The sequence below is a fragment of the Gopherus flavomarginatus genome, chromosome 1 (genome assembly GCF_025201925.1).
Source record: "Gopherus flavomarginatus isolate rGopFla2 chromosome 1, rGopFla2.mat.asm, whole genome shotgun sequence".
NCBI lineage: Eukaryota > Metazoa > Chordata > Testudines > Testudinidae > Gopherus > Gopherus flavomarginatus.
In genome coordinates, this window is record NC_066617.1 from 152,467,012 (window position 1) to 152,539,100 (window position 72,089).

The 72,089-nt window shown below is 47.8% G+C and overlaps 1 pseudogene; it reads left to right on the top strand.

Moving 5' to 3' along the window:
• The first annotated feature begins 4,944 nt into the window (after positions 1–4,944).
• On the top strand, positions 4,945–42,313 carry LOC127043132 (maestro heat-like repeat-containing protein family member 1; annotated as a pseudogene).
• The last annotated feature ends 29,776 nt before the right edge of the window (positions 42,314–72,089 follow it).

The following is a 72,089-nucleotide window of genomic DNA, read 5'->3' on the forward strand; positions in this document are numbered from 1 at the left end:
CCCGACATCTACACTCATTCCCCTTCATTCCCCACTCTAAAATCATCTCATCTGTCAGACCAGCCCATTCTGGTTCCTCCCCTGGCTTCCTCACAGGTCCTACACCAGAGCTAGCAAATTCCCCAGAAATGCATCTCTCAGGGCCACCCAAAGTACGTGTGTATTCAGCAAATCCTTTCAGCCACACACAAGAAGAGAATGTTTTGTTTCAAAAGTCAAACCAGTCTGTTTGGACCATTCCACAGCAAAATGTTGTCACTTCTCATTTTCAAATTGAGGCAACTTTAAAAAGGGGCATGGGTGGTTCAAAAATACCCAAAAGCAACCTGAAATGAAAAACCAAAACCATTTTGTTTCAGGCCAAACTGAACCAATATATATATATTTGTTGTGTATTTCTCCGACTGGCGCCCAAAAATGAAAAGTCACTGATTCGCTCAACTCCATTCAGCACTCAAGTGTAGCTCCTTGTTGAGTCTTTGTAAACTTTTTCCCCACCTAGCTCTCCGGGTTCATTCCCCCGTCACTCTCCCAGCCATTCCCTTTGTGTCCTTCCCTGGCTCTCCCTTGCCAACCCCTTGCCAAGCTGTTCCTCAGGCTAACATTAGTCTCCCTTTCTCCTGTCCCAAACTTCCCTCTCTTCCTTCAAGTTCCTCCTTAAACAAGATCCTGCTCAGGAGAATGGGAAATCAAATAAACCAAGTAAGAGATTCACTGCTCTTTGGGGTGGGGCTTGTGCCCTCCCCTGTGTTGTACAGCTCTGACTGCCTTTTATTGCAGCCTTTAGGAATGGGATTTAGTGTCTGTGTATCCTTAGGAAAGAATCTTCTCAGCCTTTTTATTCTCTCAGCCCAGGGCACCGATGCAGCTGTGGCTGGACTAGCAATTGGAGCACCTCACGCTGAGACAGACGGCCAGTCCAATCTCATGCTTCAGGGATTCCATGGTTACTGGGAATTTCTTACCCATAGGGCAGAGAACAGCAAAGCTGCCCAGGTACATTGTGGGGATTTCACCTTTCCCTTTGCTGCTGCAAGAGGCAAGATACTGAAATGGACTGACACAGAATGATTTTGCACCTTGCGGTTAATTCACCTTTTCTCATGACTCATTATACAGACAGGGTTTGTGGGGTGGCTCCCTTGGATTAAAATTCCCAACAAAAGTCAAGAGCAATCCTCCCTTAAACCAGTCTGGGGGATGCAAATCCCAAGGGCCCTAGCTAGAAAGCCCCAGCCCACCTTGCCTCTGTGATGTCGGTCCTGGCCTTGTGTCACAAAGGGGGTAGGCCCTGTGTCACCAAGGGGGTAGGCAACCTGTGGCTCACTATGCTCTGGGAGCTGGAGGAGGGAGCACACGGCTGTCTGGGCTCTGCTATTCAGACAGCTGGGAGCATTTTTTGGAGTGTATAGCACCTGTTTACAGAGATTTCGCGGAGGAATCCACATCCTCACTGTCATCTGCGATTATATGTGAGACATCAAAATATTTCTGTGGTTTGACCAGCACAGCACAGAGGTGAGGGATCTTTCCTAGTGTATCCTCAGGGGTAGGAAAAAGAAGTACGAAATGCTACGAATCTCTGAGAATCAGCCTTTCTTTAGGTAAATATCTAAAAAGCAAAAATGGAAAACAAGATTAAAATCACTGATTTAAATCAAGATTTCCTGTGCCTGCTGATTTAAATCACAATGAAAATCATTGATTTGACTCTGATTTAAAGCAGTCCATACTGCCATAAACTCGGTGTGGGATGGAAAGGGGTAATTTTAAACTGTGTTGGATATCAAGTAATTTTATCCCAAAACTTAGCAAAACTATTTAGTTTAGAGAAACAAGAAATTCTAGGCTAACTCTTACTACCTCTTTCTGACAATTCAGGGTGTGACTCCACTCTTTTAGTCACAGGGGCTCTTTTACATACCTTAAGGAACACCATGATTAAAGCCAAGCAAAAGAATCACTATTAACCATGGCTATTTTATTATCAAAGAAAAGAAAACACTAAACACTACAACAAAAGACAGAACACAAATGGTAAAAGGCTGATTCTGTTCAGTCTCATCTGTATGCTTCTCTCTGGAGAGCTTTGAACAGATGACACCTGTGTGAGCAGGCCTGCCTTTGATGGGGCGCTTTCCTTTTTGAAAGTTGAAACCAAGGTCTTATTTCCCAAAATTATTGTGTGTCATAGATAGCAAGACTGTTTATGGATGGGCAAATTAATTTTAAGAGCAGGCGGATCCTGTTAAGAACTAGACTTCTTATATAAAAGGGGAAAGTAAGCAATTTTATCTAAATCCTCTGAAAATAGAAGAAAATTGTTAAATTACTTAGTTAGAAGAAACCATTTAAGAGGCTGTCTTGAGACTGGCCAATTAACAAAATATTTAGAATCTTAAATTGAGTAAAATCCCACTATTTCTCTGTTTCCTAATGTTTAGCCCTTGCCTCTTTCCCAAATGCATAGTCTAACCATTTAGAAATGGAGAAACTGTTAACATCTTAAATTACAACAGCATTTCCATATCACAACAAAACTGTTACAAGAGTTTATAACTCTAATACCTTGGCAGGGTTTTAGTTAACTTCTCTTACCAACACATGCTGAAGGTTTGGGGAGGTTTCCTTGGCTGGTTTCTTCGGGAGTCTTCTCTCTTCTGTCTGTGTCAGCTTGCTTGTAGAGAGAGAGGATGAGTTGAGTTTGAGCAGAGTAGCAGAGTGTGTGCAGGGTGCTCATTTGGAGTTTTTATACTCATCTCTTCCCTATTTCTGTTCAATTTTAGAAAAACACACCTCTCTCGCTCTTTCATTGGCTCCGTACATTCATGGAGCCTCTTCATCTTATGGATAGGTAGTTTGTTAACGAGTATATGTGTTAGGGTTGTAAGTCTTTCTTGACAATTGTATTTCCTTTGTTTTTGTTGGAGAGATTCTCAGAACATGGTCAAATTTAGTCTTTTAACTTTTAACTTATTCAGTTCGTTTTCTGAGATATTTCTTCAGTTTCATTAGGGCTCCACAGGAAATGAAATTCAGTTTTTAAAAAGTCCAAACCTGTGGTTTATGTAAAGATTTTTAGTTCTCAAAGCAGTCTTTTAAAATTAAATCATTTTTAACGAGTCTTTTGCTTGAATACAGGACCAGCGCTAGGGTTTCTCATGCCCTAGGCACACAGCCATTTCCCTGTCCCCCGTGCTGATCCCACGGCTCCGGTGGAGCTGCCGCAGTCATTCCTGTGGAGGGTCTGTTGGTTCGTGGCTCCGGTGTAGCTGCCACAGGCATGCCTGCGGGAGGTCCACCGGAGCCGCGCGAGCAGCCAACCGTCCGCAGGCATGACTGCAGCAGCTCCACCGGAGCCGTGGACCAGCGGACCCTCCACAGGCATGCCTGCAGCAGGTCAACCAGAGCCGCCTGCCACCCCCCTGGCAAAATGCCGCCCCCCGAATAATCCTGGCTCCCTAGGCGATTGCCTAGGTTGCCTAAATGGTAGCACTGGTCCTGCTTGAATAGTGATGGAAGAAGTTGTTGATTCTCTAGAACAATTGTTGATGATGATTTTTCTTATCTTTCTGAGTTGAGGGAAGGAGTGGCTAGAGCTCTGCCAGTAACTAATTACTTCCCCATTAAGATAATAAATAGTCTAGACTTAAATGTCTTCTTATATTGGTAATCAGCTGAGGAAGGTCATTAGATTTCACGTTAATACATAATGCATTGTACCATACGTAGCAATGATATTAGAAAACCACATTAGACACTTTGCATTCCGTTAAAATACTTTGCAAATATGCCCTCCAAAACAGTTTGCCATTTCAATATTTTAGAAATCAACTAAAGTTTTCTACAAAACTTTTTCTCAACTACACACATTTTTCTTTAAAAACGTAAGGACACAAGCAGAGGGTTTTCATGCAAAGGGGCGGGTAGACCCCACTTTACAGCCTAGTTTTATTGTTCTAACACATTCCTAAATTCATTCTGGAATATCCAACATAAATAACAGCCTCACCTTCTCCTACAGGGCCAGATCTTTCCTAAAACATTTTTCTTTAGAACATTTGTTTTATTGAGATAAAGGATTGGATCTATAATAAACTAGCAGCTTATAGAAGAGGGAGATGTTCTGGTGTAAATAAGCAGCAAAGAGTCCTGTGGCACCTGATAGACAAACAGATGTTTTGGAGCACGAGCTTTCGTGGGTGAATACCTACTTTGTCGGATGCATAGTGCCACAGGACTCTTTGCTGCTTTTACAGATCCAGACTAACACGGCTACCGCTCTGATATTTAACTCTGGTGTAAATTAAACACTCTTCTGGGTGCTTTGATTCTTGAGTTCCTTAGAGTTACAAGTGGTTTGTTATAGCAATTAAACTTCTAATAAATGTTTTGTACAACACACAAATGCCAATAATCAACACATATTTTAAACAGAGCACAAAGAGAAAATTGCATAAAAGTTAAAGCAGATTAAAATGAGGACAGCTGCCTTTTAAAGTTTGTACAGACACTCTTGCAGGACATGAACAGTTTTATGGTCAAGAAGATGTTATTTTCTGGACATTTGCTTGTTTCTGGATGACAGAAAGCTGAAGCCTTCTGCAATTTCTTTGATTAACGTGAACATTTTATAACCTAGCTAACTAAAACTGGGCAACTCTTATATTTTCAAGCATCCTGGTGATAATATACTTACGGGTATATTTGAATGTTCAGTAAAGGCACAAACGTTTGTAATGACTGAACATTATAAAAATAAGTTATAATAATGCTATTCATAATTTTTTTACATCAATATTGAGGTCTCACCACCTCATAGCAGTCTTCTCTCTCCAGGCAGGCAGCAAAAAAACCTAAGTCTGGGTCTTCTTGGCCCATCAAGAAGCATGTGTGAGTATAGTGGGGTCTGTGTCATGGGAAGGAAGCCCTGGGGACTCATTCATGTTGGTTCTTGTCTTAGGAGCAGATATGGATCTTTACGGCCACCTCTGTCGACTGCTGGTCCGGTCTGGAGGTGAGTAGGAATTCTCCCCAGAAATGGACCTCCTCTCCCCACATTGCTGTCCTCTCCAGAGCTACCTGCAGGGGACTACTGGGAATCTGCATGGAACCTCCATGTGCTTGGGGAGTCAGGGTCTCGGGATGGAGGAGATTTTGAGCATTTTAGCTTTATTAAAACCCTCAGACATTTCTAGCCCTTCTGGATTGGCAGGGAATTCTCAGATGGGATCCCAATGCAGCACTGTCATCCCAGCCTCGTCTGCACTCTCCTTGTCTCCTGGGGGAGATCTGTTATTAACTAGAGAAGTGGGGACAAGCAGAGCTGGGGAAGTCCTAGCCACTTGAGCTAAAATCTCTAGTGGAATCCTGCTGATTTGGGAAGAATTTGGGGCAGAGTCTCCCTGAATTTCCACCTGGCCCCTATTGCCCCTGTCCATATGTAACTGTCCCTCTCTAGACTCACCCCTGTGGCGCCTCCTGCTGGTTGTCCTCGGGAATTAGCTTTCCCAGCCTTGGAGCACCCTCTGCAGGCCGGTGATCCACCTTGCTACTGGCCCCATGTCCCTCCCAGGACCCCGATGCCCCTTTCTCTGGGTGCTTCCCCCTGACAGTACCCCCACAGTTCTGGGTCTCCTCCTTCCAGGGGAACTTCCACCCACTATCCCCACTTCACCTCAGTCTTATCTACTGCCAAGTCTCCATCTAACTCCCGTTCACTGGGGCAGACTGCAGTGTCAGCCACTTATCATAGGCAAGGGGTTCAGACCTGCTGCCTCTGGTCACTTGTGGGCTGTCCCTTCGCAACCTCAGTAACCAGTTGGCCTCACCCTAGGCCTGCAGCCTGGGGGGTTTCCAGGCCAGAGCTCCCCAGCTCCTCGTCCCTTCCCCCACCCCTGCTCCACTTTAGGTACCCAGGTATGCTCCCTAGCAACCATGCCCTTCTCCCTCTCAAGGCAGAGAGAGAGTGTTTGCTTGAGCTCCAGGCTCAAGCCTTTATAGGGCCAGCTGAGCCCTGACTGGAGTGTGGCCCCAAATGAGCCTGTTTCCTCCAGTCAGCCCAGCTTTTCCCCTGCCATGGTCCTCTCTCATGGCTGTTTTAAGCCTTTCCAGGTAGGAGCGGGTGACCATGTTATCTCAGCTCCCTGCCTGTTGAGTGAGGTGTTTGTCAAATGCCATGGAGATGGGTGTGCAATATAAATGCTCTGGGCTGTGACTGGTGGCAGTCCCTCTCCAGAGGTGCCCTGCAGTGTGATTAGTTCCCCACACAGCTGTATTGTCTACCTCACCCTCTGGGATTTCTATCAATGACCTGGAAAGGAGGAAATGACCCCTCCCCTTTGCACTTATCCACAGCCAGAGACTAGGGGAAGGAGGATACAGCAGCCACTGGGAGTTGCAGCCCTTCCTTGTCTGGGCCTGCTGCTTCAGGTAAGTAGGAAACGAGTACAGACTCCTCAGATTCACCCCTTTCCCTGCGTAAGCTTCTGTAACCTCGATGTTGAAATGTTTCCAATTCATAGTAAGTTGTTACAGATAAGGCTGCAACAAAACCCAGGTTCAAGCATCTAGGTCGGTTACAGAAAATGTATTTAGGCGACACTATGAATAATAAAACCATTCAAAAATAAAATGATTAGTTAAGCAAACAGGTGTGCAGTTACCACCTACACTCTCAACACTGAGTGTGTGTATAAGTGTTGTATTGTGGATCAATGCAGGATCAGTCCACTGACAACAACATGAAGTACAACCTGAGAACGCTGGGACATAACTGTACCCTTGGGTGCTAATTGGAGCGCTCACCGAATTAACAAAACAACTCCCAGTAGAAGCAATTCTCATACTATTGAACATGCAAATGCCCCTTACACTAATTATATTTCCATCGCCTCCTTATTGACTCTTTACATTATACGTGGTTTACATTAACATCTGCACCAATATACTTCCCATACTATTCATATAGATAACATTTTAATAAAACAGTCACAATTCTCAAAAACACCCATTAAAAACCCTGCTTAAGCCAATTATAACCAAAATCTAACAGTAGCATAACCCCAGGACATGTCCTTGCTAACTCTTACTTTCCCATAACAAGATTTCCAACTTATTGCTAACTTTCCTCACACTAACAACTTCGGTTTTCTAAATTCTTCTACACTTAAGCTCACTTAGGCCAAAAACCTATTTTCTACTTATTTCTTAACCTAAACCATCCCATAGGTAGGCCAAATTCACTGCCGTGAAAAAGTCATGGACCATGAAATCAGACCTCCCCCATGAAATCTAGTTATTGGAGGGGTGGGGAAGGGCAGGTTCTTACCATGCCTGTGGCTCCAGCTACTAGTCCTCTCTGGGCTGGGGAGGGACGGAACTGGCGCTTACCCTGCACAGCTGCCTCGTGGGGGAGATCAGACCCTCCTCCAGGTACATATCCTGGTTGCTCGGAAGGCAATGCAGGAGTGAGAGTGGCAATCCCACAACCACCCTACCATAGTTTTGCAACTTCTCCACAACTCCCTTTTGGGGCAGAACCCCTACTACAACATTGTGACATTTCAGATGCAAACATCTGAAAACCTGAAATTGATTTTCAAATGCTGTGGCCATGAAATTGATCAGAATGGACCGTAAATTTGGTAGGGCGCTACTTATAGACTATACTTGCCCTTTGCCAACTCCCTCCAGTGGGTTGGCCCCCTCCTTCCCATTACTGAGGTTCTGCTTGTGCCTGGCATTCGACTTTTCCAGAGGCCTTGTGGTCTGTACTGCCTGAATGAGGAGGGCTCTTGGTGTCTCCATCTTCCCTGCAGTTCTCCCTCCCCAGGCACCACACGTGCTAGATTTCTAAAACCTCCAAGCTGTGTTTGCTGCAAGCTAGTCCCCACCCCGTGCACTGCTGAGACCCCACTGCGCACTGTGTGGGAGTCAGGGGCAGTGATTGTAGGCACCAACCTGTGATAGTGAGAAGGAGAGCTGGGCTGGCTTTGCCTCTTTTTAGAGAATCGCTCCTTTCTGGATCACACAGGTGTTCTCTGTAACTGAGAAAGTTCTTTGGTGACCCAAGTGTGACTGGATATGTTACTCGGAGAAATCGGATTCATTGGAGTGTCACAAGAGGACTGGAACCTGCTGCTTTGGGTACAAAAAACTCCCCTCCCCTCAGCACTATCGTTCAGATCATTCCCCTAGGGTTCAACCAGAGACCTTTAATGGAGAAATGTAACCCTTCTCTTCTATTGACAGACACAGCAGTGGAAGAGACTGCAGTGTCAGCCAGAGATGGCAGCCCACCTGACACAGAGTCTCCTGGTCCAGGTAGGCAGAAAGCTGCATGATACACAGCCAGAATTCCTTTCCAAGGCCAAAGTTGCTGTTTATCTGCAATGTCTTTTACAGAATCAACATGTTTAGTATCAGGGGGTAGCCATGTTAGTCTGTATCCACAAAAACAACAAGGAGTCTGGTGGCACCTTAAAGACTAACAGATTTATTTAGGCATAAGCTTCTGTGAGTAAAAAAACACTTCTTCAGATGCATGGAGTGAAAATTACAGATGCAGGCATTATATAATGATACATAAACTAACATAATATTTAGTTCTAGCTTGTGTAAACAGTATAATTCCTGTGCGATCCTTCTGGATGAACAGTTGTATATTAATGCAGGGTGCTAGATTAGAGAATCATAACTGTTATTATGAGAGTAAATGTCTCATTAGCCTCAAAATTCAGACAGATGTCCACAAGTGCTTATTAACTTGTATGCATGGTTGCAGCAATTATCTAAGCAGTTGCAGGGACTGCTTCTCAAATGATCATTGTGATCAGTAACTGGTTGACTGTGTGTCAAGCGACCACGGCTATGGCTGCAACTGTGGGTGATACTGAGCCACACACACTCCATTCCTGGAAACAGATGCCAATGCATTTTTTCATGACTGAGATGCCCATGTTTTTCATATGTATATTACAAATGGCTTTGTGAGTCATGATCAGATGCGGTCTCAGGCACTGCTGGTTTGGTGGCTGTGCAGTGAGGTGGGCCAGAATAGGCAATTTCTTGATCAGAACATACCTCATAAACTCAAATACCTCATGGAACCAAATGCTCTAGGTGAAAGAGATTCCTTGCTGAATCCCAAGGAAGAGGAGAGGCACCACAAAGGTTTTATCCCCAAGGAAGGGGGATCCCACATTTCAGTGCTGCAGCTCTGTGCAGCTACCTCCATCTGAGCCTCAAAATGTCTCTGGCTCCCTGGGGCTCTCCAGCTCATGAGTTACGTCCTTCTGGCTGAGGGGAACCCAATGGAATCCTCTTCAAAGCCCCTAGTCAAGCAGAGAGCCTCCTCATGTACATGAAGATTCCCCCCAGCTGGAGCAATTCCAGCCATCTTGGGAGCCACAGACCAGCACAGAGAATTGAGCCTGCATCTCATTTCACATCAGTGCAGAGCACGGGGTACCAGAGAGCTAGCTTGGCCTCCCAAGAGTGAGGTGTGAATGCTCTGAAGTCTGTGCTGTGGAAGAGAAACTCCTGTGATCTGTTTACATTGGTTCTTGTCTTAGGAGTCAGTATGGGGCTTTTGGACCATCTCTGCCAAAGACTGACTCAGACTATTGGTGAGTAGAAATTCTGCCCAGAAGCGTCCCCCACGATAGAGATTAACCCTAGTTCTCCTCTGATTCCTATTGCCCTTACATAGAATCAGTCACATGACACCTGATCCCACCACATCCCTTCTGAATTACAGCATGGACACCTTTCTGAATGGACAGGACAAATCTGGACTCCAACCAGCCAGGCCCCACTGACACTTCTGTCCCAGGCAGGTGCAGGGCCGGCGCAACCCATTAGGCAACCTATGTGGTAGACTAGGGCGCTGACATTTGCGGGGTGGTGACTACGGAGGCCGGATGTTCGGCTGCTGCGGCTGTCGGCAGTATTTCGGGGGTGGGACCTTCCGCTGCCTCTGTCGGGGGTGCCATTTTGGGGGCGGGACCTTCTGCTGCCTAGGGTGCCAAAAAGCTGCCAGCACTCATAAGTAGGAGTCAACAGCCTTTCTCTATGACAAATCACCACATTTCTATTTCTGTCCCATCAGGAAGTTCCATCCCAGTGCACACAGGAACATTCAGTGCCTCATTTTCTTAGCTTCATAATAAGGCTAACAAGACTCACAACCTTCACTGGGGTCTGGAAGGTGTGGGTACAGTTTGTAAAGGGACTGGAAGTGGAAATGCCTGATCTCAGTGTTAGGTAACATGACACTGTCCAGGCATTGATTGGTGGAAATTCCTCGCCATAAGGTGCAGAAAGTTCCCACACAGTTGTATGTCCCTGTCACTCCCAGGGCATTCTATTAGTGACCATGATTGCGGGAAATTAACTCACCATCTGCCTGTACCCACAGACACAGAGGAGCAGAAGGTGGCCCCAAAACCAGACCCGGCACCACAAACCCTGGCTGTGGGAATCAGGCAGCCACTGCAGCACTTTCTGTGCTGAGCGTCCTGATCCAGGTAGGCCCATGGCCAGTATTGAGTGCCAGGAATAAAGGGTAGGGGAAAGCAGCCACGGTGACAGCAAAACCCCAGTGCTGAGAGGGCAAGAAGAGACTCGGTGCCCTGCTCTGCACATGCACATAAGCCACTGCCCTGCGCTCCATCCTACACGCCAGCCTCTGTGCCATTCCACGCTGGGCTAAAGCCCTGCTGCCATAGGGCAGCACTGGAATCACCACTAGGCAGCGTGGGTGCCAGTAATGGGGAACTTACCCATTAGGCAGCTCTCTCTACGAGCTCAGTTCCCCAGGGGCTCTTCATAAGAACATAAGAACGGTCATGCTGGGTCAGACCAATGGTCCATCTAGCCCAGTACCTTGTCCTCTGACAGTGGCCAATGACATGTGCTTCAGAGGAATGAACAGAACAGAGCAATTATTAAGGGATCCATCCCCTGTCATCCAGTTCCAACTTCTGGCCATCAGAGGTTTAGGGACACCCAGAGCATAGGATTGAATCCCTGACCATCTTGGCTAATAGCCATTAATGCACCTATCCTCCTTGAATGTATCTAGCTCTTTTTAAACCCAGTTATACTTTTGGCCTTCACAACACCCCCTGGCAATGAGTTCAACAGGTTGATGGCGCATTGTATGAAGAAATACTTCCCTTTGTTGGTTTTAAACCCACTGCCTATTAATTTCATTGGCTGACCCCTGGTTCATGTGTTATGTGAAGGGGTAAATAACACTTCCCTAGTCATTTTCTCCACATCATTCATGATTTTATACACCTCTATCATGCCTCCCCTTAGTTGTCTCTTGTGTAAGCTGAACAGTCCCCGTCTCTTTAATCTCTTCTCGTATGGAACTGCTCCATCCCGCTAACCATTTTTGTTGCCCTTCTCTGTATCTTTTCCATTTCTAATATATCTCTTCTGAGATAGGGTGATCAGAACTGCACATAGCATTCAAGATGTGGGTGTACCATGGATTTATATCAAGGCAATATGACATTATCTGTCTTCTTATCGATCCCTTTCTTAATGATTCCAAACATTCTGTTAGCTCTTTTGACTGCCTCTGCACATTGAGTGGATGTTTATACAGAACTATCCACAATGACTCCAAGATCTCATTCTTGAGTGGTAACCGCTAATTTAGACCCTGTCATTTTGTGTGTGGGATTATGTTTTCCAATGTGCATTACTTTGCACTCATCGATACTGAATTTCATCCGCCATTTTGTTGCCCAATCACCCAGTTTAGTGAGATGTCTTTGTAACTCTTTGCAGTCTGCCTGGGACTTAACTATGGTGAGTAATTTTGTATCATCCATAGATTTTGCCACCTCACCATTTTACCCCTGAATAGCAAAGGCCCCAGTAGAGATCTTTGGGGACCCCCCTATTTACCTCATTGTGAAAACTGAAAATATATTCTTACTCTTTGTTTCCTGTATTTTAACCAGCTACAGTCCATGAGAGGACCTTCCCTCTAATCCCATGACTGCTTACTTTGCTTAAGAGCAAACTTAGTTTTCTTCTGTTCATTTTAGGCACCAAGCAAAAGGCCTATTCATCACCCAGGGAACAGCTTGCCCCAATCAGCAAGGATGAGGAAAGGCCAAGGAAGACCAGAGTGAGTGAGGAGAGAGTGGGAAATCCACAGCACACTGGGGAAGTGCCCATGGCACAGATGGTACAAGGTTCCTTCCATCACCAACTCAGCCTGGACTCCCGTCCCCTACTGCCTTCCCCTATACTGATCCTCTAAGCTCTGACCCCCTTTCCCCATCTGCTTGCTCCCAGATTCACTGCCATTCTCTGGCCCTAGAGAACATGCTGTGCCTCCTTCTTGCCAGGGCAAGTGTCACAGACGAAAGGAGAGAGGAGACTCCATTCCCAGCACCTGGCTCTGCTTGCTTTCTTCTTTGCTGGTTAGTCAGCAATGGGCTGCATTAGGGAACCAGAGAGAGAAATAATAGCCATCGTCCTGAGCTTTACCTCTCCCTAGAGTGTCCCGCGCACTCACCTTTCCCTGGGCCCAGGACAGGGTTAGCTGTTAGCCCAGCCTATACCTGCGGAGAGCAAGGCTCCAGGAGGGGAAGTGGCCAGACCAAGGCCAAAAAGCAGGAGTACACATCCCTGGTACACTCTGGAAGTGACCTTTGTAGGAGGTGAGCAAGCAGAGGCAATGGGCCAGATCCTTGGCTCCTGGTAAAGCCTCATGAAGGGAGATTTAGCTCTCCCTTCCAAGATCCTGAGTGGTTTCCTCACCCCAGCACGGGGGCAGGAAGGAGCCCTTGGATGCTGTCTCTCCATCCCTGACCTGTCTGCCTGGGTCTCTAGACTGTCAGCCCTTCAGGAGAGAGTTTGTCTCTGTCTGTGTTGTGCTACACCCAGTGTAACAGGACCTGATCCTGACTGGAGCCTCTGGACACTGCCATAACATCAGTAGTGATAAGTAATCAGGGCAGGCCCCACTCTTCCAAACCGGGCCCTGCCATTCCTGCCATCCTCTCAGCACACACATCACGCCAGCTGGTGTCAGGTACAGCTATCCTGTTGAATCAACCAGAAGTGATACTAGGCTAGTTTAAACAAAGGGGTCAAATGCCCCTCCCAGAGAAGGGAAGCTGCTCTCCTCCAGGGCCATAACCTTATTCCTTCCAAGTCTGGGTTATGGTAACCCAGCTGCTGATGGAGACACTACACATTCGGGCTTGTCTGCCTGACATGTCAGCACCATGTCCTGCATCTCTTCTCCTGTACAGAGCCTTGCTTGCGTGAGGGACGTGGATGAGGCTGCCCTGAGGAAAGACATTGGCACCCTCTTCCCAGAACTCCACTCCATGGTAAGAGATTCTGGGATCACTCAGGCAAAATGCAGGGGCCTGTTGGCTTAAACTGGGTAGGCTGTGGGAAGAGCTGTTCCTGCCTCATCCTGTTTCTATTGAGGGATGGATCCTGGAGAACTCTCTGGTTTCTTTTCCTCCCACCCACCCCAACCCCTTTGACCGGGAACATCAGCATCCCACATCTTGTTCCAACACTCCACATCTTCGGTTCCTGATCCATCAAACTCTGCTTCTACATAAGCCACAGCCCCCCAAGCCTCAGCATCACTCATAGACTGATCCAGCTTGCTGGCCCGTTATTTAGATGGGAAGTAGAATCTGCCTCTCATAGACTCATAGACTTTAAGGTCAGAAGGAACCATTATGATCATTTAGTCTGACCTCCTGCACAACATAGGCCACAGAATCTCACCCACCCACTCCTGTAACAAACCACTAACCTATGTCTGAGTTATTGAAGTCCTCAAATCGTGGGTTTAAGGACCTCTGGGTGCAGAGAATCCTCCAGCAAGTGACCTGTGCCCCACGCTGCAGAGGAAGGTGAAAACATCCAGGGCATCTGCCAATCTGCCCTGGAGGAAAATTTCTTCCCGACCTCAAATATGGCGATCAGTTAAACCCTGAGCATGTGGGCAAGACTCACCACCCAGCACCCAGGAAAGAATTCTCTGTAGTAACTCAGATCTCACCCCATCTAACATCCCATCACAGACCACTGGGCATATTTACCTGCTAATAATCAAAGATCAATTAATTGCAAAAATTAGGCTATCCCATCATACCATCCCCTCCATATATTTATCAAGCTTAGTCTTGAAGCCAGATATGTCTTTTGCCCCCACTACTCCCCTTGGAAGGCTGTCCCAGAACTTCACTCCTCTAATGGTTAGAAACCTTCATCTAATTTCAAGTCTAAACTTCATAATGTCAAGGTTGTCCCCTACAACCATTTTTTCTATGAGGTCCTCACTACTCACCAAAACCAAATCTAAAATGGCATCCTCTCTGGTTGGTTCTTCAACTGCTTGGTGAAGGAAACCATAAGCTATCGCATCCAGGAATATCTGAGCCCTATTATTATTACTAGCACTTATCCTCCAGTCTATATCTGGGAAGTTAAAGTCTCCCATGATCACACAATTCCCATTAGTGTTTACTTCATTAAAAACCGTAAAGAGGTCTCTATCCATATCCAAATCGGATCCCGGCAGTCTGTAGCACACCCCAAGCACTATCTCAGGGGAGGCTGTAGTAGCTTTCTTTCCCAATGTGATTTTTGCCCAGACAGACTGTGTCTTATCCATTCAATCACTTCTTATTTCTTTACAGTTTACCTCATCACTGACATACAATGTTACTCCACCATCTTTGCCTTTATTTCTGTCTTTCCTAAACAGCACATACCCTTCAATACTGTACTCCAGTCATGACTACTATTCCACCATGTTTCTGTTATCTCTATAATATCTGATTTCACTTCCTGCACCAGTAGCTTTAGTTGCTCCATTTTCTCACCTAGGCTCCTCGCATTAGTGCACAAACATCTTAATTTTTGCCATTTGGCTTCACTGACATTCTTTACTTGATTAGACCCTTCCTCCTTATGTCCATTCTCATACCCATGGCTGTATCCTTTCTTACTTCGTTTTCTTCCCTCTCAATGTTAAATTCCGGTGTGGAGATTACCTGGACATCTCCCAACCATCTCCCCCAAATTCCTAATTTAAAGCTCTCTTAATCAGTTGTGTCAGCCTCCATCCTAGAAGTCTATTTCCCTCCTGACTCAGGTGAAGTCCATTCCGAGAGAACAGTCCTCTGTCCATGAATGTTTCCCAGTGGTCATATATCTCAAAGCCCTCCTTATAGCACCACTGCCTGAGCCATCTGTTGATCGCCATAATTTTGTCACACCTTTGTTGCCCTTCTCTAGGAACAGGCAGAATCCCACTGAAGATCACCTGAGCCTCGATTTCCTTAAGTGTCTTCCCCAGTCTGGCATAGTCTCCCTTGATATGTTCCAGCGAGAATCTAGCTGTATCATTTGTTCCCACATGAAGGACAATCAGCAGATTCTTTCCCTCTCCTGTTAGTGTCCTTTTCAGCCTCAGGTCCACATCCTGTATCTTAGCACCTGGCAGACAGCACACCCTTCTGTTCTCCAGATCTGCTCTAGTTACAGGCCAGTCTATTCTTCTCAGTAAGGAGTTTCCAGTCACGTAGACCTGCCTTTTCCTGGTGACGGTGAGATTCTCCAGTGTATCCCCTGTTCCCTCTGGCTCCAAGTCCTCTCGATTTCTATTGTCCCTTGCAATCCTCCACAACCCATCCTGTATCCTCCTGGGGCTCATATTTGGTGCTATCTCCATTGACTCTTCCCCTCTTCCTATAGGACTAGCTGCTCTTCTCTTCTTCCTTGCCCTCTCACCTTCAGCGACCACCCGCTGTGCCCCTTCTTCATTTTCCAACTCCGCAAACCTGTTCCTGAGCTCGATTTCTCCTTCACTGGCCTGTCTTTTCCTCTGCGTGGTTCTCTTAGTCACCTGCTTCCACTGTCCACTTTCCTCACCCAGCAATCTCCTCTCAGAGTTCTTTGGTCCTGCTTCCATCTGCAAGTCTGAGCTTTTCCTTTCAGCCTCCTCATGTCTCTGCTCCATCATCTGCTTGAAACCCCTTCTAAACTCAACCAGAGTTTCCACCTGCATCTCGAATCCTCAGATCTTTTCTTCCATCAGCTCTATCAGGTGGCACTTCATACAGATGAAACTCTTTTCAGACACCTCCTCCAGGATCATGTACATGCCACAGCTTCCACATCCAGTCATCCTCCTTGTGTCTTCCACTGCTGCCTCTGTATTGGTCATAGCCTTCCCACCTAAAACCTGTTTGTCTGGGAAACAAGACAAAACAAACCACCACCAGCCACAGCAAAACAAACCCCCAATGGGCACCAAAACACTGGCAGAACACCATCTACTGCCTTCACTAGCCTGTCTATTCCTCTGCATAGCTCTCTTAGTCTCCCCCGCAAACTCCCACTGAAACTCCCCTGTTTACAGCTCTGTTTGCTGGCTCCTGTGCTGCTGCCACCCTCACCCTTCACTCACCCCTTCACTCTGCCATCCAAGGGCTTGGCCTGAGAGACACTTGATCTAGTTTACCTTTTCTGGTATTGCTTTCTTCCCTTAGGTGTGTCATCTACCCAGAGAGCACCTGGAGGAGTGGAGAGAGACCTTGGACTCTCTGGTCCATCTGGGTAAGAAACCCTTTGACCTTTCCCAGGGAAGGAGATCACAGGCTGCGGAATCTCAGAGCCCAGGCACAGAACTATATTCCTTTCCTCATTATGATTTACCCCATTATGATTCACTCTTCTTCCTACAGCTCACTTGTTCCTGGTGGAGCTGCTTGTCTTCCTGTTCAGGAGGCTGAACAAGGATGAGGAAGACGAGTCCTGTGCCAGTCGCTTCATTCTGGACTGGCTAGTCCAATCCAACAGTAAGTGACCCCACAGCAAGGCCTCGTCTTTAGATGTGCTATGGCCTCTTGTGCAATTAGCAGCGCTTAGCACTGGGCCTCATTGGGGTCATTTGTACCTGTCTGCAGTAGATAATCCAAGTCCTGAGGCCCCTCAGCTGATGCTGCGGCAATGAGAGAGGACAATCACTGCTGGAACTGCAAGCGTGGACAGATGCAGCCGGTTACCCATGGGGTAACCTGCCAGGAGGTCACGTAGGGACACTGAGGTTGCTCTAAGGTTCCTGAGATCTGAAGTCCCTGCACACCCCAGTTTAACATCAGCCCTGCCGAGCCATGTGTCTGTGTCTCTTACAGTTTCCAAAATGACACACCATACAGAGAAGCTGTTCATAGCACTGGGGCCAATCTTACAGAGCGCAAGCATACGGGTGAGTCTGGAACCATGGCCAACACGGCCAAAGCTAGTGAATGTCTGACTGCCAGTGCAGAGCCTGCCGGGACCCTGTGCATCGAAACACATGACCCATCAGTGTTATGATGTAGGGCAGAAGGTGGGGCAAAGAATCCCAGGAGGGCTCTGCCTGCATTGCCATCTCTGGGCTGCCTAGCAGTATTTCACCAAACCCCCTGCTGAGAAAGGATCCCAGCCTGGACTGGGGAGGAACAAAGTCCCTCCACACTGTGTGCAAATCATTTCTGTTTCTGTCTGGGTCTGGCAGGTCAGAGACGCCTTGCTTATTTTATATGGACAATGGGGTGCATGAGGTCTTGGAGAAATCTGCATCAAGACCCTTAATTGACTTCTTGGTGCATCAGTGCACCCGGACTCTCGACAGCACAGTAAGAATCCACAGAGGCCTTAATGATGGGAGGCCGTGAACAGGGCAGAACATGGGGTCAAGTGTTAGAGAAGGAGGGGAAGCTGCAGATGGGGAGGAGCAGGCGATGGGCAACAAATAGGGCTTGGGAAGCACATAGAACTTGCGACGGCGCCCTCTGTCTACTAATGGAAGATGATGACAAATGGAATACAGTGTTTATCCTCTCAGCCCATTCTCTCTGATCCCTCTCCCAGCTGGCATCCGGTCTCTGTCCCTCGCGCTGGGAGGGCAGGACCCCTGGCTTCCTTCTTCTTTCACCCCACTGTGATCATCCACCCTGCAGAAGACTAAGCCATGATGGATTTGGTTTTCACCAGGCTGAGAGGTGGAGCCTAGCCTGGGCTGGTTATGGCACAGTCACAGCCAGGGCAGCACCTTTTCCCTTCAAGCACCATTTTCACCCTCTGCCATGCCCACTACACTTACCGTGCCAAGGAGGTCTCTACTGAATCTAAATCTCCCTGGTGTCTCCCTTATTTCTCACCATCAAGGGGAAGCAGATGGGAGGCACACCATGGAGCTCGAGGTCTGCCAGCTCTGCTCCAGTACCCTGCAATCCTTGGGTGATTCCCCCAGAATAGCCAATGTCAGTGACCCTGCCCCTCTCCATTGGACGCAGGCCTCTCTGGGTCTGAGCTTTTCGATGAGACAGGCTCCAACCAGATTTATTTATCTGAGCCTCCCCGCTCCAGAACATCATGGGGTTGGGTAAAATGGACCCTGGATCTGAGCTAGACCTGGTTCTTTGCAATAGAGAACACTCACTGGCTGAGTGCTCCTGCATGCCAGGGTTTGGTGTCACAGGGGCTCTTCCGCTCTAGCATCCCCTGTGCTCAGTCATGCTGGTTCTGCAGCTTTCATAGCTCAGTCCCTCTTCATTGGTCCCTCTGTTAACTTTTTCCTGGCTGTTACAGGGTGGGGTCTATACAGCCCATCACATGTTTTGCAAATGCCAACCCTAGCCCAGGAGTTCCTGCCTCTCACCCGCACTACCCTGATGCCTAAGGGAGAGTCCACTGAGCTGGGAGACACTACATCCAAATCTCATCTCTGCTGACTACCACTAAGGTTTCCACACACTGCACAGACCTGATTACTGACCCAGGCCTCAGAACGTAAGCCTAAGCAGTCAAGTAAGCCTCCTTCCCACATTGAACAAATTAACAGCGACGTTGCACAAGGTCACATCAGGCAGAGCTGAGACTAGAAGCCACGTTTTCTAATAAGACAGACCCAAGTATTGTGCACTCAGCTACACTGTCTTTCAGATAGAGCATGCCAAATATATGTGCTTTAGTTACTACAGATAACTGAACCCTGGGGGTTCCTGATCGTTATTCTATACTGTCTAGCAAAGAGTTGTGTAACCCTCTGGCATAGTGTGTGTTAAGTCCCCCTTTTGTCCACACAGCAGACAGCAATTGCGTCTGTGGTTCAAGTGGTGCAGGTCTGTGCGGGGATGTGAAGGTCAGAGCTCAATCTCCCTGAGTGCCTGTCATGGTTTCACTTGATAGGATTGGTTTTCCTAGTCTCCTCTTTATTTATCAAGCTGGTGTATTGCGTTCACGCCGTGCAAACACAGCCTTTCCAAGTGGGACAGGAGTTAAGAAATTCTGTGCTGTCGATGATTCTACACTCAACAAAAGGAGGGGGGTGGGGTCAGTCATGTGTCAATTGATTTGGTGCTGCAGGCAGACACTGACAGGTGTGAAGGAGGAGTGGGTGGGGATCGCTGCATGGTTCAGGCTTGGTAGAGAGGTCTGGCTGGTGGTGGTGAGGCCAGGGGTCCTGTCTAGTGTAGGAAAGAGAGAGCTGGTGCAGGAAGAGGATGTTTCCATACTGAGATGGCTTTTCTCTGCTCTGCAGGTTTTATGGCCTGGGCTGCTCCTTCAACTGAGCCCAGCAGCCCATGGGCCAGCCCTGTCTCTCCTCCTGCAGACCTCGGTTGGGGTGGTAAAGATGATGCAGGAGAAAGGCAGGCTGCCCTTGGCCAGGAGGTGTGGCAAGGCGAACAGAGGTGAGTCCCAGTATTTTATCCACCAGCTCTTGATCTTTCTGTAGCATCTGCCCCCAGGTGAGGATGGAGATCAACTCTTGGTTCTGGGTCCGGCACATTGCAAGGACACAGCCAGCTGTCAAGGGCACAGGTAGAGCTCAGAGACAAATGTAAAAGATCCCTCCAGAGTCTGATGGGCTGTCCCCCCTTTCTTTTCACAGGATGTGAGTCAAGCCCCAGGGCCACTCTACCCCAGGAGCTGCTGGAGAGTAACCCACAGCCAGGAGGTTCCTTATTCTCAGTGGGAAGGGGCCACTCCTGGAGCTGGCATTCAATGCATGGTGGCTCTTCTCACCGCAGCCCCCAGAGGAGCTGGCTCGTCACATTCCTCAGGTTCATTGCACATCAATCCAGCACCTCTCGGCATTTAACAGAACCAGCGAGCTCTCTGAGCCAGCCACCTTCCTGGCTCCCCTGATCCTGGGGCTGGACCAGGTCCCTCAGCACAAGTTAGTGCAGCCCTCAGACGGCTCCAATATAAGCCAGCTGGAATGAGCCCTTAGGGACTGTTGTGCAGGCCCTCTCCTAACCCCTGGCCTACAGCATCCTCCCTTACCAAGGGGCAGCTGGGGATTCCCTTTATGGCCCAGCTGCCTCTTTCGGGCTGCTTCAAGCTCCCCTTGTGCTGCTCTAACCTAGGCCAAGGATCTGACCCAGCAGCTGCCTGATGGCCTCTGGATAATCCTGTCTCCTTTCATCTGAGCTAGAGCCAGCCCAGGAGTAAGAAGATAGAAGGAGCCAATAGCTGGTCCATGGAGTGTCCCTGATCAACTGAAATGTCCATCTCAATCCTGTCCTGGCTGTCAGCTCCACCTCCCTGCTGTCTCCTTCCATCCACCTCTGAGCTCTCCCCCTGCACCTGTAGGGAGCTCCCTTCTCACACTGCCTTGCAAAGGAGGGCTACAGCCACCTCTGCCTCTATGTCCACTAGGTGGTTGATGCCTTTTCGTATATGATGGTGCAGGTCAGAAGGGCAGCCATGTTCCTCCTCTTCCAGCTGATGAGCATGTTCCAGGCTGGGTCAGGCTGATTCTGGGATAACTACATGATGGAAATGCTCCTCTATATGGAAAGTGAGGAGGGTGTGTCTCCCCTTGCAGGAGCAAAGGGAGGGGACAATGTGGTGCTGGGCTCAGAAAGGGAGAGGCCAGGACCTTCCTCTGAATCCAGGATAATATGATGCTGTGACCTTGGAATCAGAGAGGATCATGTCAGGATTACATCCCTTGGTTCATCTAGCCCAGCCCCCTGTGCCTAGACAGGAAGGATCCTTTCCAGAACCGTATCTAACCTTCATCAGACATCTCACACCCTGGGGAAGGATCTTGGCAAGCAGAACGTCTGGCTATTTCACATCAAGGGCTCTGGATCTGAGGAGCATTGTTGTCCATCAGCGATCTGCAAAGAGCCATGAGTCCCCTTGGGGCTCGTGAGTCGGCAGCTCCTCCCCACCCGCCGCCAAACAAGAACCAGGTTACAGGCTACTCCCCAGTAGAAGGGTCTAAACACAAAGGAAACTGACCTGCTCATCTCTTCCAGATCACAAGACCTGCTTCTGCTAGAAGAAGTGGGAGCAGCAGCTGCTGCAGGTAAGGGTCAGAGAAATGGAGGGCTGGAAAGGAACTCAAGAAGTTATCTAGTCCAACCCCCACAAACAGGCAGGATTAAGAGGCCCCTCAGCAGCACTGCATTGTGGGACAGAGGAAGCGGCTGAGCCCAGCAGATACAATTGGAGAAGCACCAGGGGCAGCTCACAAGGATTCACAGGCATTAGGAGAGACATGGGGGGGGGTGACAGTGCACGCTCCTTCTTCCCCTCCCCTCCCAGCTGTGGTGGGTTCCTGGCTGGAGCTATTAAGGTGACCAGTTTCTTGGCCCCTCTCAGTTCTAATTGGCTCTTCTTTCCCTGGCAGTTCCTGGAAGACCTTCTGTTCTTCATCTTAGATGCTACCCAGGGGCAGCTTTGGGCCAGTGAAACAGACAACTATACCCTGAGTAGCGACTGCTGTTCTGAACTAGGCACTGACCCCCAATTCCTTCCAGGACACTGACCTTGTCACTGGGCCACTTATCACTGTGACCCAGCTAGCGTCTGATACTAGCGATGAAACAGCCCAGCCAGGTAGAATCCGAGATGAAGAACAGAAGGTCTTCCAGGAACTACCAGGGAAAGAAGAGCCAGTTAGAACTGAGAGGGACCAAGAAACTGGTCACCTTAATAGCTCCAGCCAGGAACCCACACAGCTGGGAGGGGAGAGGAAGAGGGAGCGTGCACTGTCATCCTCCTACGTCTCTCCTAATGCCTGTGAATCCTTGTGAGCTGCCCCTGGTGCTTCTCCAATTGTATCTGCTGGGCTCAGCCGCTTCCTCTGTCCCACAATGCAGTGCTGCTGAGGGGCCTCTTAATCCTGCCTCTGTTTATGGGGGCTGGACTAGATGACGGTCTGCGGGGAGATGTTGGATGCGATGGGTACTGAGTTGCTGCAGAGAATTCCTTCTTGGGTGCTAGCTGGTGACTCTTGCCCACATGCTCAGGGTTTAGCTGATCGCCATATTTGGGGTCGGGAAGGAATTTTCCTCCAGGGCGGATTGGCAGGTGCCCTGGAGGTTTTTCGCCTTCCCCTGCAGCGTGGGGCACGGGTCGCTTGCTGGTGGTTTCCCTGCAGCTTGAGGTCTTCAAACCATTTTTGAGAATTTCAATAACTCGGTCCTGGGATAGGGGTTGTTATAAAATTGGATGGGTGGGGTTCTGTGGCCTGCCTTGTGCAGGAGGTCAGACTAGATGATCAGATTGGTCCCTTCTGACCTATGAGTCTATGAGTCTATGACTTCTTGAGTTTCTTTCCAGCCCTCCATTTCTCTGACCCTTACCTGCAGCAGCTGCTGCTCCCACTCCTTCTGGCAGAAGCAGGTCTTGTGATCTGGAAGAGATGAGCAGGTCAGTTTCCTTTGTGTTTAGACCCTTCTACTGAGGAGCAGCCTGCAACCTCTTGTTTTGCAGAGCTTTCTCTACAAGTGCTGGGGCACCATGCTGATGTTTTCTCCAGCAAAGAGCATCAAGCCCCAGCTATGGCTTCTGGTGGAGATGATCGATTTCCGAGAAGAAGAGGAAAGAGAGGTGAGGTCTTTCCTCCTCCACTGTCAAGTGATCCCTCATTCCTTGTCAATTCCCTGATGCTACATGTATATGTTCTGCCTTGGACAAGGTCCAGTGGATTAAAAAGATCTTCCTTATACTCATGCCCATGGCAATGACTTTGAGAGCCATCCTGGCCCCTTGGCTTCTTCCTCAGCATTCCCATCTTTCTGTCTCACCCGAGAACTTGGGCTGTGTGCCAGGCAACACCTATACAAGATTTTCGCCATCCTGGAGCACTAGGAAGAGTTCGTCAGCAGGGTGCAGCTCCAGCCTTTTGCCAGTGGCTCTCTGGAGGTATGGTCCCACCTAGCATCTCTGCTCTTTCATCCATCCCTTCACCAGCCTTTGCAGGTAACGGGATCTGCCAGGGAGGACCCTGCTTCCCAGAAGTCTATTCAGCAAAGAGCTGAATTTCCAAGAAGTGGCTCAGTCTCCGTGGAGGGAGCCCTTTCCTTACTCCTCCATGGAGTTGCAATCACAGCACAATGGGGTGGATATAGGTGGGTTCTGTTGTATAAGTTCTCCAAGGTATCTCCTGGGGAGCTCAGACATGCTCCACATAGCCCCGTAAACAAGGCTCAGAGAGGGCCCAAAAGACACTGCCATGCCATCAGCTCCAGCTGACACATTTCTCAGCAGAACAGGCCCTTGGTCGTCCCCTGAACTGGGCTATTTCACAGACCTTTCTGGTGGACTCACCAGGGCTGGCATGTCAGACATTCCCCCCTCCCACCACCACCACCACCTTCTCAGTAACTCTCTGGGCCAGTGCAATCCACTGTAGTCCCAGTGACATCTCTGGAGCTAGACTGAATTAAAGCCGCTGCTAGTGCATCCCCTTCAGCTGCTGGGCCACCTCAACCACCCAATCCTGGGGAGCTGGGAAAGGCCTCGGAGTCCAGGCAATTCAGCTCAGAAGAGGAGTTTTTGATTGCTAAGCCGGCTGGGTGAAAAAGCCTCCCTTGGCCCCATTTGTGAGTTAAGAGCAGCTTAGGCCATCCCTTCTCCTCACTTTTTCCTTTGCAATTCTCAGGAAGCAGCTTCCATTGAGCAGCTGAGAAGCCTCCTCACCTATGAGCACATGGTCCACTCAGGCCCCATGGATCTCATCCTAGAGACCATAGGCTGCAAGACCCTGTCTCTCATGTGGCAATACTATTTTCTGAGCCCACACTTAAGTCAGAGCCCTCCCCTGGCCACCCACACAGCACCTACCTGGGCTGTGCACAGCAGCACAGAGCTATGTCTTTGCATAAACTCAGCTCCGAGGGCTGGAGCTTTGCCCCAGAAGGGACAGGAGACATGGGAACAGCACCATTCTCTGTGACTTCCCCATCTCGATTAGCTTCTTCTCTGATTCCAGGCCCATGGAAGCTAATGGAAGGACTCCCATCTGGGCCTTGTTAGAGTGTAACTGAGCATCACTTGGTGCTATTGTCCCCTAGACGACTGTGCCCTGTTTGGTACCTCTAGGCTTGTGCTGCACTCAGGGATCAGAAGATAAAGATTTAGGGCCTGTTTCCCCATACACTGCAGTTGATGGTGTAGCTGGGCACAAAAGGTGCTCTGAGGGATTCAGGCCCCTAGCCCAGTTGACAGGCTCTGGTGCTGAAGGGGGATTTTGAGATAACTCTAGGTTGTTTTCTTGCCATCGAAGGTTTGAGGCCAATGTCCAGTCCTACGCTGGTTACAATGCCCATATGCGCATCCCAGCGAAAAGGAGAGGGGATGCTAGTTTGGTTGAACTGAATGTTCTCCTTGGAGAACGGACCCCTTGGTAGGGAGAGCCCAGCCAACTCCAGAGAGCGGCAGGTTCCTGTTCCAGAGCAGACAATTACGACCTGACTGTCAGGGGAGCTGAGCAGCCTCAAGGTCCATTGACAGCTCTGGGAACTGCAAGTGCTCAGCACCTCTGGAAATCAGCCCATTCCTTGCATCCATCTCCAGAGATGTTCCCCTAGGGAATGCAAAGATGTTCCGCTCGGCAAGCCAGTTCCTTTCCCTTAGAGCGTGAGGGCAATCCAGCCGAGGACAGCAGCTCCCTTGTAGAGACTCGCCCTTTAGCCTTGTGTCTCAACTCTCTGTTGCCTGTGGCTGTTTCCTCATTGTTCTCTCTCCCTCCTGCCTGTGAGCCCAGGACCCTTGCTGGTGAGATCTGTGTTTGTGAGAAGCCTCGTGCTGGTGGGTGAAGCTGTCACCCAAGTAAGCAGGATTCCCTTGGTGAGCCAGGACACATACACCGTGCTGTGCCCCCTGCTGGTGAGTGACCACGCTGGGGTCCTGGGAGGGATCTCTAGGTCACATGCACATGCCAGAGTATCTAGCATTGAAGGCCATATGCTGTGTTTGCGACCGGGTGCCCACGGCTCTACACTGTGCACTGCAAACCCAGTGCTGATGCCAGATTCTTCTGGTGCGATTCCAGCCCAAGGAATTAAATGACACTATTTTCCATTAGCGGATTCATGCTGGTTACCCCTGGGACGATTCCCCATCCCACCTCTGAGGGATCTGCCCAGCACCCAGAAAGTGCCCTGGGGATTAACTCTAAGGGTTTTCACTCCGGGACATGATCCTGAGGAGTTAACAGGCGCAGCCCTCCCTAGGTTTGCAGGAAAATATTTGACCTTGTAACGATGCTGGTTCTGGCGGGACCCAACTGAGAATGCTGATTCAGGACAAATTGCTTAAAGAAGGGCAGTTACAGCCCAGGCTGGTGTTTCTATGCAAACCAGGCAAACCAAACCAGCCAAATAGAGAAGACTTTGGTTTTACTCCACTGGCTAACCACAAGTCACACAAGCAATTCCTTTAGACACTCCAGTTTCCCAGTATCACCACCAATGCCACTTGCTATGGGGACAAATGGTTATGAAAACCAATGCCCCAGTGAAAGAAAAAAGGTTCTCCCGATCCCAAAGGACCAAGCCCCAGACCCAGGTCAATATACAAATCAGATCTTAGCCACAAATCACGCTGTTGCCAATCCTTTAGAATCTAAAATCTAGAGGTTTATCCATAAAAGGAAAAAGATACAGATGAGAGCTAGAATTGGTTAAATGGAATCAATTACATACAGTAATGGCAAAGTTCTTGGTTCAGGCTTGTAGCAGTGATGGAATAAACTGCAGGTTCAAATCAAGTCTCTGGAGTACGTCCCCAGCTGGGATGGGTCATCAGTCCTTTGTGTAGAGCTTCTGTTCGTAGCAAAGTCCCTCCAGAGGTAAGAGCCAGATTGAAGACAAGATGGACGAGTGGCATCAGCCTTTTATAGTCTTTTCCAGGTGTAAGAACACCTCTTTGTTCTTACTGTGGAAAATTACAGCAAAATGGAGTTTGGAGTCATGGATAAGTCCCTGCATACTTTGCTGAGCTACAAGGTGTATCTGCTTCTCTCAGTGGGTCAGTTGTATAGCTGATGATCCTTAATACGCCATCAACCAGGCTAGGCAGAGCTGACACCAACTTGTATGGGGTGTCACCCAGAAGCATAGCAGAAATTTGAAATACAGACAGTACAGAGCCAATATTCTTAACTTCAACTACAAAAATGATATACATATACAGATAGCATAACCATAACCAGCAAACCATAGCCTTGTCTTAGACACACTATTTGACACCCTTTATACGAGATTTGGTGCCACTACAGGACTTTGGTTGCAACAATGATCTACATGGTCCCAGTTCATGTCAATAACGTCACACCTCAACTGTTCAGGACTCTAATGCTTCCCATCACAGAATTGCCTCTGCTCAGATTCCCCTTACCTGCTCTGTAGCAGATGCTGAAATTTCCAGATGTGCCATCAGGAATGGGGCTCTTGTGACTGTCCTCTGCATTCTTTCCAAGTGGCCGCTCCCAGGCCATCTTCCCAGCTCCGTGCCCCAGTGAACTGCACACTGGGGCTGAGGGTCGGTGGGGGCGTTAAACAGCATTTGGAGATTCCACGTCTTGCTAAGTAACCGGGCTCCCCCAAATTCTTTTGCCTTTGACTCTCTGATTTGTGCTGCAGGAGATCCTCAGAGGCAAGGACTGGGCCTGGCTGCAGAACCCCAATCATCAGCATGCCCTACTGGCCATCTCATACTTAGAGTACGTCCATGGGGCCTGACTCACCTGCGGAGCCCAGCAGCTGGGGAGGGGCAGATGGAAGGAGAGGAAGTCGGGGAGGGATGAGCTGCAATAAGAACCAGAGGATGCTCCTCCCTGGTGGCTCACTAACGGGCTATAACCTCCTTGGCCTCTGGGTCTCTTTATCCAGCCCCCATCTCTGCATATTGCCTGGTAAGAGGGAGCCCTTCCCGTCAGCATGAAGTGCTGTGAATGGGTGCAGCCACAGAGCTGGTTACAGGATCATCCCCGAAGAGGAGCTTCCCCAGCAGAGCCCCTGCCGAGCCCAGGGAGCATAGGCATCTCCAGACAGGACCTTTCCCTAGGTGGTGGCTCTGCTGGAAATGCTCCCTGGAGCTCTGCTGCTTAGAGAGGGAGCTGTCCCTTGTGCCATCAAACCCAACCTGACTCATGTCAGGACCTGTCTCCGTTCTAATGGCCCCGTCTGCTCTGTTCCTTCCAATCAGGAAATCTGAGCTTTGCCTGTCTAAGGAGCAGGTGGCTGAGACCATCAGCACCCGTATCGCCAGCGCCATGATTCAGTGCCCAGCTCTGGCGAAGCTGAGGGGGACTGAGGTGGCAGAAAGCTCCGCTATCCGGACAGAGCTTAGTGAGGCATGGACAAAGCTGCAGCTTCTACCTGCCTCCTTGCCGGGGAAACTCAGCCACTCCTCTGCTGATTAGCTGGACCCTGGCCCAACGCAGAGAGCTGCGTGTCCAGCCGAATCCCCTCGGTTTATTTTCCAAAGGGCTGGTGACAAGTGGCTATGCAGTTAACTCTGCAGTTGGGTTGGCAGGGAGGACAGCTGTAGAGGTGAGCATCTGTGACACTGTACAGAATTACCCTGGATTCTTGGCACAGGGAACTAGAACCTACTCCCAGTTTACACCAGCTGAGGATCTGGCACAGAGTGTTAAATAGCATTTAGTGCAAAGGGAACAAGGCATGGATTCGGGATAGCCACACAGGCAGGCCATGACTTCTCCTGCCACAGAAACAGAGATTGGCTGGAGCAGGGATGAACAGCTCAGCCATTGGTGATCCAGCGAGGTGTTGGGGGGCAGCTGGGGCCTCTCCAGAGGGGGTGGGAGGAGGCCTTCCCTCCAGAGCCCTGCTCAGTACATGTGTTGGGAAGTCCAGTTGGGAGAAAGGATTCTTTGGGGAAGGGCAGCCAGTGGTCCAAGTGAGACCCATGTCTGTGAGCAGGGGGATCAGTATCACCTGGGTAAAGAGACTCCAAATACCAACAGCACCTGGCTCTAGATGGGGGATCCACTCATCCCCCTTCCTCATGCACCTCACCTCCCTTGCTATTTACTTCCCTGTTTCTCTCTGCTCCAGTCTATCCAAGAACTGTCCTGGGAGGGTCTGGATCTTGTGCTGCAGAGGTTCCTGGAGCAGCACCTGACCCCTACCATGCTACTGCATCTGTTTCTGGTATGATAGGGAGTGGGGAGGGGCCCATTCGCACTGGCCATCTGGGGATGTGCCCATGGGTGGCAGGTTTGTAGAAATTTTAGTGGTGCCCAGAACCTGCCCCCACCCAGTCCCGCCCACCCCAAACTCGGACCCCCACCAGCCTAAGGCTCTGAGAGGGTGGTTGGGTGGGGAGAGGAGATCTGGGGTGCAGGTCTTGGGCTGGAGATTAGAGTGCAGGAGGGGGTGAGGGGTGCAGGCTCTATATGGAGTTTGGGGGTGGGAGGTGGTACAAAAGGAAGGAGTGCAGGCTTTGGGAGGGAGTTGGAGGGCAGAAGGGGGTGTGTGGGAAGGGGGAGGGGGTACACACTCTGGGAGGGAGTTTGGGGATAGGAAGGAGTGCAGGGGTAAGGGCTGTGGGGCTGAGGATGAGGGGTTCATGATGCAGGAGGGGCTCAGGGATGGAGCAGAGGATTAGAGTGCGGGGGGATGAGGGCTCTGGCTGGGGATGAGGGGTTAGGGCGTTGGAGAGGCTCAGGGTTAGGGCAGAAGGGCAGGATAAGGGCAGCCTGCCTTGCCATTAGTGACTGGGGGGGCACTAGGACCCTGGGGCAGCAGACAGCAGTTGCTGCCGCGAGCGGGGCTCTGCCTAGGAATGTGCTACCCAGCAGCACAAGCAGGCGCGGGAGAGGCACGCGCTGGTTTCTTTCGGGGGGTGGCAGGCGGAGGCTGGGGGACAGACCCAGCTCCAAATGTTGGGGGAGCTCGGCCCCCGGCCCTGAATATTGCTGGAGCTCGGGCACCACAAAAGAATATAACCCGCCGCCTATGGATGGGCCAGCTGGTCAGGTTCTATCAGAGCCACAAGAGGGAAGGCTCCAGTTGATCCCGAGGGGGCTGAGCAGGCCTCCCAGCTGCTGTGAACTAGCCAGTCCCCCAGGGCACAATCCTAGTCCTGCTCCAGCGGTGTCACTCTGGCCTTCTAAATTTGGGCTGGCGCCCCTGTGCCCTGGAAGAAAAGTGCCCCAAGATGCCAGCAGGATCAGTGGGGAGAATCCTCAAAGCGCTGAGCCCAAGACCCTCAGACCTCTCCCAACGCCCTCCCCCCCGGCCCTTAAAATGAGAGGGGTGCTGAGTTCTAGTGTCTGAAAGCGGAGGAGAAGGGGTTAAATGCTCCATGTCCTCTCCCTGCTGGGGCGGGAAGCAGGTTCTGGGGGTCGCCCCAGCATTGCTGACACTCACACAGCTTTCTCCCTGCTCCCCAGCACTTGCAGCTATGGATCTGCTCTCCCCAGGCCCAGGAGAGGAGCCGAGCTGTGAAAGCCAGCGCCCAGATCTTCATGTTCTATCGCTTCAAAGCCATCACCGAGGTGAGCAGCGCAGACCCTGCTGCCCCCTCCCCCAGCACTCACAGAGGGGGAAGGGGGTGATACAGACAGAGTTGGGCTCGCCCCAACCCATGCCCTGATTTTCTGTTTGGTGGCCCATTAAGACCTGAAACCCATGACACAGCAGGGCTACATGGCCAGGCTGCTGACAAGCCAGGTCTTCGATGCTCAGGAGGCCACCAGATACTGGGCATCTCAGGCTCTCTACTGGCTCTTCACGCCTTGCAAAGGTAATATGGAGCAGAAGCCTTTGCCACTTCTCAGCCCTCACAGCCCCAGCCATTACCTAGTGAGCAGAGCTGCAGAGAGAACATGGCGCCTTCATCACAACCCTGACCAGAGGGACACGAAGCAGAAGTGGGTTGGTACCTACCAGGCTGACCTGGCATCTGCCCTTCACCAGGTGTCTGGGACCATCTGGGACCTCCCCTGATCTCACCCCACCCCCAACACACCTTCTACATCAGGGTGAAGGGTGGGCAGTTGGCCCAGGAGCCAGCTGAGAGCTCACCCTAGCTGGGCATTCCCAGCTGCGGCCGGAGTCTGGCTCTTTGGCACCTCTGACCTGGCTCAATGGGGAGGGGGAAGAATCTGGCCCTGAGAGCTCTGCCTGAGCGCTGCTGATTTCTTGTGCAGCCGTCATGTACACCAAGACAGGAGCAGTGTTGACCATGCTGAGCAAGATGCAGAAGGATGCCTGCTGCAGAGAGAACTGGCCCATGTTGCTATGGTGAGTAAAAGAGACTGTGGCTGGAGAGACAGACACACACACAGGAAAGGAGGGGTTATTGTCTCCTTCCCTCAATGAGGAGGCAGCAGATGGAAATTTCTGGGTATGAATTCCAATGCCCACTCACATAGCCCTGGGCACAGGCTGTCAGTGCCTCTGTCCCCATTCCCCGAAAAGCAAACCCACCTCCCCAGGCCTCTTCACTGCTCACACTCAGCTTCTGCCTTTCCCTGCAGCTCATTGAGAAGCACCTGCTGTCACTTGACCTCATGCCCTTCAGCTTCACTCTGCTGTTGGACCTGCTGGAGAAGGGGGAATGTGCTGAGCAGCTGGTGGGCGTCATGGAGGCGGTGCTGAGAGAGCAAGGATCAGAGCTACAGGGCCAAGTAATGGCTGGGCATTGGAGGCACCATGCTGACATCTCGGGCAGCTCCATCTTGCCCCGGGCCTAGAATTTCTGGGGCACGAGGGAGGATGTGGAGGGGAGACGTCCCTTCTCATCATCACTGATCAATGGGACCCATCCATGCCCTGTCTACAGGGCGGCTGCTGGGCACGGCTCTGTAATTATTTGCAGGCTTTGATCGCAGGAGTCTGGCTTGCCTGGCTCACTTCCTGGGAAATGTCTCCAGACCCATCCCCCAGCTGGGGGAACAGAGTGGGGTCCCCCGTTTCCACTGATTCTTTGCCCAGTGGACACGGATTGATGCAGAGGATGGAAATGCATCCCAGACGCTTAGATCCCACTCTGGTGCAGAAGCAGCCCAGGTGTGCTGTCACAAGGGGAGGTACAGCCAGGATATCCAGAGAGGTGGGGTGTCACTAGGCAGCAGGATTGGGACCCTTAGTGCTATGGAGCTGGACAGGGCCGGTGCAAGGATATTTTGCGCCCTAGGCGAAACTTCCATCTTGCGCCCCACCCCTCCAAAAATCACATACATTATACACAATGCACGGTCACGAAATTGTGCCCCAGACCTTTTTTTTTCAATCTGCCATGAGGCTGCATCAACTGTAAAAGAAAAAAAAAAATGAAATTTTATTCCTATCAGTCCTTTTTCTTGTTCACTATTAAAAGTAAAGGATAGAGAATGCATGTCACTTACTATAATTAACTATTTGAATTTCATCAACTGTTTGACGTAAATATTAAGAGATCAAGATGACTTTCAAGCTTAAGCCTGAGTATTCAAGCCTTGTTAGGTTTATGTTGCAACCATTACACTAAACAAAAGCACAGATGTAGGCAGATCTTATCCTACTGGTGTAACAGCAACTGCTCTGGATAGGATCAAAAAGTTGTTCCATGTTAGGGGTTGTCAAGTTTCTCAGAGGCATTGTGGTCCATGTTTGTTTTAAAGAAATAGACCCCTATCCTGCAATCACTTATGTAGGAGGTGTCTGTTAAGATGTTTTGCCTTGTTCTACTTTACCTCACTTGAGATAGGTGCAATTCAAGCATCTGACAAAATAATAGGAAAGCAACCTTCCAAGTTAGTAAGGAAAACATCTGGCTAGTACAACCTAGGATCCCACTATTTTGCTGCTCTGCTAGAAAGAATGGTAAAAGATTAAAGTTCACAGAAGGTACAACTCCAAGGTGCTCCGAGCTGTCCAGCTAATGCTTGAATGTTACATTGTAAGACTTCACATGCAAATCCCATTTGCTTGATTCGAAAGAGGAGGCCATCAATGGGAGAGGCCTGGGGGAGCTCTAGAGATATGAATAGTTCATGTCTGTTCCAGTATTTAGTATCAAATCAGGGCTTTACCTGTCAGCAAACAACCACCACACCTACTTATTTCTCAGCATCGTGCACATTGTGGCTAGATGGTGATCCTGAGTCACTTGTTACCTTACACAAGAGAAACCTAGATTTTAAAGAATTATTTCAAATGGGACAATAAAACAGGAGTAACAAACTTTCTGCTTTTCTGAGGTAATAGCCCCAGAAGTTCTTTATTATTTAACAGGGAGCCTGAGCTGAATGCTGGAACAGGAGGCAATATGGTGTTGAAGGGCTTCTGTGAAGGAAGAGGAAAAAGTGGCTCTTGGAGCCTCTGGGCCTGATCTAAAACCCATTGAAATCAGTGGGAATTTTTCCGCTGACTTCAAGGTCTGGGGATTGGTCCTGCTTTGAGCGGGGGTTGGACTAGATGACTTCCTGAGGTCCCTTCCAACCCTGATATTCTATGATTCTATGAAGGTGGATCAAGGCCTCTGATAACAAGAGTAACTTTTGTAAACTTCTCATTTCTGGGCAATGAAAATACTTACTGAAATAAGGACATGATTGCTGGGGATGGAAGAGATGTGGAGATATCAGAGGATGAGAGGCTTACAGTCACCTGGGTTGGGGATCTGGGCTAAGGGTGGTTGGTGGTGAAGTAAGATAGGAAATATGTGTAAACGAGCTCTTAAGCTAAGAAGTGAGGGCTTAGTAGGTTTTAACACATGCAATAGTTTAAAACAACACACAAGGGTGTATGGATTGTTTGTAAGGGGTATGTTTAGTAATGAAACAGAAAATCACTTCAAGTTTAGAAAATGTGGGAACAGTTTAGATACAAACAGGAAAGGGAATATAAAAAACTGTACAGATTTTGCAGAACATGATATGAACCTAACAAGTAACTACGTCACCTGATTTTTGTATCCTCCTCTTCCCATTTCCTTATTTTGCTCCCATTGTTCGTCACTATCACTTGGTGTCATTTTTAATTTAGATCACAGGCTCTTTGGGCTAGTGAGTCTCTTTTATTTGTTTGCAGAGATCCTAGAACATTTTTGGACACAGAATACATAAGTAATAATATTCATAACAATAATTGCCAAGTGATATACAAACTTAAATGGGATAGAGACTAGGGGATCCCCCTGGTGAGCGAGCCACCGCGGCAGCCGGCAGCCCAGGGGATCCCCTGGTCCAGGAAAACCCTGGGCTGCCGGCTGCCGTGGCGGCGCCCTGACCCAGGGGACCCCCTGGACTGCCGGTTGCCGCGGCGGCGCCCTGACCCGGGGGACCCCCTGGGCTGCCGGCTGCCACAGCAGTGCCCTGACCCAGGGGACCCCCTGGGCTGCCGGCTGCCGCGGCGGCGCCCTGACCTGGGGGACACCCTGGGCTGCCGGCTGCCACCGGCAGCTCAGACTTCCTCTCTGTCCCAGCAGCAGCGGCCGGTCAACCATTAAAAAAAAAATGTGGGGGTGCTTTTTGGCGCCCCCAAATCTCGGCACCCTAGGCAACCGCCTAGTTCGCCTAAATGGTTGCACTGGCCCTGGAGCTGGATCAGGGATGGGGGTTTTAAGATACTGAACCCAGAACCGCCTTCAGCTCAGTCACTCACTAGGAGAGTTCATCCATAGCCTTCGCCAAGCCATGTGATCACTGACTTGTTTCAGAGCCTGCCCAGCTCAGCTATTCCTAACACAGCTGCCACCCTCCCCCACTTCCTTCTGTGCTAACCCCTCCTGGTTCAGCTGTGCAATGGCTTGGCTGGCTGGAGGCCAGGAAGTCTTCCAGGGCCCCCCCCATCACAACACAGACCAGGAGATACCCCATGTGAGCAGGGTCACCCTCACTGTCAGCATGGCCCCCTGCTCCTGGCAGGGCATCACCCCAGGCTGAGGCAGAAGAGGGGCCAGCCTACCTGCCTACCTGCATGGCCCCCCACTAGACACCCCTACACTGAGCATGTCCCTCCCCCCAGCTGTGAAATGCCCTCTTCCCCCTGGAATCCCAACCTGGTATCTTTCCCATCACCACACACTTTTAGACTCCTCATCCCACCCCTAGAGGCTGGTCTTCTCCGATTCACCAGCCTGCCAGGTTTCCCCAGGCCAGCAGTGCCTTCCCTGGATCCTACCCAGAGCCAACTTTACAGCCTTCTCCAAACTCCCCACCCCAGAGCCATGGCATGGCCAGAACTGGAGCCTTCTTCCTCCTGAACTCCCCACCTCCTCACACCAGCCCCCACCCCTGAGCCTGGAGTCACTACTTTCCCCATGGGGGCTCTAACCCCAGCCTTTCATCAGGAGAAGGCAGCAAGGGGCCCCCCCCAAGCCAGGAGAAGTGAGTCTGGCCACCTCTGCCCATAGAATATTGGGGTTGGAAGGGACCTTAGGAAGTCATTTATTCCAACCCCCTGCTCAAAGCAGGACCAATCCCCAGATTTTTACCCCAGTACTCCAAATGGCCCCCTCAAGGATTGAACTTACAACCCTGGGTTTAGCAGGCCAATGCTCAAACCACAGAGTTATCCCTCCCCTTGCTGTGATGCAATGCCCAGGCAGGAGGCTATGAACCCCTTAGGACTGGCCAGTGCCTGAAAGGCCTTGAGGTCAGCTACCAGCCGGCTCAACCCGCTGCTTCTGGCCCATCACCCCTCAGAGGGCATCATCCCCAGTGTGCATCAACTGGGCCCATCCTCTGTGTTAATTCCTTACCTGTCATCCCTCTGTCCGTCACAGCCACATCAAGGCCATCTGGAGATTCCTAGGCGCAGACCTCATGCTGACCAGAGAGGTACTACATATCCTGCTGGATGACAGCCCAGAGATGGGCCGGGCTAATGCTAGACAGACCCAGGACAGGAGTTGCCCCCAGCCAGCCTGGCTGCTCCTGGTAGTAAGTTCCCAGCGCTGGCATTCAGCCCTCTCTCCCAGCTGTATTCTGCGCATGGGCACAGTCTTCTGACTGTATCTTTTCCCTTTCAGACCACATGTGGCCTGTGGGAGCTGATTGGGGCCCTGGGGCAAGCGGACACACTGGAGGAATGCGAGGACGACCTGTTCACGTCTTGCTTCCTCGTCATCGCCTTTCCCCAGCACAGCACCTGAAAGGAGTCCAGCAGGACCTGCCCAGTGATGCCAGTCTGTGCAGGTAATGTGTGGGGCTGATGGATCCCAATGCCCACAAAGTGTCTGTGCTAGCCCCTAGGAGAGGGAAGCTTCCTGCTTGAACCCTCGTTTTCCAGGGACTCCCGATGCTTTCGGGGGACCAAAGGTTCAGATCATCCAAGTTTCTTATGCTTAGGAGCGGGCAAAGCTCCCCTTGGATACTCAGAGAGCCAGAGAGCTCCTCAGAGTGGGCAACTCAGCAGGGTTATGAGGAAGTTGAGGCGGGGGTTGGGGGGAGCAGAGCTGGGGAGCAGGCCGGAGCTGGCTGCTGTCTCTATTTACTGTCTGCTCTGAAGGCTTTGGGACAGGCCTGGCCTGTCACTGAGCCACTTCAGCTCTTTTCTGCAGTGGGCCCTGGGGGGCAGGGCTCAGGACAGCAGGGCATTCAGGGAGGCACTGCCTGTACTTTTCTCCTCAGGGTCAGTTTCCTGAGGGTGGCAATTTTCACATCTTTGGAGGAGAGCGAAGGTCACATTTGCAGACACTCCCCCCATCCCCACAGCTGGGGAGGGGAGAACCAAAAGCAGAAGTGGGGCAGTTTCTATTCTCACCCTGATCCCTTCAGTGCTGCAGCAAGGGAGTCCTGCCCCCCTACCCCGCCCAGAGAGCAGGCATCCCCACATCACCATCTCCTGCCTCCTTCTCTTCCCAGCATGGCTGTGCAGGCCCTGGCATGGGTGCTGTGCCTCAGGGGCAGTCAGCCAGTTGTGGAGCTCATGAACCAGGAGCGAGGCTGGCAGCTGCTAGAGGAGGCCCAGCCTGAGGGGTTTGCTCTCCTTAGCAGGTGAGGACAGAGGACGGAGAAGTCACGTTCTCGCTCTGGAGCCCAGTGGGGCAGAGATGGGAGGGAGTGACCGGACCGAGCCAGATTCCGGCATGTGCAGGGTTGTCATGCACATGTCAACACGAGCTCTTGTTCTCTCCCAGGGCCATAGTGACCCACCCAAACCGGGCCCTGAAGAGCATCCCATGCTTCCTCCTTTCCAGCCTCCAGGCCAGCCAGGAGGGCGAACGCATGACATGCACTGTCCTGTTCGCAGAGGTGAGTATGGAGGACCAGGGGGGAGGGTTAACCAGGCCCAGAAGCTGATGGAACAAGGGGCCAATAGCTGGTCAGCCAATGAGAGATGGTCCTGGTGTTATATTGCTTGTAAATTAATCCCTCTGCTTGGGGCTCTGTGGTGGGGTTTGGGAGCACCCCACTGGAAGCAGAGGGAGCACTCTGCCCTGCTCATTTCACTTCTGTTAAGCTCAGCTGAAGGCAGCCTCTCGTGAACAGCAGTTGGTATGGAACTAAGTCACCTCCTGGCCCCTCATCATACTCCCTTTCCCTTGCTCTGGCCGGGCTAGGACCCACTGGCCTTGCCCAGCCCTCTCTGACAGCTCCTTTCTGTCCCTTTAGTTCTTTGGCAGCCCCTTTCTGATGGAGAAGGAGCCCAAGGCGATGCGGAAGCAGGTTGTGAAGGCCACGCTGCAGCAGACAGAGGACAGCAACACCCATATTCGAGGCAGAGCGCTGCACGGCCTCAGGAATGCAGTGACCGAGTTCCCAGACAAGGTGGGTCTGGAATGGCAGGATACTAGGCAGAGAGGGCTTGGTAGAAAGCTCCTGGTTCCCTTTGTCCCCAAGCCATGGCTCCTGTGGAGAAGACTGGTCTGTGGGCTGACTTGCCTGGACTGTGGTTACACTCAGGCTGACAGAGCGTTGCTCACCGAGCGGTGTCCAACCCCCTGCAGGTCAGGAAGAAGTGAGACCAGATCCTGGGGAGGTTTGTCCGTGCTCTGTGCAAATCCTGCGGCCCCCGCGCCATTCTGGACACCATGGAAGGGCTCTGCTGGATGCTGCGGGACTCCAAGGGCCTCTGAAGGCGCATGTTGCTGTCCCGCTGGCCCTGCAGGCGAGAACGTTCTTTGAGGATGTAAGTACCAAGCAAGGCAGGCCCCATGGCGCTATAGGGCACCCCACAGGACTTGCCCTCACGTGGAGGGGGCTCAGTGTCCGATGCAGGCACATTCCTGGATTTGTGGGACAGCTCAGCTCCTCTGCCAGGTGAGGTAGGGATAGAATCACTCTTGGACTCTGGGCCCACAATTGTTCGGCAGCCCTGGGGCCCAGAAGGAAGGAGGGGAGTTTGCAGAGAATTGTCCTGTCATTTGAACTAGCTGAAACCTATCTGGGCTCTGTGACTGCCAGGCTGATTCCCAAAGCATGTGAGGGCCTGAGCCTGTCCTCCCTAACCACCCTGTGCCCCCTGTTTGCAGGAGAACAGCGGCCTGAGTCGGGCCTCCATGGAGCTCTTTGGCCACCTCAGAAAATTTGTTTCCAATAAGTCATCCCTCTTTGGAGCTGAGGGGGGGAAGAGCATGGGGGTGCTGCTCATCCACCTACTGGATGAGACCCCCAGGTGGCCCAGGTGAGTGCAGCTGAGGGCTCATAGGGGCAGGGGTGGCTGGGGGCATTATAACAACATGGCAAGGGTGGTGCAAACTCCCCCCTCCAATCCCCAGATCTCCTCAGTGCTGCCCTGTGGCACCCAGGGCCCCCCCAGTAATCCAGCCTTCCCCCCCGCACACAGAGCTCTGCCAGCTCTCAGAGTGTAGCTGTGGGGTAGATCTGTGGGGTTTTCTTCTCCTTCTCGATTCCCCACAGGCACCTCCAGCCTCTCTGCCCAGCCAGACTCTCCGCGGCTCTGGCTCCATTTTACAGCCTGCTCTGTTTAGTGGCCAGGCCCAGGCCTATCTGTGGCCCCTAGCAAGTGACCTCACCAAAGCAGGGCCTCAGGGAAGGGCAGGTCGCTGAGGCCGGCTGGCTCTCCATTGCTGCTGCCCTGCCCTCACTTGTGTGCTAGCTCCTGTCTGGGAATGAGCAGAGCCTGCGAGTTGGCAGCTCGTTGCACTCAGGGAGGATCACCCAGCTCCCTTCTCGCCCTCTCCGGCAGGCATGCAGGTTGGCATTGCTGCACTGCGCACCCTTCTTCAGCTACCAGCCCCTGCGCACACTCGTGCAGAGCCAGCTGGCTGAGGGGGCAGCCCCTGCAATCCCCACCTTCTTGAGCGAAGCCTGCAGGACCCTGGTGAGAGTTCTGCGGCATGGGCCCTGCAGGACAGGGGGGTGGGAGCCCCCTCACTGACTCGGCCCCATCCCCTGCCCTTCAGGATGGCTCCCCTACAAGTCAGCTCTGTCCCATGGGAGGAGTCAAAGGGGAGAGGGCTCTGGCAGCCAGGGGTTCCTCACCTCCATAGCAGGCACCTCCCCTCAGCCTGGGGAGGATGTGTGACTTGGGACTAACTGGGTTCTTGGCTTCCCAACTCCAGGACTGCCCAGGGAGGCTGAGCAGGAAGGGTGCCCTGATAGCAACAGCTGCCCAGCAGCTGATAGGTAAGGAAAGAGCTGGAGCTCTACTTCCTATTATCCCTTCCTGCCTCATGAGTCTGGGGCCCAGTGCCACATGCACACTGCCAACGGATGGGGGGGGACGACTGGCCTCCTCTGCCCACACACAAACACACTCAACTCCCCCCTACATCTTCCCACCACCCTGAGACAAAGGGAGAACCAAGGCTCCTTGCAGCCAGATGCGGGAGGGCTCTGTGGTCAGAGGGTCTCCTCTGTCCTGGCCCTGGGTAAGCCCAGCACCTGCAGCTGGAGCAGGCCCAAGGGAGAGATCCTGCCTCCCAACGGTCTCACCCTGGTTCCCCTCCCGCACCACGGAGGTGCTGGCCCAGCCAGGGCCCCCTGCAGCCTGTAGAGGGAGGACAGAGAGAGATTCACAGGAAGCCCCGTCCCTGCCCACTCCAGCTACCACCAGCCATGCAGGAAAAGAGCCAGGGCAGCAGCTCTGCCACACTGTGCTTCATGCCAACTCCCAGTGGGGCTTGTGTGCACAACACCTCTCCTGGCCTTTGTGAGGCATGAGGCCAAAGGCAAAATGATCCCAATAATCTTGGGGACTGACTCTTCACCCAGCTCCTTCCCCTCCTCTGCCCAGATGGATTGGAAGCAGGGAGCACCTTAAAGGACAGAAATACAAGCGGTGGCTGGTGCCCTGCATGCTGTTAAATAACCAGGCCCATCTGCCTCCCCTAGGATACATAATGGACAATTGAACTCAAAGAAAAGCAAGAGGCTTGGACCGCCCGCCCTGCTGTAAGTCATGGCTGAGAGATATTGCTGTGCTGGGAGGGGTGAGGGAAATCGGGGAGGGGTTCTAGGGGCAGGGGGCAGCAGCCACATCACATGGTGGCTGGGAGCCAGAACCCAATTGTTGTGACCTGCAGAGCACAGGAGCAGGGAGAAAGTCCTTGGGGCTAGTTCTGGGGTATCCTCTCCCCGGTCATAGTTTGAAACTCCCTGCCCCATGGGGTGTTCCCATCCTGGCCCAGGCAGGAGCCATGGCTGGTCAGCAGGGTCTGGGAGTCAGAAGTTAGTCATTCCTGGCAGGCAGGGGGCAGTGGCAAGCAGAGAGAGAATGGACTCCACAAGAAGAAGGGAAACAACCTCCCATGGGAGACCTGGCTGCTGGAGGAGACTTTTCCTCCTAATCCCTAGCCAGCTGCGGTGCCACTGGCAGGGAATCTGAGCAGCCCCAGCCAAGGGTGAGGCTGGGGGTTCCTCCGAGCCTCATTTGGTGCTAACTCTACAGAAACCAGCTAGCATATGCCAGGAAGGCATGTTGCAGACCCAGCATTAACCATCTCTCCCAAGGATTGCTGCCAGCCCCCTGCAAGTGGCAGCTCCAAGAGCCCCTGCACGCATGGAGCAGCTGACCACCACTCGAACCCCCGCTCCACCCCAGCCCCAGCTATGCTTATGGGAATACAAAATTCTAGCTCTGAGCCTTCCTGCCTTCAACAGCTGATCATGCCCCAAAGGGCTGCACCAGAGCTGAGAAAACAGAGTCAGGTGCTGAGGAAACACATCCCAGGGCTGGAGTCTGTAGTCCAACCCCTCTCGTGCATCACGGGCATTATTTCTGTCAGAGGCTGACCCTGCCAGCTGCTCACTAGGCAGAACTCAGCCAGATGCTGAGCAGGCTGTCCTGGGCCTGGTGCTTAAATGCCTGTAGAGGCTGCAGTCAGCCCAAGAAGGGTGGGCAGGGGTTGGCATAGAGTCGCAGGCTGAACTGCAAGTCACAAGCAGAGCCAGTGTCATTTCTCACAGCCCCAGTCCACAGAGCAAGAGAGGAATAAGGTTGCTGCAGCCAGAATTTCCTTCACTCTGGCTGCAGGCCCTGGGCTCTCCCAACACCCGGCCCTGGCTGTTGGAAAGCTCCCCACCTCCCTTTAACAAGCAACACTAATGAGGACAAACTGCGGGGGCCAGCTCTTGCTTAGGGAGGGGGAGTTTGAGCTCTTTACATTGTCTTTGTAGTGAAGAGAGCTCCTGACCAGCAAGACCACTAATAATAGCAACAGCCAAGAGGTTATTTAAGCTAAACAAATTCTTTAAAAGAGGCAGGGTGGGGATCAAACAGAAGCCTAAATTACAGCAGGTAGCATGTACGCGGGAAAGTAGAAGTGCTAAGATAGCTTGTGAAGAGCAAATAACTGAAGGGATATAGACAAACACTAAAATACACTTTAAGGAGATCAGAAGCCTGTGAAAGAATGGATGGATTCAAGAGAGCAATCAATGGTGACAAGGACATTGCTGAGAAGCTAATATTTTTGTGTGTGCATCTTCTGCCTTTATCACAGAGGCTATTGGAGAGAGATCTGTCCCAAACCAGTTCTCTTCTAGTAATAAAGGTACCGTCGGGGCTTGAGATAGCAGCAAAAGCGATCCTGGACCAAGCTGATAATTTACAAAGTAACCCCTGCCCCCACTTCTTTGAGCTGAAATTCATCCTGCTCTTAGTAGTAAAAGGGACCTACCATCAATCAAACCCTAGCCCCACTCCTTGACTCTGCCTACCTGTCACCAAAAGTTCCACCCCATGGGGGTATTACTTCCAGGGTCAAGACGCCACATGACCGGAAGCATGGTGTGTCATGTGATCTCTCTAAGAACTCTTCCCACTGCCCTCTACCAATCAGGATGGGTTTCTCCCCCATAGGACTGCCCCGAGAGGAGATTTAATCAATCAGGGAGTTCCGGGACGGGGTGACCCATCCAGAAGTGGGACATGTGACCCCTCTAACAACTCCTCCCACCTACCTCTACCAATCAGTAAGCGTTTCAGCTGCTGGGGACTACCCCAAAAGGAGATTTGACCAATCGGGGAGGAATTCGGGGGCAGGGTGACCCATCCGGAAGTGTTTTGTGTGAATCTTCTGAGAACTCCTCCCACCACCCTCTACCAATTGCAATGGGTTTTGGACACATAGGACTTACCCAAGAGCAGATTTGACCAAAATGGGGCAGGTTCTTGGACGGGGTGAACCGCCCAGAAGAGGGTTATGTGACTACTCTAAGAACTCCTCCCAGTGCCCTCTGCCAATCAGAGCGCAGTGTCATCACCCCGTAAGTCCCAGTGCCGGGCAGAAGAGGTCATCTTTTACCAGGAATGCATGTTTTAGAAATCGTGGAAACATGGACTCCTTTACCACCCCCGTGAGAACTTCAGCCTTTGTTTTAGCCTTGAGCACCTTTGGACTTGTGTGGAGAAAGCGCTCCATCAGCAACAGTTCCAGCGAGGGCCCTTTGACTCAACTGTTGGTGGATACGCAGGAACTCGAGACCAAAACCCAAACCCTTGTGAGGTACCCTGATGAGTGTGACGGCCTCTCATTGTCCAACCCTTTAGAGGTGGAAGACGATCATGGATTGGAGGAGTCAATGGCGCACAAGGTTAATGGAAAAGACATCGCTCAAGTAAATGAATTATTAAGAAGTGATGGTTGAGGATGGGGTGTAATGGGGTTAGGAACTGACCCAGGATTGCATAATTCTAAAAACAAGCAGTGGGGGTGCTTACACTGTTTCTTTTCTGAAAAATCTCTCAGCAGCTCTTCGATGCCTTTCTAGAGGCCTTTGAGAACTTACACATCGGTAGCCCCATGGGAGGAAATATATCATGCATCAACTGTTTTTGCTCATGTCTGAGACACCGATCTCAAGAGGAAAATCTGGAAAAGGACAAAATGGAAGAATGAACCAGCTCAGTCTCCCTTATGGTAGGGGTCATGACGTCCATTTTTACAGGCGGCTGTAAAAGGTTGTGTTAAACCAGGCAATTAATAAAACTTATTTAAATGTGTCAATATGAATGTGTCCCCCTCCATAATTGTGTTAGTAAAAGATGGTACCAGTAACAGTCATGTCTACACAGACGGCTCTGTTAAAGAAAATATATTACACCGCCGGAGAAGTTGGGAGTGAACCCTCTTTTTCAAGTGGTCAAAAAGCATAGTAAAACTTTAAATAGAAGACAGGTAACAGCTTGGCTTTCAGACCAGGATGCTTACACTTTACACAAACTGGCTCGAATACGTTTTAAAAGAAATAAGACCATTAATTCAGATGTGGATGCGTAATGGCAGGCAGATTTGGTGGATATGCACTGGTTCTCCAAACAGAACAGTGGTTTTAAGTACATCTTAACAGTGATAGACATTCTATCCAAATATGCCTGGACCTTAAACCTGAAAGACAAGACGAGTGCCGAGGTATCCAAGGCCTTTAAAGTTATTTTCAGTGAAGGTCGCATGCCACAAAAATTACAAACCCATCGGGGGAAAGAATTTTTAAACAAACCTTTAAGCACATTGTTAAAGCAGCATAGAGTTCACCATTTTGTTACTAATAATGAACTCAAAGCAGGGGTTGTGGAGCAATTTAATAGAACTTTAAAAACTAGGATATGGAGATATTTTACAGCCCATAACACCTTTTGCTACATTGACGTGTTACCTGACTTTATAAAGAGTTACAACCAGAGCTTTCACAGAACTATACGTACCAGACCCACTGATGTTAACCCTTCAGATTCTCTGAAGATATGAGGAAAATGGTTTAAGGAGATGGTTTTTAAATAAAACCGGTTGTTGCCCCTTTTAGAAAAGGCGGTCACGTGAGACTATCCTAAAACCAAAGGTGCTTTTGAAAAACGTTATGAACAGATGTTTACCGATGAGATATTCATAGTGAATGAAGCCTTTACCAGGAGTCAGAGACCTGTATACTGATTAAAAGATTACGAGGGTGAGGCAGTTACTGGATCTTTTTACCCTGAAGAATTACAAAAAGTAAACCCCAAACGAGACAGGATTTACAGGATTGAAACAGGGCCACCCAGAGGATTCAGGGGGCCTGGAGCAAAGCAATTTAGGGGCCCCTTCCATAAAAAAAATTGCAATACTCTACAATACTATATTCTCATGGGGGCCCCTGCAGAGCCCGGCGCAAATTGCCCCACTTGCTCCACACTTTCTGCATCTCGGCACAAGCCCAGTTTTGAAAAAACTTCTTTACAAGGTATCACTGGTTCTCAGCATCAGCTAGTGCTAAAAGGCACTAAAGCTCATTTAAAGGGTTGGACAAATATTTTCCGTCAAAACTTTTTCTGGATCAAAAACTAGGGGTTTTTAAAAAGCAGAGAAAAATCATGGACAATGTCTGCTTTCCTTAAAAATTTGTTGTGGTTTTTTTAATTGAAAAGCTGAAATTAGTCTGCCAAAACCTGAACATGGTTTTGGGTTTCAGAAGTGTGTGGCCAAATATTTGCTGCTTGCTATGTTTGATTGTTTAAAGAAACAATAAAAAAATTCTGCTCAAAAAAAATCCAGAACTTTTTGAACCACCTCAGCTTGTGACCAAACACCTGTGCCCATCCAGTCAGAGACTTTTTTTCAGGTTTCTGATACTCTGCTTGCTTCCTTGAGTCATATCTGTCTCCATAACTTTGGGTTCACTTAGGTTAGAACATAAAAACAGCCATACTGGGTCAAACCAAAGGTCCATCCAGCCCAGTATCCTGCCTACCGACAATGGCCAATGCCAAGTGCCCCAGAGGGAGTAAACCTAACAGGTAATGATCAAATGATCTCTCTCCTGCCATCCATCTCCACCCTCTGACAAACAGAGGTTAGAGACACCATTCCTTACCCATCCTGGCTAATAGCCGTTAATGGACTAATGGACTCCATGCATTTATCTGTTTCCTAGAGACTGGCTCCATGGAGTCCCTCACAAACTGGAGACAGTTACTGTGGGTTTGTCTTTAGTGCAGCTTATGTACATACTCCACAAACTGAACATTTGAGCTTGTTCCAGAATCTGGGATGAGCCTATGTTATGAAAACTGAAATGCTCAAAATAGCACATGCATGTGAATGGACACAGGGTGCTAAAATTAAATTAAACCAGGAGTTCTCAAATTGGGGGTCAGGACCCTTCAGGAGGTCACAAGGTTATTACTGGGGGTTGCGAGCTGTCAGCCTCCACCTCAAACCCCACTTTGCCTCCGGCATTTATAATAGTGTTAAATATATAAAAAAGTGTTTTTAATTTACGGGGGGATTTGTGCTCAGAGGTTTGCTATCTGAAAGGGGTCACCAGTATAAAAGGTTGAGAACCACTGAATTAACCCCTCTGAAGCCTAAGGGAATGCAGGGGAGGTGGGTCTCCCTTGGTAGGGTTGGGAAGGATATTGCTCTTCTCATGTGGTCTCTTCCCAGTGGCTAATTTTAAATGAAGCTACCTTCCCCTGACATGAATCTCCCTATGACACTGAAATTAAATATAGACTATAATTTGGCATTTGAGAAGTGAAAGGGATGGTAGCCCTAATGGAAAAGCTAACAGCTTGGCTCTCCTGCAAGCCTCAAACTGCTGAATGAGCTTTAGGGTAGGGAAGGCTGTGCCTTCAAAAAAGCCTGGCACTGCCCCCTATCCGACCCCCACCCAATTTCTGCCCCCCGACTGCCCCCTCAGAATCCTCGACCCATCCTGCTCCTTATCCCCTCACCGTCCCCCAGAGACCCCACCCCCAATCGCCACCCTGGGACCCCACCCCTGTTCCCTGTCCCCAGACTTCCCCGACCCCTATGCACCCCCCAGCTGAGTCCTGACAGACCCCCAGAACGCCCACAATCCAACCCCCCCCCATGCCCTGACTGTCCCTGGGACTCCCTGCCCCTTAGCCAACCCCCTGGCCCTGGCCCCTTACCACCAGCTCCTCTCTCACCCGGAGCCTCAGTGCATCCAGGAGTGTCCCTGAACAGCTGCAGTGTGGCTCCAACGGAGCCTGAGCCCCTCCTCACTCACAGTCATGTGGTAAGGGGGTAGGGCCAGGCCGAGCGGAGGGAGTTTAGCTCATCCTAGAGCTTGCAGCCTGACCCCCTTACCACATGGCTCTGAGTGGGGAGGAGCTCAGGGGCCCCACCGGAGCCACTGCCTCTGTCAAGGGAAGCTCCTGGATGCACTGAGGCTCCGGGAGAGGGGCGGAGGCAGGGTCGGGTCGGGCAGGCGCCAGGAAGGGAGCCTCAGCCATTTTCGTGGGGGCCCCTGTGGAGGCCGGGGCCTGGGGCAAATTGCCCCACTTGCCCCCGCCTCCCCCGGGTGACCCTGCATTGAAAAAGTTCTAGTGGAGAAAGGAAAAGGGAGTAAAAACAACTACTGGTAAAATGGTTGGGGTGGCCCAATAAGTTTTTAACAGCTGGGTGGAAGCTTCTCAACTCTGTGACTTTTAGACATGAATAAAAAAGATTCTTCCTGCAAAGACAGAGAGAGAAAAATGAGCGATGGCGAGTTTTACATTATTTTGCCCAGCAATGCCAGCTCTGCAATTTTTCCCAAAAACACCAGCTCAACGAAGATACCCCTTTCGAAATCACCTTTGGAGATAAGACGTGGAATTTCATCCTACGATGAGGTTATTACTTGACCATACCCGAATTACTGGATCATATGAACAGCACCGTGGCTCATCATCCCAGACCGCCTGAGGTGGTCATGAAGTACAACCCTGTGGGTAGAAAAGTTAGACTTAAAACCGCCAATTTTATGTATATGTTTTCTACCGATGGGGAGCTAGCTAACATTCTGGGTTTGGGCCCCAAGGGCAGTGTCCAAAAATTCCCCTTCTCGGCAGACATCAAAGGGGGTTTAACTCCTTGTATCTGTACATAGATATCATAGAACATCAGTTTGTGGGGGACTTTTCTGTCCTCCTGTTATGCTGGGTCCCTGTCCAAGAAAGGAACAATGACTTTGTCACCATCATCTACGATAAACCTCATTACGTCCCTGTCAGTAAACACCACATCAACATCATCACCATTGAAATAAAGATAGATCAGAACAGATGCGTCTCGTTTCGCTTTGGCAAGGTGATCTCAAGTTGCATCTGCGTCCGCAGAGAGAGCAAGGTTTCTAAAAATCAAAACACTATTATGGCAATCCTAAAAAATTACAGCCACCCCACCATCTACAGGAACTATTACAAAGCCCAGGCTGGATACGCCCTTCCTGGATATCATGGGTCCCCCGTGATGTACAGAGCTAGTGTGGGTGGAATATTTTGTAGCCTCTTTCGAAAAGCCATACCGCTTTTGAGAAGAGAGCTAGAGATTATTAAACTCCACGTAAAAATCTCAGCTCAAAACATAGCTAAAGGTCATGTCTCCCGCGCTGTTCTGGAGAAGGTGGGGAATACAGCTTCACAGGAAGGATTGGGGCTGATGTACATTAAAAGGAGGAAGAGAAAGAGAAATGTGTCAAACCCATGATGCACAGGTCCCCCAAAACCCTTTAAAAGAAGGGCTTTGACACGCAGGGCTGGCCATAAGCGAAAGTCCAAGAGGAGCCTGGGCGAAAGAGGAGATGCTCTCTGCCTGGTAAGAGATATATTTTAATCAACATGGCTTTTGTTCACTGTGGATCTGAAGCATGCACCAAATCCAAACTAGACTTGTTCCAAAAAACACATCCCATCCTTTAAGTACATGTCTACTAGGAACAGAGCGTGTCTGGGTGACGGCCCGGACTAAGTCGAGCATGTTAGAACCATTAACCACAAAGCCTTTGTACACAAAAGCCCCTTTATCATTCCATGATAAATGTCCATGAATGACAGGACATTTTTATCCTGTCCCAGCTTATTTAGCAATACTAATGCATTTTTCTTATAATGCTTATTCACGTTATCCATCACCTCCTGAGCAACAGAGTCTGAGGTCTTTGGTGTTTCTGGGGGTTTGACAGTCACACTCTGTTCCTGTTGTGGCAGAAACAGACTTATTTTCCCTTTATCCACATCACTCTGCCTCACGTACATTAGGTACCTTTGAAGCACGGTGCTGTAATATTTAGCCTTTTCATATTCAGTTAAGTCGGTTCTTTGAAGAACAGACTTCATTTCAGCATCCAGTAAGGGAGTTCAATTGTTCTGATATTTTCCTCTGCTGGAGGGAGAGCCCTTAATTGCTCCAGTTGGTGGCTGGGCAACAGGTACATTTTTTTCTGCAAACTCCATTATCCATTAGTCAAAAGCCCCGTTATCAAAGGGATAGCAAAATTTAACAGAGGTCCAATAAACCCCCCAGACTGCTTCACCAGATGTTTCTTTCTTTTAAGTGAAACTCTTTTATTACACAAAGTTTTTATAAGCGTGCGTCTCTTTTTCAGCACGCACACTTGAATTTTGTGTCGAAGGTATGTTTCCTTTTAAGGTATTGAGCGCTGTTTCTGAGATGTCCATTATTAAATCGTCAGAAGCGGAACACAGGATAGCCCTCCTTTACTGCGGGACGATTTGCTAAGTAATTTTAAAAGGACCAGATTTCTCTTCACACAAGTAGACATGTTTTTGGTCAGCAACCCCGGCAGTTAAAAAGGGGCCCGCCAATAATTCATCTCTTTTTATACCCGGCTGTTGTTCTTTTCAAAGTATAAACCACAACCCAGCCTGGAGGGAAAAGACCAGTTCTTAGTCTACAAGCTCGTGGTGTGGAAGCATTTAATTCCACCACCAGGTAGCCATAAGGCAGTGGTCCCCAAATTTTTTGTGGCCAGTAGCACATTCATGTTTTCAGAAGAGTGTGGCAGGCGCCAACAATTTTTCAAGGGTTATTTTGTATTTGTATATTAAATAATATGAAAACTATCATATTTAATATTACATAATATATGAATCCATAAGATAAAAAGGGTAATTTTACATGTAAAAGGTATTCATTAAATTATTCGGCAATTACTTTTTCACCTTACCATGTGAATTTGCTTTTTTTTAATCTACCTGTAAGAAAAATAAAGGAGTTTTTACAAAATAAATATCATAAACAGTTTTCATCTTATTTATTTTAAAAAAGTAAAACTTTGTTGAATTGTTGGTCCAAATATATTTATTATTCTTACTTTAATATAGAATGGAGCCTGCAGTCCCGGAGTTGTCTGTCCCTGGCAGGTGCGGGGCTGCAGTTTGTCTCCGGCTTAAGCTGCGGCCCCGCGCCTGCCGGGGACTGAGAAAACTGGCACCTGCAGCCTGCAGCCCCAGAGTTCTCTGTCCCTGGCAGGCGCAGGGACGCGATTTCTCTCCGGCTTAAGCAGCGGCCCCATGCCTACTGGGGACCAAGAACCCCAGTGCCCACAACCTGCAGCCCCGGAGAAGCTGAAGAGAAGCCGTGGCCCGGCGCCTGCTGGGGACCAAGAACACCGGTGCCCGCAGCCCCAGAGAAGCCACATCCCCGCGCCTGCCAGGGACAGAGAACACTGGTGCCCACAGACTGCAGCCCCCGGAGTTCTCTGTCCCCGGCAGGCACGGGGCCGCAGCTTCTCTCCCCTGCTGGGCACTAGGTGAGCACACATAAATGCCCAGGTGGGCGTCATGATGCCCATGGGCACCACATTGGGGACCACTGCTATAGAGTCATCTGCTGTCATCCTTGGCCCAATGACTATCCAGTCTTATTATGAATGACTACAAATTCCACTATGAATGATTTGAGATGAAACAACATTTCGAAATGTTGGTGTTTCCAGTGGGATGGGAATTTTGTTTTTTGAACAGCTCTAATATCCAGTATGAACACTGTATGTGATGGAAAATCCACCATATTCTTAGGTGAGTTGTTCCAATGGTTAACTGGACTCTGCCTGGGCATGTAATGCCCAGTCCTGAGGAAACAACCACTGGTGTAGAATGCAACAGAGCACCTCCTGGCAACCCAGGTCACCAGGGCACACCAAGCCTGTCCTGGGCTCACTACACTGGCTTCCCACAGAACATTATGTCTAATTTAATGTCTCAGTCATTCAAGGCACTTCATGATTTGGGCCTGGGACACCTAAGAGATTCCCACTCATTCCAGGACTGCGCCCATCAGCTTTGTCCCATAGACACAAAGGAGCTGTCTCCTGCAAGGGGAAAACTCATTTGTGCAAGAGACAGTTTTCTTGGGGGCTGATCAAAGACTCAAGAACAAAATCCCACAAAAACTAAAAAATCATCTGAAACTTCTTTCCGATCCACTTGTGGGGTTCCTCAGTCTGCTTTTGCTAATATTAGCCCATATCACATCATAAAATAAACTCACCAATAACCATCCATGACCCTCCATAAAAAATCCATGTGCTTTTGTCCCAGGGGAAGAATAAAGAATGGTCCACGTACACTGTAAGTAAATCATTGAAAGGTGCTCTGATGCCAGAATGATGGGCATGGCAATGAATTTGTATAGAAGAGAAGAGGAAAGGATAGGGACATATTTTCACTGCTATCTAATTGTGTGTGTATGGGCATTAAGATACCTGTAAATAGCATCCTATTTATCTTCCTGAATTTCAAAGGAAAGTCTGGACTGGGGGTTAGGGCCATCTCTGGAGTGAGGAATATTCTGTTGCTTGGTGTCTCACCATTACCACACACCTGGCAGAATGTTCATTCTCAATACAACACCCTGTCCAAAAGTCTGCAATACCTAAGGGGTGACATTTTACCATTATAATTTTTCAGTGGTTCAGTCTCAGTCTTTCCCCCAGTGGTCTCAGGGAGCTGCCCAATACACCTCGTCAGAGAAACATCAGCCCTGGAACAGTCTTTCAAAAATTGTTTACTAAGAAAAAGTAAAAATTCACAAGGAAGAAATGTTAGAAATAAAAGAGCAGGAATAAAAAAGCAGGACAATTCCAGACAGTCTGATCAATAGGGAATCACAGGGCAAACCACAGACCCTGTCTCAGTCACACCTATTTCTTGCCAGCAGACAAAACTCCAATATAAAAGCTGTATGAACTAGTTCCCAGGTAGGGATTGTTTCTGATGCCCTGATGGCCCAGAGAGCATTTGAGAGCAGAATAGCCCAATCATACAACATTTATGTCCTCACAGGACATTTGATCTGTACTCAGCATTCTTATAGTGATGTCCCAGAGACCCCATCTTCAATATCATCATAACCTGGGTCTTCAGGAAGCAGGGACAGGGCATCTCTCTCAGTTTCAGAGATTTCTTCACTTCTTAGCAAGTGCAGACTCCAACCTGAAAATAAACAAGGGGGCATATTACAGTTAATGTAACCATTCTACACCCATGTGCACTCATATCACATGGGTGAGCTCCCTATGGTATAGGCTGTGACTTATCCCCTCTGTTCCTGTGACTGGGGCCCTGACAAGTTTAATCCATTATCTCACTATAGCCTACAAAGAAAACATCTGGGAGTGCATTCACTCTGTGCTGAGACCTGCCTGTTGCAGGAGTAGTGTGGGGATGTCAGTGAGCTGGTGTCACCTCCCTGATGCTCCCGTAGGGGCTGCTTTACCTTCTGATGGTTGGTATAGTCCCCAAGGGTACATACACCAGCTGAAACCAGGTGGGGTTGAGCAGGCTGGGGTTTCTAACTCACAGGACATTCAAGGGCAAGAAGCCAAAAAGCAGGGGACATCATAGATCTCAACTGCCCCACAATATGTGTTTGAATGTTTCTCTCAACAAGAACAATGAAATGCACATTTCATCCCAACCCACTTTCCTCTGAAGTGCAAAGTGGGAGCTCAGCCCCCAGCCGCATACTGTGACTTACTCTCATAAAAGACTAATGGAGCAATTTACATACTGAAGAGAGTGATTTCAAACCTGAAGCCAGGTCTCTAACTAACCCCACTGCAGGGTCCTGCTCTTCCCATTACCATCCAGGGCACTGACACCTTGTTTGGGGTAAAACACGCAGGCTGTGATCCTGCAAACACACTTATGTAACTTTGTCCTCACAAGTACTTTGCCCAGGGTTACTTTCTTGCTGCTTAATCCATATTCCCACCCAGACATTGGTCCCATGGATCACTGGGAAACACAGATATTTCCAGCTTTGCCAACCCCAAGCATTCAAAAATTAGGAGTTGACAGGATGTGGGGCCTGCAGCAGAGCCAATCTCCAGAGAACCTAATAATCTTGTTAGTCCAGCAAAGCTGCAGTCCAGCAGCTACTCATACCATTTACCCATGGGTGAAAGCTTCTGCTTTGTTCTCACTCCTGTTCCTGCTTTACCTCAGCCTTACCTTGCCTTGCTTCCCTCCAGGTTGCCTGGTTCTGACCCTCAGCTCCAATTCCTGACTCCAGTTCTGCCCCGCAGCTCCGATTTCTGACTTTAGCTCTGAGTCCAGCTCTAACCACTGGGCCTGATTCTAGGTCTAACCATTGGACATGACTACCTATGTCTCAGTCACTGACAGGACTCAGGACTCAACATATCGTGAGATTGGCTTAAAAATCATTAGATTGAAATCCTTTTTTTGGTCTTTTTTTTTTTGTCCTCTGGTTTCTGAGCCTTTAGGTGAAACACAGTTCATGTTCTGTAGCAGGGCCAGCTCTAGGCACCGGCAAAGCAAGCAGGTGCTTGGGGCGGCACATTTGCAGGGGCAGCAGGGATCCAGCATAGAGCTGAGAACCCAAGGGGCCCTGGGAGCTGTAATTCTTAGCCAGCTCCCTGCCTATAGAGCCAGCCCTGGAGCAGGGAAAGAACTACATTTCCCAGAATTCCCTTGGTTGTGATCAACAGGAAAGGGAGGGGGAAGTAGCTGAGACCTCATGCGGCCACTTGCTGTGAATGAAGAGCTCACTGCTAGAAGGGGGTGGCACTGTGAACACCCTCAAAATTCAAGTTCAGTTTGGGCAGCTGTTACTTCATTTCTCCCAAATGAAATATACTGATCCACTGTCACTTGCTGTAGAAAAAGTAGGATAAAATTGAGCAAGAAATGCTTCCCAATGGTTATTAGGACTGGAATTGCTATTTTCAACAGCCATTGCCATCTTTGACTCTCTTTTTTTAAGTTTTATTTGTTTAAAAGGAAGACAGTGATATTCCATTGGCAAATTCCCCATAGAAACAAAGAGTGGAACAAAAGAATAATAAAAGCGCCTCAACTTTTCCTCATTCATGTAGGACAGTCTTTTAATATGCATCCAGATATCTTTCAATCACACAAGCTGAATATTGTTCCACTTTACTGCAGTTCCGTAACCATATGGGAACCTGTCTGTGTTCTGTGCGCATCCAAAATTCCTGCTGAATGACCCACCCTGGGGGTGAGTTACTAGTGACCCAGGGCTGGGGCAGCAAGGGAGTATGGGAGGGGGGTGCCCAGGGCTGGAGTGAGGGGGCAACCAAAAATTTTTTGCTTGGGGCAGCAAAAAACTTAGAGCCGGCCCTGTTCTGAAGCTTCTTTCTGCAACCATCTGGGCTAGAAAACTTGCTTTTTTAAAAATTAAAGCAGAGATTCTCATGTCTCCTGGAGTTTGAACATTCAATAATACTAGATATCATGAGACTAGCAATAAACAGCAAGGATTGGCAAAAGTGCGTTTCCCCACTCACCTGTCTGTGAATCACTGTTCCTGTCACTTTCTCCTATGGCTCCAATGACTTCCCGGGCACACTGCCCAGGGTCATGGTCATCACTGGGGTCAGAAACTTCTTTGACATCATCATAATCATCCTGCGTGACATCTTCAGGCAGCGCAGGAGCCTCTGAAAAAGAGGCAAGAATTAATGGTAATGAGGAGAGATCTTCCACTGAATAGAGAAATAAATTATACACCAGGCACAAACAACCTGAAATACTGACACCCCAAGGGGGATGAGAAACCAAAAGTCCCTCTCCCCTAACCTTAGTGTCAGAGGAATTTAATTCATGTGACATTTGTCTGACACATTTCAAGTACCTGATATAACTGTCAATTGCTCAAAGGAGCCTCAAACAGAAACTCAAATGAAGGTTGTGGGAGATTTGAGAAGAGGTGACTGGCAGTGGGGTTTATGTCAGAGGAAGATTTGCCCATGGTATTTTGTTGTTATACTAATTAAACAGATAAATGATTCTTTAATTTGTTCTATCACCCATTTTCTAAACTTTCCATCGTTGTGAAAAAGCTCATTTTGCCATTTCTCTAAACTAGTCTGGCCCATAACCCATCTCTGATCTGCAATGTCTGAAACTGCACTCCCAAGTCAGGCCAAGCATGGGTCTATGGGTGTGAAATCTATACATCCCTTTCATATGTGAAACTCAGGTGTAGATCAGTGGACTTAGCCAGGCAAGGATGACTGAGAGAGACCATTACCACAGAGCAGAGGGCTGTGTTCAGGAGCTTGTCCCCTAACTTTGTGAGTAATGTTAGTGCATATTAAAGTGAAGGTCATGGAGCAGTGACTAGAGTCAGGGGCACCATGGGCAGGGGCTGAATAAACTTATTCTAGAGTCACACTGGTTGGCCTGTGTCAGGAGTCCCTCCCCACTCAGAACTCTGGGGTACAGATGTGGGAACCTGCATGAAAGACCCCCTAAGCTTATTTCTACCTGCTTAGGTTAAAAACTTCCCCAAGGAACAAATCCTTTCCTTGTCCTTGGATGGTATTGCTGCCACCACCAAGTGATTTAGAAAAAAATTCAGGAAACAGATTACTTGGAGTACATATTTCTCCAAAATATTCCCCAAAGCCCCTTCACCTCCTTTCCTGAGGAGGCTTGAAAATAATATACTAACCAACTGGTTACAAAGTGAGCATAAACCAAACCCCTTGGTTTTTAGGACACTGAAAATCAATCAGGTTCTTAAAAGAATAATTTCATTTTTTTAAAAAAGTAAAAGAATCACACCTGCAAAATCAGGATGTAAGGTAACTTTACAGGGTAAATGAAAAGATTTAAAACGCAGAAGATTCCCCTCTGACTCTACTTTCCAGCTACAAAACAGGAGTGAAATTACTTCTTAGCACAGGGAAAATTCACAAGCTAAAACAAAAGATAATCTAACTCATTTCCTTTCCTTACTTACATTTTTTGGAATTTTAGATGCTCATTTCAGGTATGAAGAACAGGAGTACTAGTGGCACCTTAGAGACTAATGTATTTCTTTCAGCATAAGCTTTCATGGGCTACAGCTCACTTCTTCAGATGCATAGAATGGAACACACAGACAGGAGATTGTTATACATACAGAGGACATGAAAAGGTGGAAGTACACATACCAACTGGAAGAGTCCAATCGAGATGAGCTATCATCAGCAGGAAAAAAAACCCTTTGAAGTGATAATTGAGATAACCCATAGAAGGTGTGAGGAGAACTTAACATACGGAAATAGATTCAATTAGTGTAATGACCCAACCATTCCCAGTCTCTGTTTAAATCTAAGTTAATTGTATCTAATTTGCATATTAATTCTATTTCATCAGTCTCTCTTTTGAAGACACCTTCAAGTCTGTCACTGAGTGGTTAGAGAGGTTGAAGTGTTCTCCCACTGGTTTTTAAATGTTATGATTCCTGATGTCAGATTTGTGTCCATTTATTCTTTTGTGTAGAGACTGTCCGGTTTGGCCAATGTACATGGCAGAGGACCATTGCTGGCACATGATGGCATATATCACGTTAGTAGATGTGCAGGTGAACGAGCCCCTGATGGCATGGCTGTTGTGATTAGGTCCTATGATGGGTTGAATAGATATGTGGACAGAGCTAGCATCGGGCTTTGTTGCAAGGATAGGTTCCTGGGTTAGTGTTTATGTTGTATGGTGTACGGTTGCTGGTGAGTATTTGCTTCAGGTTGGGAGGCTGTCTGTAAGTGAGGACTGGCCTGTCTCCCAAGATCTGTGAGAGTGAGGGATCATCTTTCAGGATAGGTTGTAGATCTTTGATGATGTGCTGGAGAGGTTTTAGTTGGGGGCTATAGGTGATGGCTAGTGGCGTATTATTATTCTTTTTGTTGGGCCTGTCCTGTATTAGGTGGCTTCTGGGTACTCTTCTGGCTCTGTTAATCTGTTTTTTCACTTCAGCAGATGGGTATTGTAGTTTTAAGAATGCTTGATAGAGATCTTGTAGGTGTTTATCTCTGTCTGAGGGATTAGAGCAAATATGGTTGTATCTTAGAGCTTGGCTGTAGACAATGGATCGTGTGGTGTGTCCTGGATGGAAGCTGGAGGCATGCAGGTAAGTATAGCGGTCAGTGGGTTTCCGGTATAGGGTAGTGTTTATGTGACCATCGCTTATTAGCACAGTAGTGTCTAGGAAATGGACTGCTTGTGTGGATTGGTCTAGGCTGAGGTTGATGGTGGGATGGAAATTGTTGAAATCATGATGGAATTCCTCGAGGGCTTCTTTTCCGTGGGTCCAGATGATGAAGATGTCATCAATGTAGCACAAGTAGAGTAGGGGCGTTAAGGGATGAGAGCTGAGAAAGTGTTGTTCTAAGTCAGCCATAAAGATATGGGCATACTGTGGGGCCATGCAGGTACCCATAGCAGTGCCGCTGACTTGAAGGTATATATTGTCCCCAAATGTGAAATAGTTGTGGGTGAGGACAAAGTCACAAAGTTCAGCCACCAGGTTAGCCATGATATTATCGAGGATACTATTCCTGATGGCTTGTAGTCCATCTTTGTGACTTCGTACCCGCATGGCCCCACAGGACAACTGTACTAGTATTCCCCCTCTGCGGGCCACCAAGGGCACCCACTCACAGCCCCTGGCTCCTCAGCTGTCACTTCTCTTGGGTAGATACCTCCATCCCTTCTGACTGGGATTTTTCCAGGCTTCACAGTTCTCTGGCTACGTGGTGATATTCCCAGCAAGTCAGACTGCTTAAAGGCCAGGGTGTATGCTTCACTTTCTCTTTAGAGGTTATTCTCAGTATATTGCCTGCAGTTGTAAGTTGCCATTCACCTCCTTCCAAGCAAGTGCATTTATTCTTAAGGTAAAAGCATTACAAAGAAAACACATTAGAGCAATAAAAGAATCTACACACAAGCTAAAAAGCTTACCAGAGACCACCCCAACTCAAACCTCAAGCTCTTGTAGGTGCCAGTCCTTCACAACCCACAAATGGGTTTTCTCCAGAGTTACAAGTTCACAACTGTCTCAGATTCAGAACCTGAATCCAGGTTGGGTGGTACAGCTATTTCTTTACACAAGTAATCCAAAGACAATGACCTACTCCTCAGGGCATAGCTTTAAAAGACTGGATTTTTACATAATTGAAGGTGGTGCAATTTGCATTAACCACTCCCTAGGGATTCCCCAGAAAATCCACCTCACACTTATTTTGCCAAAAGTCCATTCTTGTCTAGTAAATTTTCAATATAGTCCTTTGAACTCCCAGAACTCATATCACACTTCCCCTCAAATAGCTTATATGCAATCCCGGCTCATGGTTATACATAAGCTTTGCATTTAATACAATGGACCCCAAACATATTTAAATTTAATTCAGTAAGGCCTCCCAATGACATGCAGGAAATTGTCATATCTGCCATAGCATTCATTCTTGATTTGAAGACATCAAGAGATGGAGAATCCATCATTTCCCTTGGTAGTTTGTTCCAGTGATTAATCTTATCTTCAGACTGAGCTTGCTAGCTGCAGTGTTGAATTAACCCATTCTTTGCTTTCTTCTTTCTCTCCCCCCCCTCCCACCCGTCCCTGCCTCTTCTACCTGCAAAGGAAACTTCCGCTCCCCACTCACACCCCAAAATGCTTTGCGATGCTAGCAACAGCGTTAGCAATATACAATGCTGATCTGCCTTCCGACAGGAGTCCCTGAGGGAGGGGGCCTTGGGGTGTGACCCGACCCTTGACTCGAATCAACATTTTGTTGGGAGGGGTCACCACTGAGGTTTCCATCCTCCTCTGGGTACAGTGGCAAGGATTACTGTGGATCTTCTATGTAAACAGTAATATAGCACACATAAAATTATTAGGGCAGCAACAATTGCATACACCAGCCAATAATGACAAACACATCTCCCCATTGTCACAAATTGAAAGGCACTCTGGGGTTTGTGGTTCTCCAAACACACAGAGAGGTATTGGTGGACACATGTGCTGCACTGGGCATATCCCAATGCCTCCCCTTCCCAACAGATGTGTTGACCCACCTCATAAAAGTAGCCTGGCATTACCTTCCCTTTATGCACCATTTGAGGGGACTCCATAGGCCACAGCTGCCGAGTATTGCCCTTTGCAATCCCTATGTGCTGACAGAGGATGTAGTCAGTGGGGGGGACCCATCTCCCAAGCGTCATGATGGACCAATCCCAGATAATACATGATGCCACCTTCCTAGGATGCTAAGCCACAATTCTCCCCCTCCCCCCCGCCAATGGATAATTGACCCTTTCTTTTACCAGGGCCAATTTTGGATACTGGTAACTTTCACAAAGGATGCCAAAAACAATGGAGACTCAAGGATTCCCACAGAGATGTGTCATCATACATACATTGTTTTAACCTGACAAATTTTTCAGGCCTGAAGCAGCAAGAGCGGTCCCACCACTCCTGTTTGGGCTGTTCCTGGGCTCTTGCTATTATTGCCTTATCCTGTTAACAAAGCAAGACGGAAATAAAAAAACAACACAAATGCACCTGTTGGGGAAACTGAGGCACAGATGAACACTCCCTAAATTATTAGTTGTCCCGTTACAGCCCTGGCATTCATTAAGAATGTTGTTTGCCTGGTTTAGGAGGTTACAACAACCATATTACATCCCAAGATCAGTAATTGCTATTGCTTGCCAAAAGGGCTTCTGTCATAAAAATACAGCTAAGGGTAGCATAAAATCCCTCTTTACCCTGTAAGGGGTTAATTCCTTTTTTAGGTAACCTAGCTGGCACCTGACCAAAAGTACCAATGATAGGACAAGACACTTTCAAATCTGGGAGGCAAGAAAACAGGCTTTGTCTGTCTGTTCTGTGTGTTCACCAGACACAGATCAAGGAAGCAAGCAATCCAGCTCCTATAAAGTTAGTAAGTATTTAGCAAGGAAATGCATTAGTTTACTTTTATTTCAGCTTGTGTTTTCCTTTGTGTAAGAGGAAGGTTTATGCTTTTGTAACTTTAAAATTTTGCCTGGAGGGGAGATCCTCTGTGTTCTTGAGTCTTTTGTTAATCTGTAAAGTACTTACCATCCCAATTTTACAGAGGAAATTCTTTTACCTTTTCTTTAATTAAAATTCTTCTTTTAAGAATCTGGTTGATTTTTCATTGTTTTAAGATCCAAGGGTTTGGGTCTGTGTTCACTTGTACCAGCTTGTGAGGATATTATTCTCAAGCCTCCCCAAGAAAGGGGGTGTAGGGGCTTGGGGGATTATTCTCAAGTCTGCCCAGGAAAGGGATGTAGGGGCTTGGAGAGATATTTGGGAATGGTAGAGCTCTAAGTGGCCCTCCCTAAATGTTTGTTTAAATCACTTGGTGGTGGCAGCGTTACTTAATCCAAGGTATAAGAGAGAAATTGTGCCTTGGGGAGTTTTTAACCTAAACTAGTAGAAATAAGTTTAGGGGGTCTTTCATGCGGTCCCCACATCTGTACCCTAGAGTTCAGAGTAGGGAAGGAATCTTGACAACTTCTCATTCCACTTCCACTCCAGGCCGCCACAGGAGGAACAGGGTTTGTCCCAACGGGATCCAGGGAAGGCTTGGGGCCACCCACCAGGTATTTTGCTGTGGCCCTGCTGTGTCTATCCGGACTATGCACTGTTTCCAAGGTTCATTCCCCTCCAGCCTCCCGCCACACTATGGCTTGGGCCCCATCAGCAGCTTCATCTAGGGAGAGCTTTTGGAGGTATTTCTCTTCCTCATAATTACGATTATTCGGATAATCCCGTGGCCAGCTGGAATCCCAGATGGTCCGGGCACGTGGCTAGTCCACAGCTGAGGCCTACGACGCCATGACCAGAAACCTAGGGAGAAACTTATGTTTTGAGCTGATTGGCATGCACCCCTTTCAATTTGCCAGGTATCTGAAGCTGGTACCTTACCGGGGAGAGGCGATTCACAATGGAGTATGGACCCACCCACTTAAGTTCTGGGATGTGGGCTGCTTTTCCCAGTTTTTGCAATATTGCCTTGTTTTCAATTTGCCATCCCCGGATGTCTTTAATGACGATCCCCTTACACTTGGCATTTTCCTTATATAAAGCGGCCTCTACAAATTCATGGGTTTCACATAGCTCCTTCCTCAGGTGAGCAAAGGTGAGAGTTTTTAGTTGTGGCAAACAATGTGATAATTGGTAAACACAGTGCTTACATTACATTTACATTTGTCTACTAGCAGGTTGCTAACATTTCCATCTACTTTTTCCCAGGAATTAACACATATACATTGTCCATTGTACAGTAATTTGATCTCATTATCCAATTCATCCCACATACAGGATCCTAGTGAAATGTCTTACTACAGGGCTTTGGAGCAGCAAACAGGCAAGGACAAGCACACCCACTTTTGAGAAGTCCACTCGGTACCACCTCTGGTGACCAATTGCTTCCCTCCCTCCCCAGCCCACTGGGTTGAGGTCCAGGGTAGCCAGAAGGATCCCATGTGCAATATGGGGAGTGGGCTTACTTTCCTTATGTTTGCTTCCAGAGTCTGTTGGGGTGTGCGATTTTAACAACAATTTCCCCCAATTAAAAGGGCTGGCCTTACTATGCTAGAAACATACTGCATTCATTTATACTGATAAGTATTAAACAGTGACTTCTTTTTTTTTTTTTTTAGCAAGTGTATTAAAACCTTAGTGTTTCCTAATATTACCCAAAACATTTTGTGTTCCAAGGTGGACAAGTATTTGCATTTCAGTACCTCCCATAGCTATAGCAGTATGGTTTTTCATTTCCTTTTGTTTCTGTATTAGGCTGTCCTGTAGCTGGGACAGAGAGCTTAATTTATTCTCAATTACTTCCAAGTCTACAGTATTTATAATCCCTGCTCCAAAACCAATTTCTCCTGATATGCTGTCTGCTGCCTGAGGATGTTTCCCTGCAGCATTTGATACACACCTGTGCTAGCAACACAATAAACAACATAAGACAACACAGAGAACACAAAACACAATTTCTATTGTGACCGTAGATTTATGGTATTTTGGGTTGCTTTTCAGCTGATATTAGCTTCTTCTGATTTTCTGGAAGACAAAAAGAATATGATTCTACCAGGGCCACCCAGAGGATTCAGGGGGCCTGGGGTCTTTGGTGGTGAGGGGCCCCTGCTTCAGCGGGGGGGGCCTTCCACTCCGGGACCTGCCGCTGAAGTTCCCTGAAGACCTGCGGTGGAGCCCCCCGCCACCGAATTACCACCAAAGAAGCTCCGGGGGCCTGGGCCCTGAAAGAGTTTTCTGGGGCCCCTGGAGCAAGAGAAGGACCCCACTCCAGGTGCCCCAAAAAACTCTCGTGGGAGCCCCTGCAGGGCCTGGGGCAAATTGCCCCACTTGCCCTCCCCTCTGGGCAGCCCTGGATTCTATCCCTTTTGGGGTGGTAGATTCTTGCTTAAAATATTCCTTTCTTTTACAAATACCTTTGCTGATTGCAGGCAAAACAGAGGAATTACTCCCATATTTTCCTGTGTTTGTTCTATAGGCAGGATGGATTTCAATGGCTTTTACCTTTATCAGTTAGGTAATTTGCATTAACACAAATACTTTTTAGCTTGCATTTGGATTTAAAGCTATCAGCAGCTCAGAGACTCTGTCTTAAAAGGGACACAATCAACATTCACCAGAGTTCTGATTATTTTTAACTTTTAACTCCTGCTTCCAAAACACACAGTTATTTGAAACAGAAAACACAACCTTTTGTGGCTTCCTTTGGCAAAGTGACAGTTTGATTACACAGAGCCACTTTAAGGCTTAGTGTGGGGCATGGTCTTTCTCTCTTTTACTACAGCTCTTATCTGCTATTTTGTTACCAAAAAGCAGATTTAAAATCTTTTCCCATTTTCCTGGCTTTGCCTGCTCTGCTGCAGCCAGGACTTTCGTCTTTATTTAAAACAGTTTAAATTTTTGTAAGCATTGAGTTCTCTTAAGGGTTAAATACTAAATACAGTACCAAAGTTGAACAACACTAGTTACCTGTGTCTGGCAAAAGCGTTTCTTGGTTTTGCAACTTTGAATGGAAGATTCAAATGGATTTTAGCGGTATTATTTAAAACAACACCAATTCATCTTAAACCTACAGAACACCAGGAGTGTTCTTTTAGCAAATTTGACTAACTTGTTTACAGTCAAATGATTTCACTTAGATAACCTCTTTGCCTGGATTATTTACAGACATTCTTTTAGAAAAGGGCTCATTTTCACTTCTGCATGGCTGCAAAGAAACTAAGAATTTTCTTTTCATAATGCCTTTCCTTTTTAACATTTTTACAAAGTTTCTCTGCTTAATTCCCTCCCGCCTCTTCAGAGATAACTTCTCACTCTCTCTTTTCCAATTTCTTTAACTGTTGCCTGCCTACTCGTCTGGGTCCGATCCTGTTTTTCTCATTGAACCGTTTCTTTCCATGGGCACAGGCTTTGTTCCACTACCAATTTAGCAAGGAGGCTGGTCTCTTTAACTAGCCCCCACCCCTCCTGGTACCTTTCCTTTTCATAATTACCTCATGTGGTGCTCTCCTCGTAGTTGGGGGTGCCATACGTATGACCTTCCCATCCCCTTCACCCGCTGGACCTCTCCTCAGTCTTAATGAGGGCCGCTATAGGGGTGCAACAAGGTTCTGTCCAAAATTGAGGATGCTCACGAAAGGAGAGCTCAAAGCCCTCACAAGGGTCACCCAAATCATCCCCCATAAGGCTTGCCACCTGGACCGAACGCGCAGCCAATTGACGTTCTAACTGCTCAGTTTTCTTTTCGTGTCAAGCACACTGCCGTTGGGGTGTCTGCTGAGCCTACATGGTCAAATCTTTGACAAGCCTCTGAAGGACTGGTACTTGTTTAGCCAGTGCTTCCAGGCGGGTGTGTTCTGCCTTTTCCGCCTGGAAGTCCTGTCTCAAGGCTTGCAACTTGTCCTGGGCATAGGCCTTAGTTGCCGCCTGGTTAGTGATCTGCGCTTTCAGTTGCTCAATTTCCCTCTCCTCCCTTCCCCGCCCCCAGCTGTCGGATACACACCTCTTCCCTTCTTCCCAACTCCTCTTTCTGTCCTGACAACATCTGATACCACATGGCTGCTGCAGTCCAAATTAATCCCACAGCTGCCCCAAGGTTTTTGCCCTTCTGCTTTTCATACTTGGCATACAAGTCTAACAAATCCTGCCAAGAATGCACACTGCTCTGAAGCTCCATCACGGAACCCCAGAGGTTATATCCCACCTTGGTGAGAACCTTCTCCAGCCGGGAGAGGTCCTCACTCCCCTTTTAAGGAGGCAGTGGGGTCCCGTCCCTCTTTGCCGCCTCCACCATGGCTCAGGCATCAGGTCCACCTGCCTCCCATGACACCAGCTGACCTGGCAGCCAGACTACCATGTCCACACTCCCAAATGCCCATATGTCTAGGCTTGAACCCATCACTGATGCCATTGCCCACCCCACCCTGGAAGTCATGAGACATTAGAGGTCTCAGAGCAAAGATGCAGTTACAGCTGTACATTGGTGTGCACGGTGTGGGGTGCATGGGGAGAGCGCTTTTGAATATTATTCACTGTGAAAACCTCCTCCCGATGGCACAGTGACTTTTATGGGGAGTCCAGAAGCTCTGGACCCACTTCCATGTCACTCTTGTTGAGAGGATTCATTCTTTGGCTTTTATTCAAATTAAGACACTTTGATGCTCTTCTGACCCTTCTCCTCTCTGTGCGAACCCATGTGTCAGGCTTGGGACAAAAAAAAATGTAAATGTAAAGGCTTTCCTGTGGTGCTTTATAGTTCCACAAGCCCCCTGTGAAGCAAGGAAATGTGTTCCCCTTTTTAAAGGATAGGAATCTGAAGTAAGAGAAGTGAAATTAGTTGCTCAAGGTCACACAGTAAATCTATGGCAGAGTGGTGAACAGCTCCATCCACATACCTGATTCTCAATATAGGACTTTTACATATGACCATCTGTAAATTACATGGATGACACTGGCTACGCTCTTGTTTATTCTTCACAACAGTAATGACTAGGGGCTGGTTATTATAGTTCTCTTTTTAGTGAAGCTCTCAATACGGCATCTCTGCTGTAGCATGTTTGCTGTCTGACTTGAGCAGCCACCATCACATCACAGCTGCCTTATACTCTTCATGGCCCCGATTCAGCAAAGCACTTCATCACAGAGAACTAACTTATGTGCTTAAAGTTAAGCCTGTATTTAAGTGTTTTGTTAAATGGGATCTTACATTTAGCATAATCAGTGGATTTTAAACCGGTCCCATTGTTGTTTTTAAATCCCTTTATGTTGTAGGCCCTAGCTGTATTCATGTTATCTCCCTCCTTGAACTTGTTTTTATTTAAACCTAGATTGTGCAACACTGGTGAGCCCTCACTCACACTCCTGCGGCCAGTATAGTTGTCCCACTAACTATACTGGCCTCACTGAAACTGCTCCTGTGACTTAGGGTTCAGCAATAGCAGGAAGAGAGATGAAAACTTTTCAAACTTATGTTAATTGAAACATATTTTTTCTGAAACAAATGTTCATAAAGCTGTTTCAGTTTTGTTGTAATTTTTAGTTTTTTCAATTTTTTTCACAAAATCTGGAGACGATGATTTGAGCATAGTGCCATTAAGTGAAAAAGAGGTCACTTTCCATTTTACTTTCAATTTCTCTTTTGCCTTTGAGAACTTTGAATTGGCCAACTTTGTCACATATTGTTAAGTGTTATGTCTTCCTTTTTCCTGATTAAATTAGTATAACAATAACATATAAGTGGAGTGTGCAATTAAATCGCTCAACAACTGTCTTTGTTCTAAATCAGCCTGCATTGTCTTCATCATCACACACATCCATAGTCTGTTACTGTGGGCCCATGAGCCATACTAGCAGTGAGTAGCTAGGCTTCTGGCTTGAGCTTCCTGTGACATTATCTGATTAAAATATGACCATGTAGATCATTGTCGCTAACATTTTTATACGATTGCAACAAAGCTTTTGCAAAGTATGTCATGTATGGTATCCATGAAAAAGTTATAGTTTGCTGAATATGATTATCCTGTTTGTATGCTGTGATGTTATGAGTATAATATAATATCTCACTGAAAGGTGACGGGGCCAGAAAGAGTTAATTAACTCACCTCACCGACTGACCTGACCCATGAGTGAACCTTAAGAATTGGTTAGCAAGATATGTAAATGAATAGAGCTTTGAAATGCAAGTCTGCATTGTTGTGCTAATTGCCAGGATGTTTGGGAAAAGGAATTAAGCCTATTGTTTTCTCAGGCCAAAAGACTGCTGGAAATGTATAAGAAGCCTGGGACACGATCCTTCTTCATCTCAGATCTGCTTTGAGTTTCAAGAAGGGGAAACCTTAAGCCACAAGGATTGAGATCTCCAGTCACTGACTGGAGTCACCCTGAATATGGACATTGGACTATAACCTCTGGACTATTTCTAAAAGGACTTTTGGCTACTACAAGCTCATCTCTACTATGTATCTGAACTTCAAGAATTGAATTCAAGTCTGTATGTGTATTAATCTTTTAACCAACACTCTCTCTTTTCTTTTCTAATAAAATATAGCTTAGTTAATAAGAATTGCCTGTGGGTAAGATCTAAGTTGTAATTGGACCTGGGTATGTGGCTGATCCTTTGGGATTGGAAGAACCTTTTCTTTTATATGATGAAGTAAGATTTTTAGGAATCATCATCATATCTGACAGGTGTGTCTGGACAGAGGCCTGAGGCTGGGCACTTTAAGGGAACTGCGTTGTTTGGACTTCTAAGTGACCAGTGAGGTACTATAGAAGCTGTTTTGTGCTGGCTTGGTAAATCTAAGTATTGGAATAACCACCAGCGTTTGGGGTTTGTCTGCCCCGTTTTGTTTGCAGTTCACCCTGATTGAGTGACCTCAGCTGGCTCCCACAGGCAGCACCGTCACATATGCACATATCACTTTTATAACTAATGTTATGAATATTGACTGTATACCTGTATTTCAAGTATGTTTGCTTCTGGGTAACATCCACAAGGTATGATTCTATTTAGCCAGCACATTGTGAAGGGACTATTCAAGTTGAATGTCCCATCAAAGAAAACAACTCACAATGGACTATGGAAGAAGCCTACCCACACCTGATGGACTTTCCTGAGCTGTGGACGTTCTAGCTAGAATATGGATAATGACCTCTGCTATGACTCAGCGAAGCATGCATGTATATGTGACTTGTCCATGTGACTCTAAACTCCATCTTGTTACCTATAATTTTCCACAAAGTAGAACAATGGCTTTCCCTCGACATGGCAGAAGCTATAAAAGGCCCTGTAAACATCTCCCTTTGGCCTCTTTCCTGCTCAAACCTCTGGACTATGAACTTTTACTAATGAGGACCTTCCAATGATTTGGGAGCAACCAGAGACTTAACAAGACAGCAGTTTATGCCATCATTGCTTCAAGCCTGATCCAACAACCTTGCAATTATTGTATGCATTTGATTTCTTTAGCCAATTTTAACTCTCACCTTTTGTTCTTTCTTTTTATAAATAAACTTTTAGATGTTAGAGACTACAGGATTGGCAACAATGCAATTTTAGGATAAGATCTGAGTTATATATTGACCTGGGTATGTGGCTGATCCTTTGGGATCAGAAGAACCCAAGACCAAGAATTTAAATGGCCCTTTGTTCAGCAATAGCTGAAACAATAGAGGTGACTCCCCAAAACACACACCCACATGGCAAGGCTGGGAAGAAGCTATATGATACGGCCTGAAGTGTTGATATAGCAAATGCAGGGGCTGGGGCATTAATTGGTGGCACTTTGTGAGTGACTGTGTTTTTGAGATAAGCAGAACTGCAGGAGAAAATACCAGAGAGCAGAAGCAGTAGCAAAGCCAAGGACACAGCCAGAATAAGCACTGGGAACATGGTCCTGAGAAAAACCTAGAGAGAGAGAGAGAGAGAGCGCTTTTGGACTAAGTGCTGACTGGAAAGGGGGCTTGGAGCTGTGAGCAAAGAAATTGTCTCTTGTGTTATTCCTGCCATGTTCAGGGGAAAAAGACTTTGTACATTCCTTGTAAATAAACAGGAATGTATCAAAGAAATACCTGACTCTATCTCCTAACAAGCCACTAAACCCCAAAAATAGAGATAAAGATAATGCAAGCATAATGCTCCCTAAAGCAGAGATGCACAACTCCACCCACCTTGCTCAAGACTGGCTCTTTGCAGAGTGACCAACAGGCAAGAAGGTATCAGACAGTTTGCTTCAGAGGTCTCTGTAACAGGTTAGATCACAGAAACCCCCTTGGGAGCTGCCAACTGATGTGCCAAGACTACTTCTGCCCCTGCTTTCCTGCCCCATCAGCTTAGAACTTCAGTGCCCTTCCTGGTTTGAGCCAGACTCACTAGCCTGCTGCAAACCCAGACCCAGATCTGAATCACATCTCCTAACAGCTGTAGGCTTGACTGAAAGCAACTTACAGAAGTGTTCCTGTCTTTAACACTCAGATGCCCAACTCCCAATGGGGTCTAAACCCAAATAAATCCATTTTACCCTGTATAAAGCTTATGCAGGGTAAACTCATAAATTGTTTGCCCTCTGTAACATTGATAGAGGCTGTTTGCCCACCCAGGTACTAACACATACTCTGAGTTAATGAATAAGTAAAAAGTGATTTTATTAAATACAGAAAGTAGGATTTAAGTGGTTCCAAGTAGTAATAGACAGAACAAAGTAAGTCACCCAGCAAAATAAAATAAAATAAAACATAAATCTATGTCTAATCAAACTGAATACAGATAATCTCACCCTTAATGATGATTCGGTAAGTTTTTTCCTCAGACTGGACACTTTCCAGGCCTGGGCACAATTCTTTCCCCTGGTACAGCTCTTGCTCCAGCTCAGGTGGCAGCTAGGGAATTCTTCATGATGGCTCCTCTGCTCCCTTTGTTCTGTTCCACCACTTTATATATCTTTTGCATAAGGCGGAAATCCTTTGTCCCTCTCTGAGTTCCCAATCCCTCCTTCTCAATGGAAAGACACCAGGTTAAAGACGGGTTCCAGTTCAGGTGACATGATTACATGTCACTGCAAGACTTCAAGCCTTCATTCCTCCCAGCCTGACTCACAGGAAGGCTTGCCTGCAAACAGAGTCATCCACAGTCAATTGTCCTGGTTAATGGGAGCCATCAAGATTCAAAACCACCATTAATGGCCCACACTTTGCATAATTACAATAGGCCCTCAGAGTTATATTTCATATTTCTAGTTTCAGATACAAGAGTGATAGATTTATACAAAGAGGATGACCACATTCAGTAGATTGTAAGCTTTGTAATGATACCTTACAAGAGACCTTTTTCATGAAACATATTCCAGTTACATTATATTAACTTATTAGCATATATTTATAAAATCATGTAGAGTGCAACCTCACAGTCCCTATCCTAAAAACAGGACCTGGAACCCCCTTACAAGTTAAGGTTGTAGTTCGTAACTTTAACAGTTTTCTGTACACCGCATAAGGAATGATACATTCTAAATGATCCTTACTGATCACACAGGTTGTCCAAAGGCTTGGGTTGATATACAAGGACACATGGGTGCCATTTTGAGTGCCCTGCCAGCCTCAGGCCAGAATTAGAACTGATTTAAAAGGCACTAGTGCTGATACACAACTGCAAATTACATGCAAGTTCACCAGACTTGCTTGGCCCAACTACTTCTCAGGGGTTCCCTGTCCAACCTGTGACTTTTGTGCAGTGACAGGAGCTCTCAAACGATGAATTCTGGTTACCTATGACATTCTTGTTGTGGTACTCAATCCTTACAGGATGACACTGGAAATAGAGAGACAACCAGGGCCTCACAAAATGCTAGGAAAGAGCCTGCATGTTGGTTTGGTGGTACAGGGAGAGTCATGAAAGATACAACTCAAAGATCCTTCCGTTATACTTACAAAATAAACCAGCAGGATTTTATTTAAAGGATAAGGCAGTATGCCGCATTTATTATGAATACAGAAAGAATTAGAGTAAACAATGCAATCTGTTATAGCTATAACATTTCTCTCACTCCCATGTTTACTTACTTACACACAATGTTTTGCAAGGTTGTTATAGTTACCAGCCTAGAGGTTGCTCATGCCAAGTCACTGGCTAGGCGGCCTGGACACAAGGGTGAAGCAGAACCTTGTCAGATGCGCATCCGATGCTCCTGGAGGTTGGTTGCAGAATTAGACCCAAAGTTCTTAGTTTTCAGGGTCTGTTTTTATAGGGATTTATTTTTATTTAAGTCTATAGGGTTTTCTTTGTTATGATGTTTTTACATTTGAAGTGATAATTAATCACTGTTTTTATGTTTGAAGAGATAGTCCATCATGCGGATGGCACAGCAGTGATGGCTTGTTGTTATTTTGGTTTTTGGTTTTTTGGCTCCCCTGTCCTTGGGGCAGTTGGAGTGGATTCTGGTTTGCCCTTGGGGTTATTTGGTTATTTTACCCAAAGCAATTTTGGCCTGTTGGAGGTTTTTTTTAGATGTAGTGTTATTTATTAGGCTGGCACTTTAACCTTTTATTACTTATTTAAACATTTAAACAAACATTCTCAATTACATTTTATTTCACGTAACATACCTTTTAGACTTTATAATCTAAGCATTTTTTAACATAACTATTTTAAAATCATTGGGGCATGACAGACTCCAATGAATTTATCCATGCCACTTGTTACACACAAAAAGAAAACAAGAAAGATAGGAATTCAAGAGTGGAGAACTAACAAATCTTGTTCTTGAATTCAGAGAAACATTTGTAACAGCAGCTATAATTTTATCGCTTTTAGAACACCTTTTGCCTCTGGATGTGCTCCACAATTAACATAGGCCTTGTAAGCTGGCAGGCTCCAATTAGCACAGTCTTAGCAGGCTGACTGAGAGACATATTTCTTTCTAATGGTCAGGCCAAATCCAGGGTCTGAATTGGACCATGCTTTTCCATAACATAAATGTATTAATTGCTATTTTAATTTAACACTTCCCTACCTATTGTGTTACTCGATAGCTATGAAACAGAACAAGAGCTGATTGGAAAACCATATTTCTGGTGAAAATTTTTGAGCAAGAAGTCTTCGTTCTAAATTTTTCAGTACATAAATATTGGTTTTCTGAGGAAAATTTTGAACTGATGCGAAGCAAATGTGCTTGTTTCAAATCAATTTGAAACAAAATGAAAATTTGTCCTTTTGTTTTGATTTTTTAAACCAAAATGCTGAAATAGAACAACATTAAGTCAAGATGAAATGAAAATTATCAATTTTATATTTTCTGTGGGAAAACAAATTTTTCATCAGAATTGACATTTTTCTGTAAAAAAAAATGTTTTTGACACAACCATCTGTTTTCGAGGGAAAACTTTCCACGCAAACAATTCAATCATCTCTAATTAGACTTGTATGAGAAAAAGGGATATGCCTGAGCCTAATAATCATTGATGTTCTAGATTTGCAGCACCATTGTCAATAGGTCATACAAACATTAAAAGCCATCTCCTCTCATTTTGGTATTATGGAGAAAATAATCACTGACGATGGGCCACAATTTGCCATCTCTGAATTAGATGGAACCTTTTAGTGGAATAATGAACAGGAGTACTTGTGCACCTTAGAGACTAACACCAGTCTTCAAGGTGCCACAAGTACTCCTGTTCTTTTTGCAGATACAGACTAACACGGCTGCTACTCTGAAACCTGTCATTAGTGGAATAATAAGAATATAGCAGTAGAAATATACTACTGACCACGATGGCGATTGTGAAATGTTCCAGATTAGAAAGGCTATAAAAATAGAAAATTCAATAATAATGGGGGATTTCAACTATTCCCATATTGGCTGGATATATGTCACTTCAGGATGAGATGCTGAAATAAAGTTTCTGAACACCATTAATGACCACTTCTTGGAGCAGCTAGTCCTGGAACTCACAAGGGGAGAACCAATTCTTGATTTAGTCCTAAGTGGGGCACAGAATCTAGTCTAATAGGTGAATATAGCTGAACTGCTCAGTAATAGTGACCATAATGTAATCTAACGTCCTCGTGGGTGCGAAAATACCAAAGAAGCCCACCACAGTAGCATTTAACTTCAAAAAGGGGAACTACACAAAAATGAGAAAGCTGCATGGAAACTATTTAAAAACACCATAATAGAGGCTCAAACTAAATGTATACCCCAAATTTTAATAAAAACAGTAAGAGGACCAAAAAATGCCACCATGGCTAAACAATAGAGTAAAAGAGGCAGTTAGAGGTAAAAGGGCATCCTTTTAAAACTGGAAGTAAAAATCTACAGAGGAAAATAGAAAGGAACATAAACTTTTGCAAGTCAAGTGTAAAAGTATAATTAGGCAGGCCAAAAAAGAATTTGAGGAGCAAAAGGCACAAAAACTAATAGCAAAATTTTGTGTAAGTACATCAGAAGCAGGAAGCCTGTCAAACAATCAGTGAGGCCACTGAACAATCAAGGTCTAAAGGAGCACTCAGGTAAGACAAGGCCATTCAGGATAAGTTAAATGAATTCTTTGCATTTGGTCTTCACAGCAGAGGTTGTGAGGGAGATTTCCACACCTGAGCCTTTTATTTTAGGTTACAAGTCCAAGGAACTGTCCCAGATTGAGACATCCATAGAGGAGGTTTGGGAACAAATTGATAAACTGAACAGCAATGAGTCACCAGGATCAGATGATATTCACCCAGAAGTTCTGAAGGAACTCAGATATAAGTTGCAGAATTACTAGCTGTGGTATGTAACCTATTGCTGAAGCATACCTCTTTATCCCATGACTGGCTGGTAGCTAATGTGATGCCTATTTTTGAAAAGGGCTCCAGAGGCGTTCCTGGCAATTTACAGGCTGGGAAGTCTAACTTCAGTGCCAGGCAAATTGGTTGAAATGATAGTAAAGAACAGATTTATCAAACACACAAATGAACACAATATGTTGGGGAAGAGTGGCTAGTAGCCCAGATGGTCAGGGATGCAGCCCTATGCTGCTTTGGGTGTCCCTAAACCTCTGACTGCCAGAAGCTGGGACTGCGTGATGGGTTAGATCATTTGATAATTGCCATGTTCTGTTCATTCCCTCTGGAACACCTGGCATTGGCCACTATCGGAAGACAGTTTACTGGGCTAGATGGACCGTTGGTCAGACCCATTATAGTCATTCCTATGTTCTAGCTTCATATCCATTCAGTCCATGAATCAGGACCCGCAAAATCATGTGATTGGCTAAAAAAATCAGGAGATTTCAAAAAATAATGAATTCTGGGTCCTTTTTCTTTGCCTCTTGCGTTCTGAGTG